Source organism: Microchirus variegatus, assembly GCF_963457635.1.
Source record: "Microchirus variegatus genome assembly, chromosome: 5".
Taxonomy (NCBI): domain Eukaryota; kingdom Metazoa; phylum Chordata; class Actinopteri; order Pleuronectiformes; family Soleidae; genus Microchirus; species Microchirus variegatus.
This window is the reverse complement of record NC_139806.1, coordinates 4,154,525-4,217,596: the sequence shown is the minus strand read 5'-3', so window position 1 is coordinate 4,217,596 and position 63,072 is coordinate 4,154,525. Positions and strand designations below refer to the sequence as shown.

At 39.6% G+C, this 63,072-nt stretch overlaps 4 protein-coding genes across 5 annotated transcripts in view; 1 reads left to right on the top strand and 3 right to left on the bottom strand.

Annotated features, from left to right (window-relative positions):
• Window positions 1–12,857: 12,857 nt before the first annotated feature.
• LOC310926705 (5'-3' exoribonuclease 1-like) lies at window positions 12,858–30,389 on the bottom strand (the record flags this gene model as incomplete). The annotated part of the gene is made up of 29 exons (XM_083888889.1): window positions 12,858–15,277; window positions 15,938–16,125; window positions 16,748–16,853; window positions 16,958–17,071; window positions 18,014–18,183; window positions 18,285–18,420; window positions 18,569–18,718; window positions 18,857–18,937; window positions 19,149–19,199; window positions 20,550–20,633; window positions 21,124–21,189; window positions 21,281–21,476; window positions 22,003–22,072; window positions 22,599–22,731; window positions 22,909–22,965; window positions 23,074–23,209; window positions 23,671–23,760; window positions 23,982–24,128; window positions 25,580–25,695; window positions 25,795–25,893; window positions 26,082–26,195; window positions 27,056–27,218; window positions 27,374–27,508; window positions 27,897–27,994; window positions 28,111–28,206; window positions 29,110–29,227; window positions 29,755–29,924; window positions 30,021–30,140; window positions 30,321–30,389. The coding sequence occupies 29 exons, from the start codon at window positions 30,387–30,389 to the stop codon at window positions 14,933–14,935; spliced, it is 3,618 nt and encodes a 1,205-aa protein (XP_083745015.1). The 3' UTR covers window positions 12,858–14,932.
• A 502-nt stretch (window positions 30,390–30,891) lies between these two features.
• LOC310926704 (5'-3' exoribonuclease 1-like) lies at window positions 30,892–37,299 on the bottom strand (the record flags this gene model as incomplete). Its single annotated transcript, XM_083888888.1, has 11 exons — window positions 37,215–37,299; window positions 35,482–35,714; window positions 34,618–34,715; window positions 33,484–33,593; window positions 33,295–33,405; window positions 32,545–32,630; window positions 32,258–32,345; window positions 31,885–32,053; window positions 31,648–31,715; window positions 31,145–31,282; window positions 30,892–31,059 (listed from the first exon to the last, which is right to left on the bottom strand). Exons 1-11 carry the CDS (start codon window positions 37,287–37,289, stop codon window positions 30,892–30,894), a joined length of 1,344 nt encoding a protein of 447 aa, XP_083745014.1. The 5' UTR covers window positions 37,290–37,299.
• Window positions 37,300–39,006: 1,707 nt separating this feature from the next.
• cop1 (COP1 E3 ubiquitin ligase) lies at window positions 39,007–52,920 on the bottom strand. Of its 2 annotated transcripts, none has more exons than XM_083889167.1 (20): window positions 52,372–52,920; window positions 52,208–52,267; window positions 51,134–51,231; window positions 50,939–51,003; window positions 50,718–50,837; window positions 48,645–48,713; window positions 48,464–48,523; window positions 47,791–47,870; window positions 47,546–47,609; window positions 45,899–46,034; window positions 45,657–45,792; window positions 44,717–44,860; window positions 44,504–44,612; window positions 43,298–43,379; window positions 43,054–43,170; window positions 42,802–42,919; window positions 42,571–42,695; window positions 40,942–41,102; window positions 40,749–40,793; window positions 39,007–39,900 (listed from the first exon to the last, which is right to left on the bottom strand). In XM_083889167.1, exons 1-20 carry the CDS (start codon window positions 52,710–52,712, stop codon window positions 39,883–39,885), a joined length of 2,148 nt encoding a protein of 715 aa, XP_083745293.1. In that variant the 5' UTR covers window positions 52,713–52,920; the 3' UTR covers window positions 39,007–39,882. The 2 variants fall into 2 exon arrangements, with proteins under 2 accessions (XP_083745293.1, XP_083745294.1); XM_083889168.1 differs by having other exon boundaries at window positions 45,920–46,034.
• A 7,470-nt stretch (window positions 52,921–60,390) lies between these two features.
• Window positions 60,391–63,072, top strand: part of pappa2 (pappalysin 2) — a gene marked incomplete at both ends in the record, with an annotated part of 80,827 nt that continues 78,145 nt past the window's right edge. Inside the window, one exon of the mRNA XM_083888887.1 lies at window positions 60,391–61,267. Coding sequence (XP_083745013.1) covers window positions 60,391–61,267 — 877 coding nt within the window. The remainder of the gene's footprint in view (window positions 61,268–63,072) is intronic.

Genomic DNA, 63,072 nt, shown 5'->3' with positions numbered 1-63,072 from the left:
TGGTACAAATTTTTTCTCCAAAAATGGTCACATTTTGGAGACATAGTAAAGTATGACGTACTACATAGTATAGTCTGACGTTTTGGTCAAGTTTTAGAACGAAAAAAGTTTTTCAAAAAAATGGTCAGATTTCGGACGAGATGGTATAGTATGTCGTTTTTGTCAAATTTTGGACCAAATTGTTTTTTCTCCAAAAATGGTCACATTTTGGAGACATAGTATAATATGACGTACTACATAGTATAGTCTGACGTTTTTGTCAAATTTTGGACCAAATTTTTTTTCTCCAAAAATGGTCACATTTTGGAGACATAGTATAATATGACGTACTATATAGTATAGTCTGACGTTTTTGTCAAATTTTGGGCCAAAAATTTTTTCTCCAAAAATGGTCACATTTTGGAAACATAGTATAATATGACGTACTACATAGTATAGTCTGACGTTTTTGTCAAATTTTGGACCAAATTTTTTTTCTCCAAAAATTGTCACATTTTGGAGACATAGTATAATATGACGTACTACATAGTATAGTCTGACGTTTTTGTCAAATTTTGGACCAAATTTTTTTTCTCCAAAAATTGTCACATTTTGGAGACATAGTATAATATGACGTACTACATAGTATAGTCTGACGTTTTTGTCAAATTTTGGTACAAATTTTTTCTCCAAAAATGGTCACATTTTGGAGACATAGTATAGTATGACGTACTACATAGTATAGTCTGTCGTTTTTGTCAAGTTTTAGAACAAAAAAAGTTTTTCAAAAAAATGGTCAGATTTTGGACGACATAGTATAGTATGTCGTTTTTATCAAATTTTGGACCAAATTTTTTTTCTCCAAAAATGGTCACATTTTGGAGACATAGTAAAATATGACGTACTACATAGTATAGTATGACGTTTTTGTCAAGTTTTGGACCAAAAAAACGTTTTTCAAAAAAATTGTCAGATTTTGGACGACATAGTATAGTATGTCGTTGTTGTCAAATTTTGGACCAAATTTTTTTCTCCAAAAATGGTCACATTTTGGAGACATAGTATAGTATGACGTACTACATAGTATAGTCGGACGTTTTTGTCAAGTTTTAGAACAAAAAAAAACGTTTTTCAAAAAAATGGTCAGATTTCGGACGACATAGTATATAGTATGTCGTTTTTGTCAAATTTTGGTACAAATTTTTTCTCCAAAAATGGTCACATTTTGGAGACATAGTAAAGTATGACGTACTACATAGTATAGTCTGACGTTTTGGTCAAGTTTTAGAACGAAAAAAGTTTTTCAAAAAAATGGTCAGATTTCGGACGAGATGGTATAGTATGTCGTTTTTGTCAAATTTTGGACCAAATTGTTTTTTCTCCAAAAATGGTCACATTTTGGAGACATAGTATAATATGACGTACTACATAGTATAGTCTGACGTTTTTGTCAAATTTTGGACCAAATTTTTTTTCTCCAAAAATGGTCACATTTTGGAGACATAGTATAATATGACGTACTATATAGTATAGTCTGACGTTTTTGTCAAATTTTGGGCCAAAAATTTTTTCTCCAAAAATGGTCACATTTTGGAAACATAGTATAATATGACGTACTACATAGTATAGTCTGACGTTTTTGTCAAATTTTGGACCAAATTTTTTTTCTCCAAAAATTGTCACATTTTGGAGACATAGTATAATATGACGTACTACATAGTATAGTCTGACGTTTTTGTCAAATTTTGGACCAAATTTTTTTTCTCCAAAAATTGTCACATTTTGGAGACATAGTATAATATGACGTACTACATAGTATAGTCTGACGTTTTTGTCAAATTTTGGTACAAATTTTTTCTCCAAAAATGGTCACATTTTGGAGACATAGTATAGTATGACGTACTACATAGTATAGTCTGTCGTTTTTGTCAAGTTTTAGAACAAAAAAGTTTTTCAAAAAAATGGTCAGATTTCGGACGAGATAGTATAGTATGTCGTTTTTGTCAAATTTTGGACCAAATTGTTTTTTTTTTTATGACAAAAACGTCATACTATACTATTAGTACGTCATATTATACTATGCCTCCAAAATGTGACCATTTTTGGAGAAAAAACAATTTGTCCAAAATTTGACAACAACGACATACTATACTATGTCGTCCAAAATCTGACCATTATTTTGAAAAACGTTTTTTTGTTCCAAAACTTGACAAAAACGTCGTACTATACTATGTAGTACGTCATATTATACTATGTCTCCAAAATGTGACCATTTTTGGAGAAAAAAAATTTGGTCCAAAATTTGACAAAAAAAGTTTTGGACCAAAAAAAAGTTTTTCAAAAAAATGGTCAGATTTTGGATGACATAGTATAGTATGTCGTTTTTATCAAATTTTGGACCAAATTGTTTTTCTCCAAAAATGGGCACATTTTGGAGACATAGTATAATATGACGTACTACATAGTATAGTCTGACGTTTTAGTCAAATTTTGGACCAAATTTTTTTTTTCTCCAAAAATGGTCACATTTTGGAGACATAGTATAGTATGACGTACTACATAGTATAGTATGACGTTTTTGTCAAGTTTTGGACCAAAAAACGTTTTTCAAAATAATGGTCAGATTTTGGACGACATAGTATAGTATGTTGTTTTTGTCAAATTTTCGACCAAATTTTTTTCCTCCAAAAATGGTCACATTTTGGAGACATAGTATAGTATGACGTACTACATAGTATAGTTTGACGTTTTTGTCAAGTTTTGGACCAAAAAACGTTTTTCAAAATAATGGTCAGATTTTGGACGACATAGTATAGTATGTCGTTTTTGTCAAATTTTCGACCAAATTTTTTTCCTCCAAAAATGGTCACATTTTGGAGACATAGTATAATATGACGTACTACATAGTATAGTATGACGTTTTTGTCAAGTTTTAGAACAAAAAAACGTTTTTCAAAAAAATGGTCAGATTTTGGACGACATAGTATGTATGTTGTTTTTGTCAAATTTTGGGCAAAAAATTTTTTCTCCAAAAATGGTCACATTTTGGAGACATAGTATAGTATGACGTACTACATTGTATAGTATGACGTTTTTGTCAAGTTTTGGACCAAAAAAACGTTTTTCAAAAAAATGGTCAGATTTTGGACGATATAGTATAGTATGTTGTTTTTGTCAAATTTTGGACCAAATTTCTTTTTCTCCAAAAATGGTCACATTTTGGAGACATGGTATAGTATGACGTACTACATAGTATAGTATGACGTTTTGTCAAGTTTTAGAACAAAAAAAGTTTTTCAAAAAAATGGTCAGATTTTGGACGACATAATATAGTATGTCGTTTTTGTCAAATTTTGGACCAAATTTTTTTTCTCCAAAAATGGTCACATTTTGGAGACATAGTATAATATGATGTACTACATAGTATAGTATGACATTTTTGTCAAGTTTTGGACCAAAAAAAAGTTTTTCAAAAAAATGGTCAGATTTTGGACGACATAGTATAGTATGTCGTTTTTGTCAAATTTTGGACCAAATTTTTTTTCTCCAAAAATGGTCACATTTTGGAGACATAGTATAATATGATGTACTACATAGTATAGTCTGACGTTTTTGTCAAATTTTGGACCAAATTTTTTTTCTCCAAAAATGGTCACATTTTGGAGACATAGTATAATATGACGTACTACATAGTATAGTACGACGTTTTTGTCAAGTTTTGGAACAAAAAAACGTTTTTCAAAATAATGGTCAGATTTTGGACGACATAGTATAGTATGTCGTTTTTGTCAAATTTTGGACAAATTGTTTTTTCTCCAAAAATGGTCACATTTTGGAGGCATAGTATAATATGACGTACTAATAGTATAGTATGACGTTTTTGTCAAGTTTTGGACCAAAAAAACGTTTTTCAAAAAAATTGTCCGATTTTGGACGACATAGTATAGTATGTCGTTTTTGTCAAATTTTGGTACAAATTCTTTTTTCTCCAAAAATGGTCACATTTTGGAGACATAGTATAATATGACGTACTACATAGTATAGTATGACATTTTTGTCAAGTTTTGGACCAAAAAAAGTTTTTCAAAAAAATGGTCAGATTTTGGATGACATAGTATAGTATGTCGTTTTTATCAAATTTTGGACCAAATTGTTTTTCTCCAAAAATGGGCACATTTTGGAGACATAGTATAATATGACGTACTACATAGTATAGTCTGACGTTTTTGTCAAATTTTGGACCAAATTTTTTTTCTCCAAAAATGGTCACATTTTGGAGACATAGTATAGTATGACGTACTACATAGTATAGTATGACGTTTTTGTCAAGTTTCAGAACAAAAAAACGTTTTTCAAAAAAATGGTCAGATTTTGGACGACATAGTATGTATGTCGTTTTTGTCAAATTTTGGGCCAAAATTTTTTTCTACAAAAATGGTCACATTTTGGAGACATAGTATAGTATGACGTACTACATAGTATAGTATGACGTTTTTGTCAAGTTTTGGACCAAAAAAACGTTTTTCAAAAAAATGGTCAGATTTTGGACGATATAGTATAGTATGTTGTTTTTGTCAAATTTTGGACCAAATTTTTTTTCTCCAAAAATGGTCACATTTTGAAGACATAGTATAGTATGACGTACTACATAGTATAGTATGACGTTTTGTCAAGTTTTAGAACAAAAAAAGTTTTTCAAAAAAATGGTCAGATTTTGGACGACATAATATAGTATGTCGTTTTTGTCAAATTTTGGACCAAATTTTTTTTCTCCAAAAATGGTCACATTTTGGAGACATAGTATAATATGACGTACTACATAGTATAGTATGACATTTTTGTCAAGTTTTGGACCAAAAAAAGTTTTTCAAAAAAATGGTCAGATTTTGGACGACATAGTATAGTATGTTGTTTTTGTCAAATTTTGGACCAAATTTTTTTTCTCCAAAAATGGTCACATTTTGGAGACATAGTATAATATGACGTACTACATAGTATAGTATGACGTTTTGTCAAGTTTTAGAACAAAAAAAAGTTTTTCAAAAAAATGGTCAGATTTTGGACGACATAGTATAGTATGTCGTTTTTGTCAAATTTTGGACCAAATTTTTTTTCTCCAAAAATGGTCACATTTTGGAGACATAGTATAATATGACGTACTACATAGTATAGTTTGACGTTTTTGTCAAGTTTTGGACCAAAAAACGTTTTTCAAAATAATGGTCAGATTTTGGACGACATAAAAAACGAAAATTTGTCGTTTTTGTCAAATTTTCGACCAAATTTTTTTCCTCCAAAAATGGTCACATTTTGGAGACATAGTATAATATGACGTACTACATAGTATAGTATGACGTTTTTGTCAAGTTTTAGAACAAAAAAACGTTTTTCAAAAAAATGGTCAGATTTTGGACGACATAGTATGTATGTTGTTTTTGTCAAATTTTGGGCAAAAAATTTTTTCTCCAAAAATGGTCACATTTTGGAGACATAGTATAGTATGACGTACTACATTGTATAGTATGACGTTTTTGTCAAGTTTTGGACCAAAAAAACGTTTTTCAAAAAAATGGTCAGATTTTGGACGATATAGTATAGTATGTTGTTTTTGTCAAATTTTGGACCAAATTTCTTTTTCTCCAAAAATGGTCACATTTTGGAGACATGGTATAGTATGACGTACTACATAGTATAGTATGACGTTTTGTCAAGTTTTAGAACAAAAAAAGTTTTTCAAAAAAATGGTCAGATTTTGGACGACATAATATAGTATGTCGTTTTTGTCAAATTTTGGACCAAATTTTTTTTCTCCAAAAATGGTCACATTTTGGAGACATAGTATAATATGATGTACTACATAGTATAGTATGACATTTTTGTCAAGTTTTGGACCAAAAAAAAGTTTTTCAAAAAAATGGTCAGATTTTGGACGACATAGTATAGTATGTCGTTTTTGTCAAATTTTGGACCAAATTTTTTTTCTCCAAAAATGGTCACATTTTGGAGACATAGTACAATATGATGTACTACATAGTATAGTCTGACGTTTTTGTCAAATTTTGGACCAAATTTTTTTTCTCCAAAAATGGTCACATTTTGGAGACATAGTATAATATGACGTACTACATAGTATAGTGCGACGTTTTTGTCAAGTTTTGGAACAAAAAAACGTTTTTCAAAATAATGGTCAGATTTTGGACGACATAGTATAGTATGTCGTTTTTGTCAAATTTTGGACAAATTGTTTTTTCTCCAAAAATGGTCACATTTTGGAGGCATAGTATAATATGACGTACTAATAGTATAGTATGACGTTTTTGTCAAGTTTTGGACCAAAAAAACGTTTTTCAAAAAAATTGTCCGATTTTGGACGAGTATGTCGTATAGTATGTCGTTTTTGTCAAATTTTGGTACAAATTCTTTTTTCTCCAAAAATGGTCACATTTTGGAGACATAGTATAATATGACGTACTACATAGTATAGTATGACATTTTTGTCAAGTTTTGGACCAAAACAAGTTTTTCTATAAAATGGTCAGATTTTGGATGACATAGTATAGTATGTCGTTTTTATCAAATTTTGGACCAAATTGTTTTTCTCCAAAAATGGGCACATTTTGGAGACATAGTATAATATGACGTACTACATAGTATAGTCTGACGTTTTTGTCAAATTTTGGACCAAATTTTTTTTCTCCAAAAATGGTCACATTTTGGAGACATAGTATAGTATGACGTACTACATAGTATAGTATGACGTTTTTGTCAAGTTTCAGAACAAAAAAACGTTTTTCAAAAAAATGGTCAGATTTTGGACGACATAGTATGTATGTCGTTTTTGTCAAATTTTGGGCCAAAATTTTTTTCTCCAAAAATGGTCACATTTTGGAGACATAGTATAGTATGACGTACTACATAGTATAGTATGACGTTTTTGTCAAGTTTTGGACCAAAAAAACGTTTTTCAAAAAAATGGTCAGATTTTGGACGATATAGTATAGTATGTTGTTTTTGTCAAATTTTGGACCAAATTTTTTTTCTCCAAAAATGGTCACATTTTGAAGACATAGTATAGTATGACGTACTACATAGTATAGTATGACGTTTTGTCAAGTTTTAGAACAAAAAAAGTTTTTCAAAAAAATGGTCAGATTTTGGACGACATAATATAGTATGTCGTTTTTGTCAAATTTTGGACCAAATTTTTTTTCTCCAAAAATGGTCACATTTTGGAGACATAGTATAATATGACGTACTACATAGTATAGTATGACATTTTTGTCAAGTTTTGGACCAAAAAAAGTTTTTCAAAAAAATGGTCAGATTTTGGACGACATAGTATAGTATGTTGTTTTTGTCAAATTTTGGACCAAATTTTTTTTCTCCAAAAATGGTCACATTTTGGAGACATAGTATAATATGACGTACTACATAGTATAGTATGACGTTTTGTCAAGTTTTAGAACAAAAAAAAGTTTTTCAAAAAAATGGTCAGATTTTGGACGACATAGTATAGTATGTCGTTTTTGTCAAATTTTGGACCAAATTTTTTTTCTCCAAAAATGGTCACATTTTGGAGACATAGTATAATATGACGTACTACATAGTATAGTACGACGTTTTTGTCAAGTTTTGGAACAAAAAAACGTTTTTCAAAATAATGGTCAGATTTTGGACGACATAGTATAGTATGTCGTTTTTGTCAAATTTTGGACAAATTGTTTTTTCTCCAAAAATGGTCACATTTTGGAGGCATAGTATAATATGACGTACTAATAGTATAGTATGACGTTTTTGTCAAGTTTTGGACCAAAAAAACGTTTTTCAAAAAAATTGTCCGATTTTGGACGACATAGTATAGTATGTCGTTTTTGTCAAATTTTGGTACAAATTCTTTTTTCTCCAAAAATGGTCACATTTTGGAGACATAGTATAATATGACGTACTACATAGTATAGTATGACATTTTTGTCAAGTTTTGGACCAAAAAAAGTTTTTCAAAAAAATGGTCAGATTTTGGATGACATAGTATAGTATGTCGTTTTTATCAAATTTTGGACCAAATTGTTTTTCTCCAAAAATGGGCACATTTTGGAGACATAGTATAATATGACGTACTACATAGTATAGTCTGACGTTTTAGTCAAATTTTGGACCAAATTTTTTTTCTCCAAAAATGGTCACATTTTGGAGACATAGTATAGTATGACGTACTACATAGTATAGTATGTCGTTTTTGTCAAATTTTGGACCAAATTTTTTTTCTCCAAAAATGGTCACATTTTGGAGACATAGTATAATATGATGTACTACATAGTATAGTATGACATTTTTGTCAAGTTTTGGACCAAAAAAAAGTTTTTCAAAAAAATGGTCAGATTTTGGACGACATAGTATAGTATGTCGTTTTTGTCAAATTTTGGACCAAATTTTTTTTCTCCAAAAATGGTCACATTTTGGAGACATAGTACAATATGATGTACTACATAGTATAGTCTGACGTTTTTGTCAAATTTTGGACCAAATTTTTTTTCTCCAAAAATGGTCACATTTTGGAGACATAGTATAATATGACGTACTACATAGTATAGTGCGACGTTTTTGTCAAGTTTTGGAACAAAAAAACGTTTTTCAAAATAATGGTCAGATTTTGGACGACATAGTATAGTATGTCGTTTTTGTCAAATTTTGGACAAATTGTTTTTTCTCCAAAAATGGTCACATTTTGGAGGCATAGTATAATATGACGTACTAATAGTATAGTATGACGTTTTTGTCAAGTTTTGGACCAAAAAAACGTTTTTCAAAAAAATTGTCCGATTTTGGACGAGTATGTCGTATAGTATGTCGTTTTTGTCAAATTTTGGTACAAATTCTTTTTTCTCCAAAAATGGTCACATTTTGGAGACATAGTATAATATGACGTACTACATAGTATAGTATGACATTTTTGTCAAGTTTTGGACCAAAACAAGTTTTTCTATAAAATGGTCAGATTTTGGATGACATAGTATAGTATGTCGTTTTTATCAAATTTTGGACCAAATTGTTTTTCTCCAAAAATGGGCACATTTTGGAGACATAGTATAATATGACGTACTACATAGTATAGTCTGACGTTTTTGTCAAATTTTGGACCAAATTTTTTTTCTCCAAAAATGGTCACATTTTGGAGACATAGTATAGTATGACGTACTACATAGTATAGTATGACGTTTTTGTCAAGTTTCAGAACAAAAAAACGTTTTTCAAAAAAATGGTCAGATTTTGGACGACATAGTATGTATGTCGTTTTTGTCAAATTTTGGGCCAAAATTTTTTTCTCCAAAAATGGTCACATTTTGGAGACATAGTATAGTATGACGTACTACATAGTATAGTATGACGTTTTTGTCAAGTTTTGGACCAAAAAAACGTTTTTCAAAAAAATGGTCAGATTTTGGACGATATAGTATAGTATGTTGTTTTTGTCAAATTTTGGACCAAATTTTTTTTCTCCAAAAATGGTCACATTTTGAAGACATAGTATAGTATGACGTACTACATAGTATAGTATGACGTTTTGTCAAGTTTTAGAACAAAAAAAGTTTTTCAAAAAAATGGTCAGATTTTGGACGACATAATATAGTATGTCGTTTTTGTCAAATTTTGGACCAAATTTTTTTTCTCCAAAAATGGTCACATTTTGGAGACATAGTATAATATGACGTACTACATAGTATAGTATGACATTTTTGTCAAGTTTTGGACCAAAAAAAGTTTTTCAAAAAAATGGTCAGATTTTGGACGACATAGTATAGTATGTTGTTTTTGTCAAATTTTGGACCAAATTTTTTTTCTCCAAAAATGGTCACATTTTGGAGACATAGTATAATATGACGTACTACATAGTATAGTATGACGTTTTGTCAAGTTTTAGAACAAAAAAAAGTTTTTCAAAAAAATGGTCAGATTTTGGACGACATAGTATAGTATGTCGTTTTTGTCAAATTTTGGACCAAATTTTTTTTCTCCAAAAATGGTCACATTTTGGAGACATAGTATAATATGACGTACTACATAGTATAGTACGACGTTTTTGTCAAGTTTTGGAACAAAAAAACGTTTTTCAAAATAATGGTCAGATTTTGGACGACATAGTATAGTATGTCGTTTTTGTCAAATTTTGGACAAATTGTTTTTTCTCCAAAAATGGTCACATTTTGGAGGCATAGTATAATATGACGTACTAATAGTATAGTATGACGTTTTTGTCAAGTTTTGGACCAAAAAAACGTTTTTCAAAAAAATTGTCCGATTTTGGACGACATAGTATAGTATGTCGTTTTTGTCAAATTTTGGTACAAATTCTTTTTTCTCCAAAAATGGTCACATTTTGGAGACATAGTATAATATGACGTACTACATAGTATAGTATGACATTTTTGTCAAGTTTTGGACCAAAAAAAGTTTTTCAAAAAAATGGTCAGATTTTGGATGACATAGTATAGTATGTCGTTTTTATCAAATTTTGGACCAAATTGTTTTTCTCCAAAAATGGGCACATTTTGGAGACATAGTATAATATGACGTACTACATAGTATAGTCTGACGTTTTAGTCAAATTTTGGACCAAATTTTTTTTCTCCAAAAATGGTCACATTTTGGAGACATAGTATAGTATGACGTACTACATAGTATAGTATGACGTTTTTGTCAAGTTTCAGAACAAAAAAACGTTTTTCAAAAAAATGGTCAGATTTTGGACGACATAGTATGTATGTCGTTTTTGTCAAATTTTGGGCCAAAATTTTTTTCTCCAAAAATGGTCACATTTTGGAGACATAGTATAGTATGACGTACTACATAGTATAGTATGACGTTTTTGTCAAGTTTTGGACCAAAAAAACGTTTTTCAAAAAAATGGTCAGATTTTGGACGATATAGTATAGTATGTTGTTTTTGTCAAATTTTGGACCAAATTTTTTTTCTCCAAAAATGGTCACATTTTGAAGACATAGTATAGTATGACGTACTACATAGTATAGTATGACGTTTTGTCAAGTTTTAGAACAAAAAAAGTTTTTCAAAAAAATGGTCAGATTTTGGACGACATAATATAGTATGTCGTTTTTGTCAAATTTTGGACCAAATTTTTTTTCTCCAAAAATGGTCACATTTTGGAGACATAGTATAATATGACGTACTACATAGTATAGTATGACATTTTTGTCAAGTTTTGGACCAAAAAAAGTTTTTCAAAAAAATGGTCAGATTTTGGACGACATAGTATAGTATGTTGTTTTTGTCAAATTTTGGACCAAATTTTTTTTCTCCAAAAATGGTCACATTTTGGAGACATAGTATAATATGACGTACTACATAGTATAGTATGACGTTTTGTCAAGTTTTAGAACAAAAAAAAGTTTTTCAAAAAAATGGTCAGATTTTGGACGACATAGTATAGTATGTCGTTTTTGTCAAATTTTGGACCAAATTTTTTTTCTCCAAAAATGGTCACATTTTGGAGACATAGTATAATATGACGTACTACATAGTATAGTATGACATTTTTGTCAAGTTTTGGACCAAAAAAAGTTTTTCAAAAAAATGGTCAGATTTTGGACGACATAGTATAGTATGTTGTTTTTGTCAAATTTTGGACCAAATTTTTTTTCTCCAAAAATGGTCACATTTTGGAGACATAGTATAATATGACGTACTACATAGTATAGTATGACGTTTTGTCAAGTTTTAGAACAAAAAAAAGTTTTTCAAAAAAATGGTCAGATTTTGGACGACATAGTATAGTATGTCGTTTTTGTCAAATTTTGGACCACATTTTTTTTCTCCAAAAATGGTCACATTTTGGAGACATAGTATAATATGACGTACTACATAGTATAGTATGACGTTTTTGTCAAGTTTTGGACAAAAAAAACGTTTTTCAAAAAACTTGTCAGATGGACGACATAGTATAGTAAGGACCCACGGTTGGTGTAGTGGTTAGCACTCTTGCCTTTGCAGCCAGAAAAACCGGGTTCCTGGGTTCGAGCCTTGTTGGAACAACTTCGGAACAAGGGCCTTTTTGCAAGGAGTTTGCATGTTCTCCCCGTGTGTGCATGGGTTTTCTCTGGGTTCCTTCGGCTTCCTCCCACAGTCCAAAAACATGCGATGGATGGATGGATGGATGGACGACATAGTATAGTATGAAGTTTTTGTAAAATTTTGGACGATATAGTATAGTACGACGTTTTTGTCAAATTTTGTACCAAAAAATGTTTTTCAATAAGTTTGGATGACAGTTTAGTATGTCGTTTTTGTCAAATGTTGGACCAAAACATTTTTTTGGAAGACATAGTATCGTCCAAAGTTTTTTTGTCAAATTTTGGACCAAAATAAAATAAGAATAAAAAAGTTTGGAGGACATAGTATATATAGCATATTGTTTTTTTGTCAAATTTTGGACGACATAGTATTTTTGCCATTATTATGCCATTTTTGTCAAATTTTGAACTAAATTTTTTTTAGACGACATAGTGTAGTATGTTATTTTTGTCAAATTTTGGACCAAACAAATTGGACGACGTACTCAATATCTCATAAATAAGACTTGGCGTCTCATAATTATGACTTGGTACCTATAATTATGACTTATTCCCAGAAATCAGACAAAAACTTGATCTTTAAGGAAAAGCATTTAGTTTTTCCATCGTTTTCCGTTCAAAAATATAAAATGTGAAGAAAAATCAGAACACTTTCTACATTTTAACAAGACTTGTTTTATTAAATGGATATGTACAGCACAATCCTGCCCTAAAACACAGCCAAAACAGGTGTGCTTCATTTAAAACCTCCTCTTGTTGCACCAGAGCCTTTCAGACGTGAGTCCCAGCATCAGTGTTTAGAGAAACATCAGTCCCACAACATGAGGACAACGTAAAGACTTTAGATTTTAGTCATTGTAGTTTCACCACAAACATTAATGAAACAAAAACATTATTTCTTTTGTCGTTGTTGTTTTTTTTTTAAAGAAAAGACCCCAAGATGTCAATAAAAACGTGTATCAATAAAATCCATCGTTTGAAAAAGAAAAGCGTGACTTTTAAAAGGAGGAGTTTCACTGAATGTTTCAAAATTTAACTTACAGAAGCATCGCAGAGACTTTTTTCCGGAAGATTTTGATTGCTCTTTGGCTTCTTTTACACGGATACAAAAGCAACATTTTCTCCCAATTATGTCATCAAGTCTTTACGTCTTTATGTTGAAAAACGCCCGAAAAAACTTTTTTTTTTTTGTGGCTGAAATGAAAAGATTTGACAAATACAAACTTCCACACAATCGATAAAATCTACAGGTGTTTATGGTTTTTAAAACCAGAAAAGTACACGGTCTTATTAATATTATTATTATCATCATCAGCCACCAATGGCACCAATTAAAAACAGAAAAGTTGCTTTTTTTTTTTTTTTTTACAAAATATTCAAATGAGTCCTGTAGACCACAACATTAAAATGAAAGGACTTTAACATGGTCCGCTTTTACAAAAAAAAGAAACAAAAGAAGATCAAATGAATCTGCTGGTGTGAAACGGCTGAGCGGGGAAGTGTGTGTTTAAGGGTAAGGGTTTTTCTGCCGTGTGTTCAGAGCGTTTTCTTTTTTTTTTTTAAACTTTAAATGTCATCGTTTCACAGACCACGAGAAAGTATAAAAAAAAAAAAAGGCAACAGGGAGTAAAAAGAAGAAACGTCAACGGGGGAAAATAATAAGGCCGTGAAAGTCAATGATAATAAAGCACAATGAATGACTGAATGATTAATGGTGCGTTCCATTTGCAATAACGGCGACTTCAGACCACGTATTTGCGTACGACTGATTTAATGCGACACAAATAAAGGTAAATAAAGTGTTTTGCCGAATGCAGACGTTCCTGAAGTTGGAAATCCCGACTTTAGCCGAGTGGAACGCACCAAAACCCCAGATGTAAGTGGTACAAGTGTAGCCGCGAAAAATACACCAAAAGCAAATCATTTAGAATGCGTAACTTTGGCTACGGCGAACCTTGATCTCAATTTTGAGCGAGAAATGGAGGCACGAGGTTAAGGTGGGAGTGGCTGCGTGGAGGCGGAGTTTCAGCCAAACGGACACAACAGAATATTTGAAATAAAAACGAAAAAAACGAAAAAAAAAAACAGTTAGAGCGGGGGTCTCAAACTCCTCCAATCACGTCACGATACTCTCAACGACGATATTTAAGACGGTATTCCACGGAATTTCACAATAAAAGTGTCGCGAACGACAATAAAAACGTATTCGGGATGCAAAAATTAATCGACAAACAACAGACAGACGCGGCGGGCCGCCGAGAAATCGATTTAGGGGCCCGCCTCTGAATTAAAGGGATAGTTCTTGTTTTTGTTAAAGTGTGGCTGTATGAGTTACTGAAAACATGGCCGCCTAAGGCATAACAATGGAAAACAGATTCTCAGCCACTTCACAAAAAGATTTCATTTACTTTTCCTGCAGGAAACTGAAAAAAAAAACACGCTCTGTCCAGAGAGAAAATCATCATTTTTATCTTGCGGGGGGGAAACAGGAGCAGCTGGTTCACTGGTGGCCATTTTGTGTCAATGAGATCAAATCGAAACGCAGGCTTTGAAACAATAAAAGCACAAGATAACGATGTGGACGAAACTGAACCTAAAATCGCTGATTTTCTCTATGGAGTTTGGTGCAGGCTTCTGCAAACTTGTGATTTCTTTCACTTGTGTTTACACACGTTACTTAAAGTCGTTTTCAGACCAAAAAAAAAACTCAGCCCCACTTCAAAAAACTGCCAAACTATCCCTTTAAGCGACCTGTGGCCTCACAGTGAGCACACGGTGGACTTTAGAAGAACAACAGCTGAGTTTGAGCGAAGAAACGTTCACAGTTTGATTCGAGCAGCTGAGTCCACACACACACACACACACACTCAGCCCTCAGAGACTTTCGCAGCCTCAAAGTTGACCGCCAGTTTCCTGTGTCTCCTCTTGGAGGCGGAGCCAGGGGTGTGGCCCGTTGTCGCCGGGACGTTTTGTCTCGGCGGCGTCTGCAGGGCAGTCGTCGTCGTCGCGGTGGCGGCTCCGTCGGCGGGGTTGTTGTTGGCGGCGTGAGGGTGAGGCTGATCCACTTGCCCGCTCTGCGGCGGCTCGCTCTGGACGTGTTGCGGCGGGTTCTGGGTTTTCTGTGATTGGTTCCTGGCCACGGTGTGGGCGGCGCTGTAAAACTCCCGAGTCTCCTGGTTCTTCTTGTTGGCCGAGACTCGCTTCTTAGTGACCTGTCAGGAGACAGGAGATGAGTTTCTTAGCGTCGTGAAGAAGAAACACACACTTTCACGATTTTATAAGGCTCCATCCACACAATGCACCTCACTAGGAGTGGGAATATTTTTACGAAGAAAATATTCACATTTAAGAAGCTAAAACAAACAGAAATCCTGTTTTAACAATGAAAAAAATCTTTAAACCAATTAATCGATTATCCAAATAGTTGATGATTAACTTAGCAATCGGTTATTTGTTTCAACTCTAAGTGTCTTTTTCAGATCTATTAAGTTTTAAACATTTATCCACGATTTGATGGAATTGTTGTAATAAAAGCAATATCACATATTATATAAGTAACTGGCTGGGCGTCAACATTAGCGCATGACGCGTTGCCATGGCGACTGACCGGAAAAAAACCAGCGTGATGTCTTGTTTACGCGACTCCCGATTGTTAAAATGAGTCTCTAAAGTAACGATAAACTTTAAAAAACAGAGTCACACATACGCAGTAACACAGGTACGCTGGTTATTTGTAGCGCTGCTCTTTTCCTTTAATAAACAGACCGCTCCAGTTCGGCTGTAGGCGCGCTAGCAGCGCTAAAGCAGCTAACGGAGCTAACGGAGCTAACTGGTAAACATGACGGCGTTTGGATTTGCTCGCCTGCATTTACCTGTAAGGGGATGAACTGGTTGTGCGAGCCGATGGGCGGCGCCGCCGCCGTCGCTGTGGGCTGAGGGCGGGCGGCGCCGGGGAAAGTCCCCGCCGCTCCGAAAAACGGTTGGTTCTGGTGGTGCGGAGGCAGCGGCATCCCCCACATCGGGGGAGGACCGTAACCCTGGTGAGGCAACAGTAAACCGCCTGCAGGAGGAAACGGAAAAGAACATTCAAATCTGAATTTTAACATGGGAGTGAATGGGAGCTCTGACAGGAACTTTCTTCGCTTTTAAGTGAATTTCAGAAAAAGTGCAAGTCGTATGAAAATTAAAACACCACACAGGGTTAGACAACAACCATAGCAATGTTTTGGTGCAAAAAAAAATGTCAGTTTAAGTTGTAAATTGTGGGCACGAGTTTGTTTTTGAGATTTTTGAGATTATTTTCCTAGAGTGTGACAACAGCACGCCCACACACATTAAAAAAAAAGTACAACACTTAAACTGCGATTGTTTAAAAAGTGTAATATGTATCAAAATGTTGATTTAGGTGAAAAAAGTCCCAAATTTTGTGACTCGTTTAAAGTTTCAACCACGTTTTTACGTCAAAGTATGACGACACTGTGAGGCTCCAAAGAAGGCTTGTTTTTTTTCGATTTTTACAGATTGTTGACTGTTTGCCATTCATGTGTATGTGGAATACATTTGTTGCCGTATGTTTTTTTTGCCATTTTTGTCGCCGTGGTTACACAAAACGCTTAGAAAAGTCATAGCACGCGATTCCCGACCAAACCGCACGTATTTCATATATAAGATGTGTTGGTTACCTTGTTGGTTAAAGACCCGATTCATGGCTCCCATTGGTGGAGGTCGTATGTGACCCATCCCCGGGTACAGAGGAGGTGGGAGTGGGAAGCCCGATCCCACCGAGTTCTGCAGTTACACACAAGGGTCAGCAATGTGTTAATGTCAACAATTATTCTTCATTAAGACCAGATAGACTCAAACGAGTGTGTGTGTGTGTGTGTGTGATGTACCAGTCTCTGAAGGGCAAAGAAGGCAGCGTTTTCCTTGGCGTCGTTTTCAGACTGGCACTGTGGTCCGTGAACCATCAGCCCGTTAGACAGTTTCACCTGACACACGACGAGACCCTGCGTGTGAAGGCAAATATACACAAAACAGCGGTGCCAAATTATTTAAAAACGCAGGAATATATGCGAGTAACGCGATGTGAGGCGTGAAGCACGGAAACATCTTTATTTTATGTCAGTTATTTAAAAGAAGTACACATTAGATTAGACTTAATTGATCTCACACTGGGTAAATTCTCAGAGAATAAAACAGAACATGAAAAACTCATGAAAATAATTTCATTTTTGGGTCATAAAGGTCTTAAAGCGGAACTAGACCGGAAGTTCCTATTAACGCTGTTTTTTTAGTGTGTATCTGCGTCATTACCTTGTTTATGAAGCCCTGACGGTTCGAAACAAACAGTTCAGCCATTGCTGAGAACGTTGTGTTTTATTGTAATCTCGGGCTCAACGAGATCACTGAAAATCCCGTAATAGTTACGTAAACAGCGGTTCTCCTGAACAACCGATCCTCCTGCTCCGGGCGGTAGTCCGGGCACATCCGGTTACGTACATTGAACCGCAGAAGAAGAATAACGTCCGTTGTGGAGGTGTTTCACGAGCGACAGTGTCTTCTGACTCTGGGTCTGACTCCGGTTTAAAGTCATAAAAGGGACTGCGGCGGGAAGTCGTGACGAAGCTACTTTTAAACACTGTTAAAAACAATGTTTTGATAATGAGGAGCAGTGCATCCACCGTTCCAGAGGGGGGCGCTGCGCTTCTGAGAACGGATGTGCTGGATAGTACTGGCCAATCACAAGACTCTGTCTTCTGGGGGTGAAAGTTCACTCTGAATTCTCGCAGCAGAAAAACAGCGGCAGAAAATAGGATTTCTATCGGCTCGTTTACAGCAACTCGGAGGTTTTTGACCATAAAAACAAGTTAATGTATGTAAGTAGACCTCCATAACTAACATATATGTGCAACAGGACCACTCTTTGTGACCTTTAAAGGTGGCGTTACCTGTCTGTTGCGTATAGAGCTGAACTCGGGCGGTGCCATGCCTAAGCCCACACAGACGCAAGCCAGCTCTGACACTTTATTCGACAGCAGAGCGTTGGGGAGGTTTGTGGGCGGAGCAGACGCAGGAGGAGCCGACGGCACGTCGCCGTGTGGCGAGTTCATCTTTGCCGCTGGAGGAGGAGGAGGAGGAGGAGAAACAGGGATGAATAAAAAAAAAGACTTTTGTGTGATGGCGTAAATCAGCCGGAGGTCGTAGGAGTGGGTTTCTTGCCGAGTTTCTTGGACGAGCGTCTCCTGTTCTGCTGCTGACCACCAGGGGGCGTGGAGTTGGCCGTGTCCTGGACAGACGGACTCTCTGGGCTGGAACTGTCGATCTTAAGCATCTCCTTCAGCACCATGGTTCCCTTCTATAACAACAACGACGGCATGCACAAAACTGAGGTCAAACTATGTCGTCCATATTGTGTCTTTCTCAATGATACACTTCTACCGATATACACGACTGTTCCGCCGTAAACCGCGAAGAACGTTGACCCCCGTGTCTCCGGTACTCACCATGGCGAAGGACTGTGGAGACAGTGGGCCGTCGGACTCGCTGCTGGGCGCTTGTGCAGGAGCGAGAGGAGCAGCAGGAGGAGGTGGCGTTTGCTGGCTCCCTGTAGAGATCTTAAGACTGGCAATGAGGTCCTCAAACTCAGTCGAAGCCTAAGTGACGAAGAAAAGTGACAAGATGCTGTAGAAGGAAAAGTTTCCACCACCGTAGTTCACTACGCCGTGTTCCAAATTGAGATGAAATGAGTGGAAACAATGGAGAAAACAGGGACGTGCACTGCGAGTGTGTACCTTAGTGGGCGTGCTCTGTGCGGGGAAAAGGGCCTCAGCATTTTCATTCTTCTTCAACAGCCTGATGCCACCGACTGGAGCCTACACACACAGTCACATGATCACATTAGGCTATGCTAGGCTAGGCAAGTTATTAAGGGTAACTCAAAGTTATTTACATAAAATAACATTAAGATATTAAAAAAAAAGAAGCAGGTAAAATATATATGCAAAAGTAATAGTAGATTCAAAAAAAATAATAATAAAATAAAATACAAAAAAAACATGTGTGTGTTTGTGTGTGTGTGCTCACAGCTTTGTTGGACGGTGTGTGTTGGTTCTTCCCTTGCTGCGAGTATCCTTCCTGCAGCAAAACAAACTTCTTATTTTGACATTTCTACACACTCAATGAATGTTTTTTTGTTGTTGTTGTGTCGTTTTTAAAAATATCAGTAAAAGAAAAAAAAAAAAGCTTCAGGTGTAGAAGCGTTTTATTAAAGTGTCTTTATGTCCTGGCAGCCACGCCTTCAGAAACCTGAAATAATCTCTTTAAAATCAATTAATATTTTGCAACACGAGCCTAAAACTCGACAGAAGCGCTATTAACTGTGAAGTTAAGGCAGCCTAATCCTAAATCTGAGAGTATGGAGGTTGTTCCAGGTAGTGGAGGTTGTACCATGTGCATACTGTGTATATTCTGCAGACCGGTTATAATGTACATTCTACATTGTATTTTTAAACCTATTTTTATAGTCAGTGTTAATATCTTTATATATTGTACTTTATATATTCTATCTCTTTTTGGTAATGCATGTTTATTATTTATTATCCTTCTTTATTGTCTTGCTGCTGTAACACTGTAAATTTCCACACTGCGGGACGAATAAAGGACTATCTTATCTTAGTGTTTACTATGCTACAGACACACACACACACACACACACACACACACACACACACACACACACACACACACACACACACACACACACACACACACACACACACACACACACACACACACACACACACACACACACACACACACACACACACACACACACACACACACACACACACACACACACACACACACACACACACACACTTGTACTTGCTGCATACTGAGGACCAGCATTTCCACTTTATAAATCAACACAAACACAAAAATCTACTTCATGAACGACATCTACAAATAACTACTGGTTGCAGTACCATGAAATGTCTGCAGGTGGAGCCCCAGAGCAGAAAGGGCTGGAAAACTTGGAATTTTTTTTGGGTCCAAAATTTGACAAAAACGTCATATTATACTATGTTATCCAAAAGTTGAAAAAAAATAAAAATAACTTTTGGTCCAAAATTTGACAAAAAGTCATTCTATACTATGTTGTCCAAAATTAAAAAAAAAAAATTTGACAAAAACGTAATACTATACTATGTACAACTATACTATATACATATTTTTTTTTTACAAATTGAGTATAGCATGTTATAGCAACCTAAGGAAGTGATTTCAATGAAAACAAAGTGAGGACCGGCCAAAATGTCCTCAATTCGTAAAAATGACCTCACTTTGTTGGTTAAAAACCCTCACTGGTCCTCAGTATACCGCAAGAACAAGAACACACACACACACACACACACACACACACACACACACACACACACACACACACACACACACACACACACACACACACACACACTCTCTTACATGATTTTGCCAGTGAGCAGGAGGTTTGTTGGGAGGGGCCACGTTCTGTAGCGACTGCCACGCATTACCATAGTCCTCTTTATTCTGAAGGGGGATGAATAAAAGACAGATGATGTACACTACCATTCACTTAGAAATGTCCTTATTTTTGAAGGAAATGCACTTTTTTCAATTAATAATATTACATTAAATGAATCAGAAATACACTCTATACATTGTTAATGTGGTAAACGACTATTCTAGCTGCAAACGTCTGGTTTTTTAATGGAAATACATAGGTGTATAGAGGCCCGTTTCCAGTGTTCTAATGGTACATTGTGTTTGCTAATGGGGATAAAAGGCTATTGGATGATTAGAAAACCCTTGTGCAATGATGTTAGCACAGCTGAAAACAGTTTTGCTGGATCTTTGACGATATTTTCTATTCATTTTGCAAACTCTTTTGATTAATAAAAGTGTGACTTTTAATGGAAAACACACAAAAATATATGTATAGGTGACCCCAAACTTTTGAACGGTAGTGTAGCTTTACATGGTCACAAGTTGAGGACAGAGGAAATACAGGTGAGCTTACCTTGGCCTGTTGTTTCAGGATGGGACCCTTAGAGGGAGAGTTTCTGTTGCCATGTTTGTTGTTGTGCTACAGATGGAAGTGAAAATTGTTATTTGGGACAAACGATTGTGATTTAATTCTCTTATTTTCAGGAAAGGACAGAAAATTCTCCACTGACCTGTGTGGGTATGAAAGGTGACCGCGGTGAATGGTTGAGGCCGGCCAGCTGCCGTTGCGAGTGGAAGTTGGCGCCGGCAACGGGTTGAGGTTTGACGATGGCGGTGAGTTTCCGCGAGGTGTGATCCGCTCGGGCGCCGTGGGAGAGATTGATGAGAGCGCAGGGAGGCAGGCGGTAACCGCGCGGCGACGGACACCTGTGGAGACACGCGGGTGACAGGGCAGTCACGTGACCGGTCAGAAATCTGGTCTGGTTTAATAAAGCGGACACCTAAACACAGTGTACATACAGGATACACTACCGTTCAAAAGTTTGGGGTCACTTATACAATTTTTGTTGTGTTTTCCATTAAAAGTCACACTTTTGTTCATCAAAAGAGTTGGAAAATGAATAGAAAAAATAGTCAAGACATTGACAAGAATAGAATTAAGGGTTTTCTAATCATCCAATCGCCTTCTAACAACATTAGCAAACACAACGTACCATTAGAACACTGGAAATGGGCCTCTATACACCTATGTACATATTCTATTAAAAACCAGACGTTTGCAGATAGAATAGTCGTTTACCACATTAACAATGTATAGAGTGTATTTATGATTCATTTAATGTTATATACATTGAAAAAAAAAAAAAAATGATTTTCCTTCAAAAATAAGGACATTTTCAAGTGACCCCAAACCTTTCAACAGTAGTGTATGTTATAGGGCAAATGTGATCACCTGATGCTGAGACCGCCGGCAAAATCATCATCAAACAGGACCTCATAGAGAACCTCTGCCTCGCGGTCGGCTGTAAACACAAACACACAATGTGAAATGTGAAAAAGGTGCATGTTCTCCTTCATGAAATCAAAATAATATTGCAATAATTGTAAAAAAATAAAATGCTTTGACCCAGTGATCCAGGAAGTGTACTCCCAAAGGTAGAGCAGGTGGGCAGTTCAATAAATAAAGTCTTACATATTCAGTTTTGTAACTAGTTTTGGTCAATTGGGAATTGATCAAGGTCATTTGGCGTGTAACCATTCGGTTGCTGGTTTGAATCCCGACAAGGGCAGTCACCTGTTTTATCTGACCATATGGTTTGAGGACGTATGATAATTAAAATAATAATAATAATATTTTCTGGTTTCTTTGCACCATATAACAAAGAAATCAATACAAGTGAATTATTTTGGTTTGTGGGCAAAACAAGACATTTTAAATTATCGTCATTTTGAGGTTGAGGAAACATTTGATGTATGGACCAATTAAGAGAAGAAATAATCGACAATTGAAAATAACTTGTTGCAGCCAAAGAATGTGAACGCACTCACCTCCTTTGATGCCGACAACGGTTCCCCGGAGTCCCAGTGGGACGGTGAAACTCTCCCTGATGTTGACGACTCTGTCAAACAGGCGATATTCTGCGTCCGGGTCTGGAACCACGCCCTGCTGCTGCTCCAACGGCTACACACACACACACACACACACAAATACAGACATTCCTTCATTACTCCTGTTCAATCATCTAAAAAGACTTTGAGCATCTAATAAATAAATGACGTGACAGCTCTCATACGATTGTGCATCAATTCAAATGTGTTCCGACATTCATCGTCGAATGTGAACGCCAAACGTTCTCACCCTGAAGAGCAGATGAGGCTTCACGGTCACACGGACTTTCTTGGTGCTCTTCTTCACCTGAGAGTTATTTAGAGAGATTAGAGAGACGATGTTAAAAAAGGTGTAAAAACAGGACATGGATCCTTTAGAGGGCAGATGCCACAAGTTGATGTGACTGAAAGTCACCTTAGTTTTCTCCACTGCCTCCTCGATTTTCTCCACAATGGCGGTGTCCAGCACCTGTAGATCGCACGATGCTCTGCTGATGGAGCTGACTGGGTGACTTTTCAGCCATGACGTGATTTCTGCCACTCTCTCTGCCCTGTGGATTTTTGCAGCAACAACAGGGATCATTCAGAAATACACAACCAACGAAATGAAGCTCCAATATTGTAGAATCTCTTCAAAATATCTATATGAAAAGGGGTTTCACTTCTCTCATTTCCATAAATAAAAACATATATCACATGGCCATTCACGTACACTGGGTGCATGCGTGTTAACAGGAAGCAAGTGATTCAAATTTACGGGTTTTCTTGAATGCATCTCGGTATGTACATGTATGTATATCTATCAAAGCACAACAAAAGTATATATAAATCATAGGAAGCGAAGACATTTTGTCTTGTCCAAACAATGTTTGAGGGAAATTATAGGGTTAAGATTTGGTCATAGGGTTAGGACTTTAGCTGTTGTAGTGGATGTTGGGGTAATGTCGAAGTGAAGTGACCTCACCAAGTATGCTTTACGTGTGTGTGTGTTTGTGTGTATGTGTATGTTTACCCATTCTGATCAAGTCCAGGCCAGATGTCATCTTCATAGAAAACATCATCGTGACTGTTTCTGGACACGTTGTTGAAAACCTCAGAAAATCTATGAAAACATAAAATATCGATGACATTAAACATACTCGTCTACAACACGTTAGTAAACAAAACATCTCAGTTCATTATGAAACTGTGGCAGATCAAATAAGACTGGACAAGGAGTGAGAAACATTCGTTTCCCCTACACCTTGTGGAGCCGAATGTTGTATATCTGACCTTAAAGTAGTGAAACAGACATGTGACTTCCTAAGCTGCGAGTCTTTTTACCTCTCCAGGTATTCAGCCAGCAGTTCCTCCACAGCAGAAGAGTAGAGCCACTCCTTTTCAGTCCTCTTGGTGTATCCAGGAACCTCCTCGTTCTTCTTGTTGAACTTCAGGTTCAAGCCAACGTTGGCCTTTTGCTCCCCACAGGGGCTGGACGCAGAGGAGAGAAGAAGAAGAAGATTGGAGCAGAAGCCACAGTTTTAAAGACATGATTTACAGATTTAACCTCTTCTTCCCTGACCCTCCTTTTGGAGTCCCTGCTCGAAAATGACATGCCCAAACTAAATAGAGTAAACCTATGCAGTTACAAGCTCTATGTGGATTATCTTGGTATCAAAATAAAGAAAACACTTGTGAGATTCCACCAGAGGTGTAAGTTTCACTGTAGATACCACTGTGTCAGAGTAAATGTACATGGAACACAGCATAAATGAAGGATTTTTTTCTCTCGCCTAAAATATCACCTTTAAAATATGCAGTAGGAGCTTAAAAACACATGGAGGTCATGTAACAACACGTGGACATGAGCTGTGCAAAGATTGATGCTGCTGAAATAAAGCAGAGTGAAATTACAGCGGTTTTAGTAAAGAGATGTCTGGGCGTTCTCACTTTTGGCTAAGCTTGGCACCATCTGTGCCATTTGAGATTTCTTAGGTACCAAATTATTAAAAACCAATTAAATTTTATTTATATGTCAATACAGGTCTAAAAAGAACTTGTTTTGAAAAAAAAAAAAAAAAAAGTATAATAACTCGCCTAAAATCGATGCTCCCTGTGCGATGCGTAATAATAACTCTGTGGCTCTGAAGTGTCTTCAGTTACGCAGCGCCATAGCTCTGGCTTACCTTTGTCAATTAGGATGATTGACAGCTCGTTTTAAACGTCTAAACCGGTAGGATCAGACGCCGGTCTCCAAATGCGTGTGAATCACTTCATTAGCGAGTCAAAATGACATAAATGCATATGACGCATTTGGGCGGACATTCGCCCTTCTCTAATCAGAACGATCTAATGTCGCTCTGTAATGATCAATCAGACCGGGATTTGTTCCCAAAGCATGCTGGGAAGTGTAGTTCTTCATTAGAAGTGGTTTTGTTCCGGTGGAAATAATTTGTTTTGATAAACAGCAAAGGTATGACAATATTTCTGGTTGTAGTTCTTGAAAGTCAGGTGTTGTTTTGCTCTTATTTTGGGGCTGGATCCGTGAATCTTGGTCGTAGAGTGATAAAAATTGTACCGCTGGAATCTGTAGATTCTCCGCTGTCCAGCCGACACGTGTTTTTTTTGTTTACATAATCACGCTGGCGCTCCGGTGCCACTTTTCAATGTGTGCGCTGTGACGGTTTTTTTCCGCTCCTGCTGTTTGATCAATCGTTGTTTTAACTGTGTTTCGTGAACATAAGAATGATTTATATGAGCTTCTAGTTGAGTTTCTGACCTTTCTGTGGGTATGCAGCATGTCTGTGTTTGTTGAAGTTAGATATGGTTTTATGACTTAAGTCGCTGCGTGTGACGCTGCCCTCGGTACCGGGGGCAACCGTGAAGAAGAGGTTAAATGATGATATTTCTGATGGTGATGGTGATGGTGGTGGTGTACTCACTTCTTCTTAGAGCCTCTGCCGATGAAGATGCTTCCAGAGAAGCGGGAGACGAGGTAGCTGGTGATGCCGAGATGAGACGCCAGAATGTAACCAGGACTGTACCTGACGCAGTATTTCTAAAGATAACACAAAAACACATACACACACTCTCAGGCATGTATAAATAACAAGAGGCACACGGAAACTCTCAGACAAACGTGCACTGCGTCTCTTACATGCTGATTCTGGATCAGGGACTCCAGCTGCGGCTCATGCGGCACGTTGAAGACGACACGTACTCGGCCGTCTTTAATGACGTCGCTGGAATCCTGCACCTGTTCAGCCAGAGACAAAAACAAATGAGAGAGTGCATCACAAATGATGGATATTTAAAATGGTAACTGTGCAGGAAGTTGCTCATTATTGCAATTCAATATACCGAGTCATGCTTACATGTTGAGCTTACATACGTGGAACGAGAGGTTTGGCGGCATCACAAAAACACAGATAACAAATCACGTACCTCTCCCATGGCACCGTAGTACGGGTTTCCCACCATGAAGACCGTAGTTGATTGGGGGAAGAGGTCATCTAAGCTGTTAAAAGAGGTCAGTGCTGAGAAGAAGGCCTTGATGTCCTGAGGAAAAAGAAGAGTGGATGACTGTGAATGCACATAAGTGTTAATGTAGTGTGATAATAGTGTGATTTTTACACAAAGTCCAATGGAACTTCAAGGCAAGCACACCGTCTTATTAAAGGACTCATATTATACCCTATTTCTCCAAGTGAATCTAGTTCCCTGGTGTCCTAATGAACAGGTCTGTGACATGCTTTGGTCAAAAAACCTTCAGGATGAAGCACCACAGCAGTTCAATCACTCTGCCAAAACAGCCCTGTTCAGAACGCTCGCTTTTGAGTGTCTGTCTCTTTAAATATGCAAATGAGACACAGGAAACCACGTCAGCGTCTTTGAGGCTCCGGCAGCTAACAGCGGTTAGCATTTGGAAAAGCCATCATTTGCCGACTCTCGCCGGCACATTGCCGTCGTATATAAAATGTAAATCCTCAGAGGAAGTTGGAAGTTTGTGTAGAACTCTGTGCTGCACTGCGCAGCCAAGAATAGAACACTTTACAGACTTCCGCTCTTCCGGACACTATTGCCCTCGCCTGCACTCGCGCAGTTTTTAGGGACAAAGCGAGACAACAATTCCAGAAATGTGTCATTGTGCCGTAGCGATGAGTGCGGAAGTCAACATCGTGTTTATCTCCTGTACTTAGACTGAGGCGGACCACAAAAACATGACCGAGTCGTCTTTGTTCACACTTTGCCGACTCATAGGGCCTCCAGAGTCCCAAATATAAGTATTGAAATGATTAAAAAGTGGATTTGGCATAATATGTCTCCTTTAAAGCTTAGCCGCTTATACCGTTTGTTTTCATGAGATTTGTCTGTGTGTGTGTGTGTGTGTGTGTGTGTGTGTGTGTGTGTGCGAGCACCTTGACGATGGTCTGGAGGGCAAAAGGGAGAACTTGTTTGGACCACTGCTTCTCAAGTTCCACGGCTCCATTGGCTTTGGGGACAAACTTCCTTCCCGTCAGCAGCTGGCCGTACAAAACCACTGACGTCTCGTTCACAAAGATGCCTTTCCTCTTCTGGTAACTGTGAGAGTTCAAAAAGAAAAAAAAATCAGTTATATCAATCATGAGCTTTGTTATTGTAGTTTAAGGGTCTCGCAGACCTGTTTTTATTTATTTTTTAAACATTTACATAATGAAAAAATTATACATATATACAATTTTTTTTATTTGTCTTACTGTTCTGTGATTCCCTGGACATCTTTCACCCACTCCTTCTGCTCCTTGTCAGACAGACAGGTGACTTTGGTGGGAGGAGGAGACGTCGGCCTGTCGTACACTTTCTGGACGCCCGCTGGTTCCTGGAGGTAAAACCTACAGAGCACAGAGAAATCATTTATGATTCAAATAAATACAGAAAAAAAATAAACTTAATGCTACCACACAATTAGCACAGACGACACACATGCTGCATTTAGTCAACGCTAATGAGATTACTAGACGTGTCATCATCTCAATATTTCCAATGGCAGCAGGCAGCATTACATTGTTAGAGGTTAGGACTGTGCACTGTAAAATACAATAGTGAAACGTCGAATCAAATTGTCTTTTTCTCACTATGATTTAACTTTATAAAGCCTGCTGAAACACTTCTACTACAAAAAGCAGCTTTCATTCCAAAAAGGTGAGACAACAAATACATTTTCCGTTTGGCGATTGATTTAAGAGAGGCACAAACGATGCATTTCCCCCTAATTCTTACTTGGTGTCTCCATCTGACACTGCAATGATGCGCGCCTCCTCCAGATGAGGCCAGTTCACGAACACGGACTTCCCCAGCACTTGTGCGGAGACATCGTCACATATCTGGACGCGCAGAGGGGAAAAACAGAGAGTGGGCTTCAAGGGCTCAACAACAACAACAACAGAAAACGTTAACAGTTGTGCAAAGAATACGATCGATAAACAAACTTTACCGTCTCTTCTTCATCTCGGGAAAGAATCTCCAGCATCATGTTCTCTCCTCTGCTGCTCTGCTGGAACACGACCACTCCACTCTTCTTCTTATAGAACTGAACACAGAGCGCGGACGTGGACGAGAGGGAGAACGAGAGGAAAATAAATCGCCTAAAAATGGTGTGGTGTGAATTTGTCGTCGGTGTTATTATATTCCACTTTTGTTTGGTCTTCCTAAACAGGAACGATATTACATGATTTGTTGCACAGAGTCCGTCAACTGAACACAGGCTCTGTCGAGCACAACTATCAGACCTGACTGGGGGAGCGTTTGTGTGTATACAGCAGCAGTGCAGGGGTGGGCGGGTTTTTTGAGCAGGAGACTCGCTAATGAAGTAATCCACACGCATTTGGAGACCAGGCCCGATTCTAGGGAGCGTCAATTTACAGCCAGTTTCCATACTTTTTTTTTTTTTTTTTTAAACAAGTTAGTTTTAGACCAATAGAGACATATACATTAAATTAAATTAAATGAGTTTTAATAATTTGGTCCCTAAGAAATCTCAAATGGCACAGATCTCCTTTATTAAAACCTCTGTCATTTTACTCTGCTTCACTTCAGCAGCATCAAACTTGTGCAAAAAACTGCACAGCTCATGCGTTTTTGAGCTCCTACTGCAATATTTTGAAGGTGATATTTACTTAAAATGCAATATTTTTTTAGGCGAGAGAAAAAAAACCTTCATTTATGCTGTGTTCCATGTGCATTTACTCTGACACAGTGGCATCTACAGTAAAACTCACAAGCGTTATCTTTATTTTGATACCAAGATAACCCACATAGAGCTTGTAACTGCAGATATTTACTCTATTGAGTTTGGGCATGTCATTTTCGAGCAGGGACTCCAAAGAAGAGGGTCAGGGAAGAAGAGGTTAATAGCTCAATGTTGCTCTCGCCTCCATCAAAGAGATGTTTCATTATGACGACACTGAAAGCGCGCATACAGACACACACACACCTTGTGCTTGATGTGTTGCAGAGAAGGGAAGCCACAGAAGTACAGAGCTGAACGGTCCAGTCTCCTGCTGACGTGGTCCAAAGGCACCATCCAGGCGTCCATGGGGATGTTTGTAAACCTGTGCGAAGCAAACGTAGAACAGTTTAACGACATCTAACAGCAGCCTGCGGCTAAAATAAATGGCTGGAATTAATAGAAAAGACATTGGTGAACATTTAATACTGAAAACAATAACTTCATACTGTATAGGATCACGATATAAACTTTGAGGACTAAGAATGACCTCAATATAAATCAATATACTGTAGAGCTGCTTTCAGACATGTACTGAAGTATGTGGACGGCCGGACCGTACAAAAGTCACTCCAGATATTCTCCAGAACTTCTCCTGCCAATGTGGAAACAGACCACGAGAATCCCCAAACAATCTGCTATCGGGAATGTGTCCAACTCAGACAATCTCCTGCTGTCATCAGCTTAGAATGTGTCAACACCTCATTCTCAAAGTCCATGTCTGACAATGGATTGTGTTGGCTCACAGTCATTTTAAATCATTTACAGCATCATCCCAACACTGATCATTTCAAGTCACACAAAATTCTACATTCATGTGGATGAGGTGCGAGTCAACGAGCGTGTTTCTACCCGACGTGGCAGTGGACGATGTCGGGGAACAGCTGAGGCAGCAACGACGTGTACGCGAAGTCGGCCTCGCCGTCGTAAGAGTAGACGGCGCACTCCGTGTGTCGATTCCTGGACTTCTCCTCTTTGGTCAGCTGGTAATTGCAGGGATCCATGGCTGCGAGTAAACACCGCTGTTCACCAAACACAAACATGGTGGTTATATCGTTAGGTGTTTTTTCTTTTTTCCTCAATATTATTTTCTCCAATTGTTGCGAGTGTGAGTTTACCTCATCTATGAAGGGGATGAGCACCACAGCCTCCCACTCCTGCTGCTTGCCGTTCAGGTCCGTTTTGAAGTCAAGTGGGTAGTACTCGATGATGGTGGAATTTTCACTGGTCATCAGGTGCTGAAACAATGACATCGATATATGATCATCTTTAAGTTTGAAGACATATTTTCGATCAACCAAGGCTTTGTTTGGGCTGTCCAAAAGAATGGAAGTCAATACTAGTCCCTAAAAGGAAAGGTGTGTGTGTGTGTGTGTGTGTGGTGTGTGTGTGTGTGTGTGTGTGAGAGAGAACGTTACCCTGTAAGCCTGAGGCAGCAGCTCCGCACTGGCAGCAGGCAGGACTCCCAAAAGCTGCTCAAAGGGCATGAAGGGTTTTCCAAGGTCGAAGGTTAATTTGAGGTGAGCGATATTCCTGATGTCAGACAGGAAGGGTGCGTAGTGGTAGGGGTAGTACCTATAGACACACACACACACACACATATATAAATATATACATATTATACATACTTTCATAAAAAGACTGATTCTGCTTCTGCTGGTTAGAGACACGTGAAACTTCACTGTGTGAAGCCACAATAAACGTACGAGAAATGAAATAGAATGGATTGAGATGTAATTACCAGCTCCAGGATTGAACTCCGTGGTAATAATAATGGAGAATCCACTGGATGCCTTCCACGTAACACTTGGCCTGTTTGGCAAGAAACTCACTGCAAATGGTTGAAAAAAACAGTTAACAGACAATTCTCACTGAAATTATGTGATTATTTTAGAAAAAAAAAGCAGACTCCCTTTACATTCTCTTTCTACTGTGCAAACACACATTTGAAAAGTGATACCGGTTTGTGTGTGCGTCTCATATCGTGACTCACTCAGACACGACGTCCACGCCCATCTTGGTCATATAGTAGGTGCGTTTGTACTGCCTGAACTCCGTTTCAAACATGTCGTCCTCCTCTTCCTCGTCGTCGGCCATCTTTCCTCCTCCAGTGACCCCGTCTGATGAGGTCAGCGCTGCCAGACAGAGGGAAGAATCCTACACGAACAAACAACTGATACATTACGGGGAACAGGTGTGCGGGGAATGTTTATGTGTTTGTTTTAAGTCACCGCATGTTTACCTCGGCCTTGTTAGAGCGTTTGCAGGCGGCTTCCTTCTCTGCTGCTCTTCCTGCCGCCTCGTTCAAGTATTTGTTTCCGACTTTACTCTCAAACCACTTCAAGTCCACAAACACCTCGCTGAAATGTTCCCGGTCAAACTGAGTGGAGGAGGAATGAGGAGACCGAAACATTATTGTTTACATATAAAAGACGCCCTGACCACTTCAGACAAAAAAATATCTAGATTCAAAGATTAATGGCGAGGTAGGGGATTATAGAAAAATCTGGCCTTGCAAAACAAATCTGCAAAATACTGTCCAGTAATTTACGTAAAGGTGAATGAAATAATTCTCTTAAAATAAAGTATAAATGTTTCTTGTTTATCCATTCAAAACCATATGAAGTGTATCATCGAGGTCATAAAGGTTTGGGAAACTTTCCCCTAAAACACACTTTTATGCCTCGATCACCTCCGTTCTGGTGAGAAAACAAATGTACTCTAAGCTTCACAGCAGGGACTCACCTCTGCAAGCTTCTCCATGTACTTCTCAAAGTTTCTGAGGTTTAGATGGCCGTTCTCGTTCAGATAACCTGGGGCAGAAACACAATGTTTGTTATTATTACGATTCAAAGAAAGACAGAGAGAGAAAAGGAGAACTTAACATACATTACAACTTTTCCACAACAAGGAAAAGACTTGGTTTTCAAATGTTTTGCCAGGATTTGTGTGTGTGTGTGTGTGTGTGTGTGTGAGCCTCACCCCCCACACTGGGTAGTACACTGATGTAGGTCCTGTACAACAGTGGCAGAGCATCGTGGTTGATGTGAAGATGAGGGAGGTGAGGGATGAAATCGTTTCCCACGAGGAAGCCCATGAGGATCCAGTCGTCTATTATTCGCTCCAAGTCATAATCAGAACCAATGTGATTCTGAAAAAAGCAAATATACATTAAAAAAAGCACAAATAAAGTAATAAAGCAGAACAATGTAACGACCGCTGAAACTAATAAATGTATCCGTTTCACAATCCAAAATGATTCAGTTCATTCATTGTCATATGGAGCAAAGAAACAAATATCAGAGAACCTGTTTTAATTATTTAAATTAAAACAGTGTATGTGTGTGTGTTTTACCCTGAGCGGAGAGAACTCATAGTCGATGTACTCCCTCATCAGAGACAAGTGAAGTAAGTGAAATGTCGTCTCCTCTGGAGCTGTTATCCTGGTTGAGACCAAAAAGAAAGACGAGAGCAGAGTTTAGACAGAGGAAAAACAAAAAAAAAAAACTCAAATGGTGTATAGTGTGTTGCTGTCAGGAAATGACTGCAACACATTTGATATCACAGTAACCTGAAGTGGTGATATTTCACCCCAGAAACAAAATGAACGACGACGACGACGACTAGAAAAGCATGTCACACCTTTTCTGAGATTTCTTTCCTCCGAAGCGGACTTCTTCTCTGAGCAGGGAGAAGTTCGGCTCGTGGCTCGTTAAACCCAACATTATCTACGACACAGAGAGCAAAACTGGAAATCAACATTCTACACATCGAGACAACTGTCTGTATTCAAACTAAATTAACCTTTAAAAGAAGGAAAGTAGGATTTCAAAGGGTTGTTTATGTTTGAACATTGCAAAGTAAGAACAAATACATGTCGATCAGTGTTGGGAACAAGATCAAAAAGTTCCAAATATATTCCAAAATAATTAAGGTTTGTTTGTAATGTTGCTCTTATTCTGCTTTATTACATTAATTGTGCAGTTTAGGCCAAAATAAGCCTTTTAATATTTGTTTTTGGTCGCCGATTTTGAGAAATGTGTGTTAAACTAGTTTTTAATTCAAGAATAAAACAAACAGAAATAATTATTGAGAAATTCAAAACAAAATGTAAAACAACACGAATATTTACTGAAAATAATTTAAATAATAAAACAAATTCTGCATGAAAATAAGTAAAAAAAATGTGTATAATATATAAAAAAGCTCCAAACACCAGCAAGTAAATAACAAATTATGTCATGTTAATAACAGAAATGTTATTATTGTATCATCATATTTCAGTTTACTATCTTCTTGTGAGGCGTTGAGGACTAAACTCATACATTTCAGGTCAATTATATCCAATTAATTGTCTTAAAACGTTAGACGGATAATATCAATCAACTATACCAGGTCGGCATCCAGGCCATAAAGGCAGTGACGGGTGTTGGGGTCGTGACTGGGCTTTGAGTTCTCCGAGCGAATAAACTCCATGATTTTATGTTCTCCTTCCCCTGGGGTCTGTAAGGAGAAAATCACACTGTCAGCACCAACAATATTTACTGCAAAAAGTGAAAAGGGGGATTTAAAAACACAAACCTCGTGACCAGAAAGGTAAACTCTGACATTCTGCCACATCCTGTCCGTGGAGAGTTTGTTGTGGACAAAATATTTCAGCTGCTCCTGAAGTCTCGCCATGAATTCAGTACCTGGAGAGAGGATGCGATTTCAATGAATATAACATTAACTGAATCATAAATACACTCTATACATTGTTAATGTGGTAAACGACTATTCTGGCTGCAAACGTCTGCAATGATGTTAGCACAGCTGAAAACAGTTTTGCTGGCTCTTTGGCGAAAGGGGAAAATTATTATTTTGAATAAAATTCATTATCTCTAATCTTGTCAATGTCTTGACTATATTTTCTATTCATTTTACAACTCTTTTGATGAATAAAAGTGTGACTTTTAATGGAAAACACAGACAAACTGTATAGGTGACCCCAAACTTTTGAACAGTAGTGGATATACAAGGTTTGCTGTGAAAAGTATTAACAAGACAGGGATTGAAACATAGTCAAAACTAACTGCACACGTTCTCTCCTAAAACTGCTCACTCCCCCATACCAAAGTCCATAAAGAAAATGTGTGTTTTTAGCTCATGGGGACACAGGAGTTGCAAGTCTACTACGGCACATTTGCACTTCCTAATATTTCCTGTGTGCTGTGATGGAAAATTGCAGATTATTCCCCTGGTATTTGGTGCAGGGAGTGAGCGGTTTACAATCCAAAACAACCATCAGTATCTTGTTTGAAGAAGGCGAGATTAAAAAGGCAAACACATTCTTAAGATAGTGTACACTTAAACAGGTGTGGGTTTAAGTAGGTGAGGCTTGACTAAAATCTACTCAGGGGTTTCTGGTTCGATTCCTGGTTCCTCTACTCCTGCATGTGAACGTGTCCTTGAACAAGACTTCAAAATACCTCTGTGAATGTATGATGGGAATGTGAGTGGTTACTGTATATACAATACACCTCATTCATCATGTTTGGGCCACTTGGGAATATCTGACTGCAGTGTCAAATTGAAAAGATATACAATTACATTTATAGATTTAGATTTTTTCTTGTATAGAGAGTTAGAAAACAAACGAACTACACTCAAATTCTCAGTTTGACAATTTATACTTGTGGTGTTAAGTCTCTGCAAAGATGGAGAGAGCTTCCCTACCAGGAGTGATACAGTTTGAATCGAAGCGAGCCTCTGTAGGAAGGACCTCTCCTTTGTCCAGGGCCTTTTTTATCTTGTCCTCTGCTTCTTTGGCAGACCTTAACAAAAAAACAACAAAAACACACACAGCATCAGGTTAGAGTCAAAGGCTTGTGTTGAGTTTCTGTCTGCAATCTGGTTTCTTCAGCAATGATAATTTAGCATGTTTGAGGCTCACCCAGTCGAGTAAACGGACAATTCTAATGACATACATCTTTTATAAACTACAGAAATTATACCAGACGGTGTACAAATATATTTGGAAGCACAGTTTAGTCATGAAATGAAAAGCTACTTCAGTTATATTTAACAAACAATCCTGTTCACGTGTTTAGGAGGTTGAGGAGAGGAGCAAGTACATGTTAAGACTGCAACTAAACCCTCACCAAAGCTAATTTCCAACAATCGATCCATCATTTTAACTGTTGATTAATCAATAAGTGGTTCATAAAGTTTCAGAAGAAAGAGGTCCTTGAATGTCTACTTTCGTCAATAAACCAAATATATTCACTTGACATTGATGGACCAGCCAATTACACCATTAGCAAAATAGTTTAGTAGTTGATAACATGATTTATTGACTAAACGTCACAGTTGTTCTTCTTTTATTCTGAAAAATACTTAATACCAATAAACAACTAATTAAATCAAGTTCTCTGATTTTTCAGCTTATTAAATGTTTAGTTTGTGGACAAAACAGGACATTTCAGACCAAACAAGTAATCACTTAATCAAGAAAATATTCAACAGATTAATCAATTGTGAAAATAAATGAGTAAATATAAATTTAAATTCCAATCTGTCCGTGTTCCTTGCATCATCTACCTGAATCTCCTCCCTCTCTGCTGGTTCATCTTCGCCCTTGGTGCCACACCGTCCACGGCCATGAAGAAGACCTTGCGAGGCTTGATAATCCTGAAGAGCACCTCCAGGTAATGGAAGATGTCGGCAAAAATCTTTTCCTCAGAGATACGAAAGTGGACATCCTCGTCGTTTGGGTGGGAACACTGGTGGATAATCCCATTCATGTCCAGGTAGAGATTATCAAACTCTGGGATCTGAGGAGACACAGAACAAATAAATATATATAATGCAACGACTATGGTTAAATAGTATGTAAAATATAAGTTATATACAAGTGTGTGGTTGTGTTTACATTCGTTGACAACCAAGTTTGTGTCCCTCTCCCACTCTGCACAATATCCAAACCTAATTCTCCGCTCATAAACCTCAGGTCATGTCTGAAAACGGCGGCGTATGAACCAGGAAACAGGGTATACTTCATGTGACAACCTTTGGTTGTCATTAAGAGAAAGGATGTTTGTCTTTGTCACAAGCCAGAAGCATTCTAGTAGGATCCTCTCACCGAATGCAGACAATGAATCCCAAAACATCTAACTACAATGACAAAAACAACGTTAGTAACACGGGGTGTTATTTTTAAGTGACGGCCCTCAAAGATGTTAAAGGTGGACATAAACTATAGTTTGTTCAATATAAAGACAGTTGCATGGGAACCGGAGGACAATATACAGTATTCTCACAGCTGTGGTCAAGAGCGCTTACAATAACTTGATCATAATTTATTTCAATTATCAGGAAACCCATTAATAGGGCAAAATGCTCATTCTGCATCCACTTATTCTGAATCTGAAACCTTTTGTTTTTATTTAAATGTGGGTATACTTTGTTACTTGACTAAATTGTAACATTGCATCATTCTGTAAGTTCTGAGAAAACGCATTTTTCTGAAAGCTTCCAGACACAAACAAAAGATAAAGAAAGCCTCGCCCATTTACTTTTACAACACCAAAAACATCGTATTTTCGCAATTATAACAAACAATATTTCAAATTGCACTTATTGTTGGAGTTTCTATACTTTAACACTGTCTACATCTTTATGATTGTCTATTGCAGTGTTGTCTTATGCAATGAGTGACACATAGAAGTGTGATACAGCTGATGAAACTGCTGCTTCAGCACTGAAACACTATCTCCCTCCTCACTACAGAAGGAACTAGGTCACTAAAGTTCAGTCCAGTTCAGGCTGAAGGAGCCTAAAAACCCGTGTAATGTGAGGACGACAAAAAATATTCTAATTTTTCCCCCCAAATGAACCACAAATTGTAAAAATCCTCAAAATAAATAAAGCCCCGGTGGCTGTAAACTAGCTTTTCATTTCTGATTACTTTACAGCTCAGCTAACCGACTGCGTTAGGTGCTAATTGTGACCCAGAATGTTCTTTCAAAACAAAGACATAAATAAACACACATGGTACGTTATGTTCATTTTGCGCCCATTTTAATGTGAAAATGTGAACACGTAGAAGACCAAATTAGTGCACATTTGCGCACTAATGTTACGTTTGAAACGAATATACGTGATTAAACTGAGGCAGACTTGGCTTGCTAACAAAAGCGCTGCTCTGTGGCCGGATATTAACAGAGTAAAAACCTACGTGGAATCAAACAAAAGTTCCACGCTCTTCTACATTTTTGTTGATAGCCGGGAGCTAGCGAAGCTAACGCCCGGGAAGCTAACGCTATGTTTCTCACCTGATGTTCCTTGACAACTTCACTGAGACACGGGTAGCGCTCCGAGATCCATCGGTAAAATTTCGGAACCCCCATCTTCACCTCGAAACCTTCAGAGTCGGGGTCGAGTGTATTTTAAAGTCAAACGTGGAAACAGAAAGCCGGGGATAGCGAAGACAACTTGCTTTGACTGGAGTCGGGTTTTGTTTCCGGCGGCCTCTAACTTGCCATTTGTCTGTGGTCCGTCTGCGAAAACGTTCCGCCGCTACACGCAAAACAATCGTTCCCATTACTGATGATTTTTTTTTCATTAGTTTTATTTTTTATTTAGCTTTGCCTTTTTGGTTTTTGAAATAATATCGCTTTTAAATGTAGTTGTTAATTTTTATGTTAGTATTTTTTTATTTATTAAATTTGTTTCGTTGTTGTTATCTATCTATTTGCTGCCACCTTGTGGCCATGTAAAGTAAAGTACATATACTTTACCCCCATTTATTTTTGCTTTTCTCACATCCAAACCAGATGATTTTGAGTTAAATAAAAATAATAAAATAAAGATGTTAAAATAAAATATCTCATGCTGTTTCAGTGACACTGGAATAAAACAACATTATTGTTCATTTTTAGTATTAAAAGTACAAATACCAGGTGTCCATATAATCCCATTCTGGCCTGTGCAGTTGGATAAATATGGACTTAAATAATGTCTTAATTTTTTATCTTATTGAACATAAAAAGTACTGAAAACAAAGAGGGACACTCAAAAACACAAAAAACACATGGTCAATCGCAGTCAACAATGATAATTTAGGTGTACTTGGCACAACATTTCTAGAGGGAATAGTTTGTATAGTTAACTTGGAAAAGTTATTGCACGTATATATTTATTAAAGCATGTAAAATAAGGACAAATTAAACATTTATGGTGCACACAACCTTTCACTTTTTCACAGAATCCCACAGGAATTGGGCACACACATCAATTGTGATATTAAACTCCAGTAATTAATGATCTTGAGGCCTTAATAATGGACAAAATCAGTGATTACTGTATATAATGAATGTGAGATAAATATGAACACATGTACAGAGCTGTGAATGGGACTCCTTTGACGGGGCGTTTAGAGAAAACGTATAATTCACTTTATTGAACCGTTCTTTGAGCGTCTCTGCAGATGTCGAGCTGTGAAAACTTTGTTTTTACCCATCTGTCATGTCATCAGAGAAGACGACATCACAGAGATTCCAAAAGTGTCAAAGTGGAAGTCTCTCCTTGCAGGAATATTATGGTTTTCACACGACATATTAACGGCCACCGGTGTAAAGACAAACAGTCTGTGGCTCTCTGGTGTTTTCCGTTAATACGGACGCGTTCTGGGAGACTGCAGATTGAACAGATTTACAAGGGCCCCGAGCGCCCCCCCCCCCCCACCCCCCCGCGAGACCAATCACGGACGGTAAACACATAACTCTCGCACAACAACGCTCGGGAGGAGGCTAAAAGTGCCAAACGGATCACGCAAGAAAAACATAACCAAACCAGACAAAAATCGTTTGGAAATAATTTATTCAGTTATACAAATACAAAACACCTCTCTCACTCAAGTCATCATAAAACAGGCAGGTCCTTTGGCCGCGTTTTGGCCAAATCGCCATGATGTGTCGACGTGGATCTACGCTCCACGGGAAACCCCGACAGCAGTTACAATGCAGCTCGGATTGGGTTTTTTTTTACCTACAGTTTATGTGAAGAGAAACTCCATTGCTACTTAAGAAAATATGATTCCGTGAGGTTTTTGTATTCTTTGACCCCCCAATCCCCCTTTTACCAACAAGCAGCCGACATGTGGAACGGAAAAACATAAGTCCAGTTTGATGCAGCACTGCAAATCAACGCGCTCAGTTTACACGAGGAAAACAAATTGCGATCACAGACGGAAATCTCATTTTGTTTTCGATAGCAACAGAAACATCGGTTGGATAGTTTCCCCCCATAATCCATTGGTGCCAGAAAATGAACTGACGATACGCTCGACAGAATGAAATTCAAGTCATATTTATTAAAACTGGTTTCTCCCAATCGGAACAACACATAAATACACACAAGGAATGAGATGGACGTCGACAAACGAGGGGAAATGTGTGTGTGCGTGTGGGGGGGGGGGGATGGTGGAGGACAGGGGGGTTTAAAAGCTTCACGTGAAAACATATTTGCATGTCATTTTCGTCTTTGTGCTTTGGCCTTTAAAAAAAAGAAAGAAGGGAAAATGCATCATCACACGAGTAGCGTTTGGCTGGATGTACCCTCAGAGAGCAACAGCTTAATTAAAAAGGTAAAAGTTTTTTGATTTGACCTAAAACCATAAAGCGGTGTTCTATTGTAGGTGATAAACAAACAAACAAACAACAACAGAAAAAAAGCTTTCTAAAGTCTCTTGTTCCATTTTGTGTGCCCGAGCTCGGTCCTCGTCGCGTGGACTCGTCCCGTACGTCCCTTTTTTTTTTTTTTACTGCCGTCCTAAATAGTGTAGCTCGCTTAAAATACGACGGGCTTCAAGCTCTGCGTCCTCACTGTGATTCAGGAGCAGGAAGCCGCGGGAAGTTCTCCCCGCGTCAGTCCGACTGAGCCTCGAGCAAAAAAAAAACCAAGCAGACGGTCGTCCCGTCGCTCACCTCTGAAGACGCACGTTCAGACGAGCTCCAGTACCTGCACAGAGAGAGGGAACACAGCGCCGTTACGTTACCTCTGCGGCTCCTTTAAGGTCCGTTTACAGACGTGTTAGAGTTATAAAGATTAGTCACGAGGCAGAAAATCAGTCACGTCAATAAGTCAAAATGTCTAACACTAAAAACGGATGTGGATTTCATTAATTCGTTTTTTCATGCTGCGTTCCATTTGTGGTGTGAATACTTTTATCATTAATGAAACTTCATTCTGTCGCATTTGTTTGACAGTAAAACGTCTCATACAGTTCTCAAACATTGGGTGTTTATCTCTTAGGTCCATAAACACATTTGGTCAATTATCCCTAGATTTTAGTTATAAAGATTTGTGTTTTGTTTGTTTTTAAATAACAGGCATTCAAATTTAATTTTACTCAATCAGAAATTATTTGTTCACCAATTCTAAACATTATATGCTATCATTTGGAATCAATGTCCAATTAAGGTTCCAATCCGATCCAACTTTATTTATAAAGCACTTTAAAAACAAAAGCTGAAACAAAGTGCTGTACACCAGAGGTGAATAAATAAAAAACATATGATATGAGAAGGAATGGTAGTTTTTTGCATAATTATTCTGATTTTCATTTGAATAACACAATTAAAATGATCACTGTGTGATATTTTTACAGACAAAAATATTTTCTTCAGTCTGTAGAATATTTAAGGTAAATTGGCAAATTTAACACAGATTCTGGCTTTAAGAAAAATAGCAGTAGGACGTATTGATTTGATTTAAAAAAAATAAATTCAATTAATTGTCCAGCCATATTTGTTCTTGTTCTTCATTTTTAAAAAGTGGAATCCCCAAAATATAAGTTTTGCACGAACCTTGATTGTTCCTTGACTGTTTGCAGCAATCAGCACATTTGACTCCTGAAACAAAGACAAAAAACAGACGATTAATTAAGTTTAAGTGACCTTTTAAACACCTGTGGTTCACGACGACGTCAGAGACCCTTTACTGAATTGACCAAATCACGAACGAGAGAATAAAAGCGTTATAATAACGAAGTGAACTCACTCCGTCGGGCAGCGCCCTCCAGCACACGGCGCTGACAAACTCGTTGGTGTCGTCCTCCTTCTTGTCTTTGTCCAGGACGCTCTTCACCGTGTCAAACTTGAAGGTTAACAACGTCTTAGAAAGTCCTTTGTAGTAAAGGTACAGGGAGTTGTTCTCGCTGCCTGTAGAAACACACACACACGTGCACAAAAAAACAGAAAATGTTACAGTCACACTGGTGTTTGTTGGCATTTCTGCCTAAAGAGACAAAGAGGGGAATGTGGTTATCAGTAAATAAGGTGATTATATCGCCAAAGTGAGCAGAGATGTCACTGGTTTGATGCTCAAAAACTAGATACTGAAGAAGAAAGGTGCTCAGGAGGACGGTAAAGAGAAGCTTGTGCAACATCAGTCAGTTCAGAGTCAGGTTTGGTGATAGTTTGTGTTCGAGGTGGATAACACTGAAGCAGAGAAGTGCTTTCTGTTCGGTGCTGTCCAGCGTTTTTATGCACCAAAATGTTGACGCTTAAAGGGATAACTGCTTTTTAAAACAGCGTATTCCTATTGTGTATTGTAACTTTCGTGTTAGAAGTACTTGGCTTCAAATTTACCCAAGTGACACAAACTTAAAGGTGCATTTTGTAATAAATCTAAAGCAACTGGCCGTAAAATCCTCCTAATATGTCACAGAGACTCAGGAATAATGTTCATGTAACGAACTGACCTCACCAACAACAACAGTACAAGGAACAGACAAAATATTTGCATTAAAAAAAAATCTTTTAAAGACCGCAAATCATGTTTATGTTTTGAAATCATGTTTTGGCGTCATGTGGCGCCACCTACCGCCATCTACCAATCATTGCAGTCAGAGTCTCAGCTGCCGAGCAACCACAGGTTGCCAGTTATGTCTGAGAAAACGAAATCTGAAAGACCTCGGTATTTTGGATTTGAGTGTAGTAACCATTTTTGGCCACATTCTTACATTTGGCGCCTTTAACCTAAAACAGGCTGCATCAGTTACCAGAAGCTCCTGTGTCTCTGTGAGGTAAAAACGCTGATTTCCGCGTTGGACTTCATGAAACAATGAGAGTTTTTGCCTATTCGTTTAGTTCCCATCTCAAGCGGCCTGTTCAGCGCAGGGATCATTGTTCCTACGCGGACCGTTTTAGCAGACGCACATACGGATTTCAGCTGGCGCGATGGCGGAGACGTGAGAGAGTAAAACAGCCCGTAAAAGGCGCTTAAACAAGAAGCCAACACGGTGCAGTGGAACCACTGCAAACCACAACTGGCGTAACCACAACAGCACGTCCTCAATGATTCAGTATCTGAGCCGATAGCATCCAGTTGCTAATGCTAACGCTGCCAGCGCATGCTAAACATTTAATGTAGCTTACTAGGGCTGCAGCTATCGAATCTTTTTTTAATCAAGTATTCTGCCGATTATTCCTCGATGAATCGAATCATTTTTCATCGCAGCTCTTCCCGTCTCCGTTGTCCCTTGACGGAGTGACGGACACTTAAAAAATATTCCCTGCAGCCAGAGACGACACAGGTTCTGCGTTGACGCAGAGGACTCTGCGTAGCCTACGCAGAGCACTTTACGCAGGAGTATGAATTGGGCTTAATTCGCCAGTGAATGCTCACCACAGGCGACGTAGTCTCCATTGGAAGCCAGGCCCACAAAGTTCTTCTCGTTGATGTGACCCTTGAAGGAGCGCAGGCAGTGGGTTTTGTTGACGTTCCACAGCTTCAGCTGGCTGTCCGTCGAACTGAGAATAAAGGAAAAAAGACACGTCACACAAAGTCGTGACGTCATTTCAAGCACAACAATTGTTGTAATTGTACAATTGTACACGTGGTGCCAAAATGTCTTACGCTGAAACAATTTCCTCTCCGTTGACAAACTTGGCGTAAGACACCGCTTTCCTGTGGCCTTTGAACACCATGATTGGCTGCTTAGTGTTGCGGAGATCGTAGTAGTGGACACAGTGATCTTGAAAAATAAGAAATGGCATGTGTTCAAGAGACGGTCGTACCGCTGTACGACGGCATCATATATCACTGCTCTGCGGGGGAAGACGTTTCCTCATCTGGATAACGTTTGATAAAAAGCGCTCCTCGTCTTACCTGCACAGCCGAAGGCCAGATGATATCTGGAGGTCGGGCTGAATTTAACGCAGCACACATTTGCTTTGGCCTCGATGCTGGCTACAGAGTTGTCGAGATTAGTTGACCATAACTTCACTGGAAAAAAAAGGAAGGAAATAAGACACACGAGGACATTAGGACATTAGTCCCTCGGTTAAAGCACAGATGAATAAAAAGGGGCTAGATATCTGGAAGACGATCTAATAAATTAAACTCAAATCACCTTTAGCGTCATCAGAACCAGAGGCTAAGAGCTTGGGGTCCATCAGGTTGAAGTCGACGCTCCAACACCTTTTTTCATGCTCCTGAAAAGAAAACACAGGAAACTTTGGAAACCTGCCACAGTTTATTATAATTACCGTTTTAAACATCTCAATTTTAAGGAGATATTCTTCATATATTAATGTTTTGCTTTGTTTGTTTGATTCAGTCAAAATAAATGTTCTGCTCATATACAGCGTGTTGTACTGGTAGATGATTTACTTAATTCTTCCGTCTCTACCTCATCTCCCTCTTGTCCTTTCGCTGTCCCCCATTTTTCCTTTTAACCACAACCTGTCTAGGCAGATGGTTGCACATCTTTGAGTCTGGAGATTTCTTCCCGTAAAAAGGGAGTTTTTTTTTCTCTCCACTGATGCCAAGTGTAGAGTTTAGATCAGGGGTCACCAACGTGGTGCCCGCGGGCACCTGGTAGCCCGCAGGCAGCCAATACGGTGCCCGCGGGCTCACTTCACTTCACCTCACTTGCATGTATCCGTATGATCGCTCAGTAAAATATCTTTGATATTGTTAATAAAAACTGGTAATCGTTAGGAGTAAGCATTGGAAATAATGTGTATGCAGTTGAATGCATAATATTAATCATTTAAATGGTAAACAAACAAAAAAATATTATATGGTAGCCCTCCATATTATTTTTTACCCTTAAGGTAGCTCTCTGTCTCAAAAAGATTGGTGACCCCTGGTTTAGATTCTCTGGGTCAGGCCCTTGATCGAGCATTTATGTTTTTTCTCCCTCGGCGGCTCTGTTATCGTTGTAAATTAGACTGTGGCAGCAGGTACAACAAGCTCCCGCTGTGGGGAGGACGTGGACGTACCGGTACATTTACAGGCTCACGTGTTAAAAGAATTGTCGGGTTTAAATCGGGCTCGTAATTACAGTTAATGTGTCGGGCCGGGCTCGGGTACGGTCGGGCTCGATTTTTTGTGCCCGATCTAAGCTCTAGCCTAGCGTTTGCTCATTGTGTGAACTGTTGGGTTTCTCTGCTCTGCATGATGTACGGAGCCTTGAGATGATGCATGTTGTGATTTGGCGCCATACAAATAAAATTGAATTGAAATTAATTGAATTTTTTTCCGGTCCCATAGCGATCCACATCACAGTTGATGTGCAAAGGCCTTTAGAATCACTGAATCTTAGGCATCATACCTGATAAACCTTGGATCTCTGGCCAGTGAACCCATCCCACAGGATGACCGTCCCCTCGTAGTCGCTGCTGGCCAGAAGGTTCTTGTGATAGCTGCTCCAGCTGATACAGCTGCGACAGAAAACAACACAGGGGTTTTAACACGGTGACTCAGCGCCGCCGTGGGCTGTAAATGTTTGGTTATCATAGTTGGGATTCTAACGTTTGTTCCTCACCTGATTTTGGAATTGCAGGTCATTTCGTTGACAGGGTAGTGGATGTCCACCGCGTCCTGGATCACAGTGCCGTACTCAAACACCTTGATCTTCTTGGTCACACCAGCGATGGCGAAGTAGTCGCAGTCTCGGTCAAACTCAATACTGAGAGAGAAGTGAGGACAGGGTCAACACTTAACACTTAAAATAATGATAATATAATAGTAGATTAAGACGGCGACAGGATGACTAACAATTACAGTAATGTCCGTTAAGCCGTATTTAAAGGAAGCAAAATAATAATTCAAGAGGTTTGTGTCTTTATATAACATGAAAAAATGAGAACCAATGTAGAACATTAACCCAATTAACTGAAATTATGTGGAAAAAGTAAAAAAAATAAAAAAACGTACAATAGTCATAAAAGTAGTAATTTAGAGCAGTATTTACTCACGATATCTATATGGGGAACCACGTTTTAAAGGTGACAAACTGTTGTGACCAATAAGGACAACATAAATTGTGAGTGCAAATATAACCTACTGCTATAATCTTGAATTAGTTCAGTAAATTCATTAAAAACATATCTAAAATCTTATGGAATCACTGATTATCATCTGATCAAGTGATAATCGTCTTGTTTTCTTTCCCATTTCGTCTCCTTTTATTGTCTTTTTACTTTTTATTCTTCTGCTTATTTTATTTTATTTAATTTTATATACTGCTGCTCTACGTCCTCAACACTGTACACTGCTGGAAATCGAATTTCCCCGAGGAAGTAATCCCAAGGGATCGATAAAGTCAAGTTGAAGTCTTCTTTCGCAGACGGCTCTTCTTGTACAGGAGAAGCTAAAATATCCGTGTAGGTTTTTTTCCTGTTGTCTTTTTACCGGTTGCATATTCGCACAACGGTTTGCGATGTACAGCCAATTATGAACAATCAAGACTTTTTTTTCCACACCTGGAGACGATACTGGAGCCGTTGTAGAGGTCACTGGCGTAGGAGAGCGTCGCCAGCGGCCGCACAGAGTTGTAGCGCGTGAACTTGGACAAACACTCCATGAAGTCATCGAGCTGGTTCAAGTTCCTGCCTTCGTCTGAACACAAACACACGGTGTCTGATTATTATCATTATTATTATTATTATTATTATTATTGCGATTAGCCGACCATGAGGCCAGCATTAAAACCTTTGAGACCCACCGCTCTGTGGGATCCGGGTACCTGTGATGCGTGACATTTTGTTGGAGAAGTAGCACTGTTCCAGATCCTCAAAGTGAGCCGTCAGCCTCTTTCTTCTCGACGCCAGCGTGCTGTTGTACCAGGTCTGTCGTTTCCCCTGAGAAAAACACACACAATTCAAGAGGGCAGTGAAAATCATGTAAAATTAAATGTTATGTTAAATTGGACTGGCAAATTGGGGCAAGAGTAAAGTCCAGCTTCTTCCACCTCAGGCAGCTGGCAAAGGTGAGGCCATTTCTGTCTCAAGAACACTTTGAAACAGTAATCCATGCCTTTGTTACATCTCGGCTGGATTACTGTAATGCTCTGTATCTTGGAGTCAGCCAGTCCTCCCTCTCACGTCTCCAGTTGGTCCAGAACGCTGCTGCTCGCCTCTTAACTGGAGCACGTAAGAGGGAGCACATTACTCCCATTTTGGCCTCCCTTCACTGGCTGCCTGTGCATTTTAGAGTCCATTTTAAGATTCTTTTATTTGTTTTTAAATCTTTAAATGGTCTTGCCCCGCCTTACCTCTCTGAGCTTCTCCATCCTTACACTCCTGCTCGGTGCCTCAGGTCAGCTGACCAGCTGCTCCTGGAGGTACCGAGGTCTAAACGGAAGCTCAGAGGGGAAAGAGCTTTCTCCATTGCGGGTCCCAAACTTTGGAACGCCCTCCCGCTTCATATAAGACAGGCCCCCTCACTGTCCATTTTTAAAACTCATCTTAAAACACATTTTTATTCTTCTGCGTTCAACTCAGCATGAGACTCTGCTCTTGTTTTAGTGTTTTATTTTTTTCATTGTTTAAATTTTTTCATGTTTTATAGTTTTATTGTTTTTTATTTGTTGAAACAATGTTATTTTTTTATCGTTTTTTATTGTTTAAACATTGTTATTGTTTATATATATATATATATTTTTTTGTTTTATTGTTTTTATTTTGTCTCCTATGTTTTATGTGCCATGTTTTATATATTTAATTCTTAAACACTTTGTACCAGCTATAGCTGCCTAAAGCGCTCTATAAATAAAGTTGAGTTGAGTTGAGTAAACATACAGTACTGTTGCAAAGTTCAAAGTAGAAATGTCCTTATTTTTGAAGGAATCAGAATGAATCAGAAATACACTCTATACATTGTTAATGTGGTAAATGACTATTGTAGCTGCAAACGTCTGTTTTTATTTTTAAAGGAATATGTACATAGGTGTATAGAGGCCCATTTCCAGTCTTCTAATGGCACATTGTGTTTGCTAATGGCGTTAGAAGGCTATTGGATGATTAGAAAACCCTTGAAAACACTTGTGCAATGATGTTAGCACAGCTGAAAACAGTATTATTCGGAATAAAAATCGTTATTCCTAATCGATTTGAAGCTTTTTTTCATGATCAAAACACAATTTTGAATTGTTTTAGCTTCTTAAATGTGAATATTTTCTTTGTTTCTTTGCTCCACGTGACAAAGAAATCATTAAAACTGAACCATTTTGGTTTGTGGACAAAACAAGACATTCTAGAATCATTTCAAGGTTTGACAAACACCGATCAACGTTTTTCTTTTTTTACTTTTTCTGACATTTTCTGGACCGACTTTGATGCTCAGACAAAGAGAATAACAACAAAAGTAATACCTGGGGTGTTCCGCCAAATCCTGGAGGCTGGCTGTAGTCTGGTGGATCAATAATACTACTACAGCTGTTCAAACACACAAACAGACAGAATATAAGGCATGATGATGACGCTCCGATATGACCACTCTCATATGTAATAATCTAATAATCCAAGTTACTGCTTGATGAAAAGGTATATAATACTCTCCCTTCTCAATACTGTGAAGAGGAAGATGATGATAAAGGAGTCATTTCCTTTACGGTACCTGGGCGCTGGTGAGGGAGCTTCCACGTTCGGCACCGTGCACTCCGCCTCCATCATTGGAGAATACAGTCCGCTCATTTCCTGGAGAAAAGACACAAGATAAAAAGACATTTATCTGTCTGCGGGCGAAACGGTGAGTGGATTTAGTTCATACAAGGTCCGGCTTAAATGACTGGGATTTTCATTTTTGTCCAAATTGCCCTTTCCTAATACCTAGAAACTGTAATATATCCTGACCGCGATGATGATGATGATTACACATGTACTGCTTACTTTTTATAAGCCACGTCTCTAACATTTCCCTCATGCTTCACTACTTACTTTTCTCTCTTTACCTCATAATTTCAAGGACTTTGGTTCAAACTAAATTAATCATAAACTATTTTGATAATCAATAATCGGGTTGAAGCTTTTTTTTCATGATTAAAACAAGATTTCTGATCGTTTTAGCTTCTTAAATATTGAAAATTCTCTTCGTTTCTTTGCTCCAAATAACAAAGAAATAATTAAAACATCGTCATTTCCAGGTTTGACAAACACTGATCAACGTTTTTTTTAACATTTTCTGACATTTTATGGACCGAATGATTAATTGAGAAAATAATCGGCAGATTAAATCGATTGTGAAAATAATCGTCACTTGCAGCTCTGGAGTTCTTTCTCTGATGCTTTACCTCGACGCGCTTGATGTCGTCTTCAAGAAAGTTGAGCTCTTTCTGTAGCTGCTCCAGTTGCTGTTGACACACAATGCGTTATTACAGGTTATTTAAACGTTAAAAGTTAGGATTTTCTGCAGCATTTTCACATGTGAGATCTTCTATATATGATGCATTTAAAAGAAAACAAACAAAAAACCTCTCTCTTGTTTCTTCTGGCTTCTTTAAGGAACTCCATGAGGATCTGTCTCTGAGCGGCTTGAGATTCCTGGAAAAGAGTCACAGAAGACGCTCGCTTTTACCACCAATGAGACAAGAAGACAGCACTTAAAATTTGTTTTTAAACAATATTAAAAAGAAAAAAGTCACACTTTTGGAACACGCTGGCTTATGGGGTGTGGTTGTAAGAGGCAGGGACACACAGTCAGCCCTGAGAACACGGCTGCCATTTTAGCATCATATCAAAAGGTTCGACCTAATAAAATCTACACTTGCTTACGTTTACGCTGCTGTCAGAGTGTGATAACCACCTCATCTTGCTGTTGATCGACAGGGAAATGAAGTTTATGTCACTTTATTTCGTCAAAATCTGACAATTTTTTGGAAGAAAAAAATTTTGGTCCAAAATTTGACAAAAACGACATACTATACCATGTCATCCAAACTCAGATTTTTTTTTACATTTTTTAGCCCAACATGTGACCAAAACGTCATACTATACTATGTCGTCGACCTCGATGTCATACTACACTATTTCGTCCAAAATCTGACCATATTTTTGAAAAAAACAATTTTGGTCCAAAATTTTACAAAAACGACATACTATACAATATCGTCCAAAATCGAAAATTTTCTAGAATTTTTTTTTAGCCCAACATGTGACCAAAACGTCATACTATACTATGTCGTCGACCTCAATGTCATACTACACTATTTCGTCCAAATTCGGACCATTTTTAAAAAAAAACTATTTTGTCCAAAACTTGACAAAAACGACATACTATGTCAACAGTTTGATACGATTGTATCACTTGGGTGAATTCAAACACTCGTCGCGCACGGTGTGTGTTTTTGATTGAAGAATGATTGACAACACTTTGTCAGTGAAATTTGCACCATAACAAAAACCAAGACGAGAGAAAAATTGAGCGACTTCTGCATCTCTGTGACTTAACAGCGTCGCGCTGAAGACACGAGACGACCTGAGGTTGCGACACACCGCATTGATCGCGTTTCCAATTCAAGGACACGCATCGTTAATAATTGTGTTGTCTAATAATGACGCAACTCGGTTAGAAAACCACAACGGTTGTGCGACTCCTGTCGCTACTTCTCTTTTCCTGCGACTTATATTGCACACAATGACAAATTTGAGATTTAAAAAAAAAAAGAGGATGTGACCCAACTATGGGAGAGACGGAGATGTGTGTGTCCGTGTGAACCAGAGCTATGGATTAGTAAATTAATAGTCAGCTATTTTGATAATTGGTTTGAAGCTTTATTTTTATGATAAAAACAAGATTTCTGATTGTTTTATCTTCTTAAATGTGAATATTTTCTTTGTTTCTCTGCTCCACAGAACAAAGAAATCATTAAAACTGAATCACTTTGATTTGTGGACAAAACGAGACAGTGGAGAACATCTTCATTTCCAGGTTAGACAAACACTGAACTACTGATTTTAACACTTCCTGACATTTTATGGACCAAACAATTAATCGAGAAAATAATCGACAGATTGATCGATGACTAAAATAATCTTTAGTTGTAGCTCTACAGTGAACACAGACACATTCTTTGTCCACAGCATTTCTGGATAATCGTATTCATATGACTCAATAACGGCCTGAATCTGGTCCATGCAAAAAACAAACTGCACGGCTGATTATTGCTGTCGGGAATTACTAAATCAACTCCTCAGACTGTATAAAAGCTAATTATACGTCTGCTCTCATGCTGAAAAACAAAAAAACACAGACGTAGCACAGAGGTCATTAATATTCTGGTTCCATACGACACAATTTTTCCATTTGTATTAATTAACGAGAAGTAAATTAATCTGATTATTTAAGTGTGGATCATTAAAGGCACAGTATGTAATTTCTGTCACTAAAAACAATAACAGAAGACCTAGTTTGATGATGTCAGGGAGCAGCTTTGGCTGCAGGGCTGGGAATCACAGGACACCTCCCAAATGGACGTTATGTGGCTGAAATACACTATATATAAAATAAATGTGAGGAGGAAGAGTCCCTTCATCTGCTTTACTCACCGCCTCCAGCTGCTTCTTCTTCTGAACCAGGAGCTCCAGCATCAGGTTAACATTCGCCAAGTCCAAGTTCTCCTGGTCAGGACTCAACACATCCTGGACAGCATTCCACCTGGAGCCGTTCTGAGAGTCACAGACAAAAATAAGGGACACGTTTAAATAAAAAGGCAGGGAAATGAATGGAGCAGGAGAATGAAAGGAGTTATGCGAGTGCTGCGACTTACAGGATGATCTAATTTTAGTCTCTTCTCCTCCAACCGTTGTTTCTGCTTCAGGATCAGTTCGTTGACTAGAACACAAAGAAAGTAAATGAGAGAGGGGGAAGACGAGACTGTAACTTCAACAGTAAAGCCATCGCTTTGTGTCAAAGGGTCACAGGGAAACCGGGGGATGCGTCGAGGGTGAATTATAATACCTACCGAGAAAGTTTGGATACAGCTGATCTACGTTATCCACAACATAGTTGCACTTGGGACATCTGTTGCTGTCCTCAAGGCTCTGACGGATGCACCTGTAACTGTGGGGGGGGGGGGGAAAGGAGAAAGAACAAGTGAAACCTGAGAACAGAAGAACTCGGCTGTAAGAAAAAGAGCAGCAGCATATTTTTTCAATGATGCCGAGGCTGGTGTTTGTTTGTTGTTTATAAAGCCAAGATTAATGTAAGAGCTGGTGATCCAAACATTTCAACAAAGACCTATATATACACTGTTATGATGATTCAGCCATTATACGAACACCATTTTAATACATTTCTTGCTCATTATCCTCACTTATAGAGCACCGGTCGTCATGTGTCTCAGTTCGTTGGCACGTGCGCCAGCACCATAACCGAGAGAGTTCACACTTTTAAGTGCACTTAAAAATCCACTATATTGAGCAATACCAGAACCTGACAGACTGAATATATCAGACCTTGCAATAACCCCCCCCCCCCCCCCGGGGTGATATTCAAACTTTTCCTCATCTAACTCTGGGGAATGCTTATATAAAATAATAAATTAACAAGACATTTCAGTTCCTTTGCATTCATTGGAGTCTGTGCCGACACTGAAAAGTCGGCATCCAGATTTGCAGCTTCCTTAACGTTATCAAATGAAATAAAGGTTTTATCAAAGACATGTGTTTCAAAATACATATATAAAACATGATGGCCGGGTGTGAAAATCTGGAGGCAAACATCAGCACTGGTATACGTCGGTCTAGGGATGTGAAAGGTGCCGTTTCCTGCCAACATGGGGTTTCTTTGATTGTGTGACATCAGCTACCAGAGCCCTGTAAGATATAATATCTATGGTAATATACTGAGCAGTGTTTGTGTAAGTATTTGCTCTCCAAGTGCTTTCTCCAGTGATTCTTAAGGCGCTTAACGGATGGAGGAGATGAAAGTTTGGGCCTCCTCCTCCATCCTCTCCTCTCCTGAAAGAACCAGGCTGTTTGTGACATCTCAGTTCAAATAAGCACCAGCTGCAGGGGAAGCACACTGATCCACTCACCAGAAGCTGTGGCCACACTTTGTCATGTACGCCTCTTCTATCATTTCGAAGCAAATGGGACTGGAGAAAAGCAGATTAACAACAGTGTTAAATGCAACTCCAAAATAGAACCACGTACACGTTCCTATTAAAGAACACAAATCCGACTGTGCTTGGAAACTAACCAGACAAAATCGTTGCTTTTATCCTCGTATGAATTCAACAGGCCGTTGTGTAAAGGTGCTTGGTGGAGGGACTTCTTTCTGCTGCCCGAGGACGCAGAGGGTCTGCCCAGGGAAGCGAACCCGCCTCGGGACGACGGCACGGCGGCCAAACTTGGCACCGACGACAAGCCAGCGTCGCCGGCTGCTGCAAGAGTCCGGCTGGGTACAACATTCCCAGAATTGTTCCCATTACTTGTGACGGCGTTGCTGCCTCCGGCGCCTCCCGTGCTGCCGCTGCTGCTGCTTGTGCTGGGCACAGAACTCGCCCCGCCAGGGCTCTGCTGCGACCGGTTGCTTGACATCACGCGAGGCCCGACGAGAAACTTCCCCCGAAATCCGCTGCGTTGTTGTGGCTCAAAGCATCCGGACGGGTTGGTCGTTTTTGTTGTTTTGGTTTTTTTTGAACAGGTCGGTGAGCTAGCTGGCGGCTCGCTTGTGTGCTGCTAGCATCCTGGGAGAACGCGACGGCGCCCGAACGTCCAGTTTTAAAAAAACGTGCCCGCAGCAGTCTGCCTCACCCCCGCCACTGACGGCCGCACAAGGACAGAAGTGTGCGTGTTACCGGGGAAAAAAAATGCAAACCGAGACGAACACAGGGGGGGGGGGCGAACAACAACAGCCACAACTGCGCTGTCCAGGAGATTAGCCGGCTAGCTACTGTTAGCCAAAGGCAGGAATCGCTTGAGCTTCCTCGATTATCCAGAGTTGCTCTTCTTAACTCTCGGTTACTGCCCCCCAGCGAGATGGCGCTGAACTGCATGTTTACCACTTTCACCCGCAGGGGCGGCTCTAGACATTATTTGATTTGTCACATGATGACGACTTTTGAATCATCAAATCTGTAGTGAATCACAGCTTTGACTGGCAATGTCTTATGTAAACAAATCTTATGTAATAATTGTGACACTATAGACTTATTTTGAGGATATTTAAATCTCTTAATCACCCTTAATATTTGTTTGTTATTTTCTAAAATTATTAGTATAGATAGTATTAAAATTATTAAACATTATTGAGATGGGGGGGGGGTATATATATTATAGCCATGCACTTCCAGGGGCATTTCAAGAGACTTAAAGGGCTTTGGGCAAAAGGAACACAGGGGGCTATTGCTATTAATTTTTTATTTTTAATAGACAAAATACTGTTGTGTAGTTTACATTTTTCACATTTTTGATCACATTTAATCACGAAAAGTAAGAATATGCTATGAATCAGTTATGTTGCATGAAATCAATATCCAGTATATATAACAATATAGCGGTAAAATGACAGTTTAACGTTAAATGCCGAACATTATATCGGCCGTCAGACGATCAAATGCACCATAAATCTCATTTCAGTTTCGTGTTTGCTGTGTTTTTCTCCGTCGATGATGTTACATTGACACCAAAACAACAACAACAACAACAACAACAAAAACACATCACATCCACCGTGTTGAGGCGAGGACCCGCGCCAAGACAAACGTGTCATTCAAACGTCCACCTGCAGCTTTGCAAATAGAACCTCGGGGAGCTCTAACATATTCATGCTCACAGTTCCAGCATCCAGCGCCCGCTACTTGATTTTCCATTTTTACCTCCACGTGAGCAGACATGGGGTCCTCCACGCTAGGCACGCACGACGTGGATTTTCCCCATGTTTTTGTTTGCGGAAGATGTTTTTATTTGTGTCGTTATGGAGATCCGCTATGGGGTGTGAAGCGAGGTTGTCAGCAAGAGGAAAATTACTGGACACATTGACGATGGATGGATTGACCCCCCCCCCCGACCGAGGACCACCGTGTAAAAATGTAAAAATGGGGTCAGCCATGTTTGATTTAATGTGACGCAAAAATACACTTGAAAATACAAGAATACTCCAAAGTACGTCCATTTGACAAACACAAACACTGCTACGTTTACCGTTAAAAGCGCTAATGTCGTACACATAGCGCGGTTTAATTGTTATTGTTGAATAATGTTGCTACGCTGTTTGTGTGCGCAAAAATACCACGTAGAGCCTCGATCTCGACTGGCGTTGCTACCGATGTCCGGCCCAAGATGCGTTTGTGTTTCCGAACTTTGTGAAAAAGGTGTGCGATTCGGGTTTTCCTCTCTTCAAAATAAGGTTTTTATATGTGGGCTAGTTCCCTTCAAGTACACACTAATGACTTTGCTAAATTGCGGCAGTAGTAGTAGTTCATGACGTATCGCTGACATATCGCAGACTTATCGCCGACACCGACAGCGATGCACCGACACCGGTGCGTCGATGGAGTACTGACGACATATCGCTGATGGATCACTCACATAGCGCCAACGTACCACCGATGTACCGCCTACATATCGCTAACGTACCACCGACGTAATACCGGCACATCGCTGACGTACCGGTGACATATTGCTGCCGTATCTCTGACGTACCGCCGACATATCGCAGACTTATTGCCGACATCGACAGCGATGCATCGCTGACGTACTGCCGACATATCTCTCACGTATCTCTGACGTACCGCCGATATATCGTAGACTTATTGCCGACGTAACACCAGTGCATCGCTGAAGTAATAACGACATATCGCTGACGTACCACTGACATATTGCTGGCGTACCTCCGACGTATCGCTAATGTATCGATAACGCACCGCCGACGTATTGCAGGCGTATCACAGATGTAGCGCAGATGTATCGCTGACATATCGCCGACGTAGATACTTATTTGGTGTCAGTTCATTAAATCCATGACTGGTGAAAGCTCACAAAGTATTTAAAGGGACAATATGTAGTATTTATGGGTTTATATAACCCAAAATCCACGTTTTTATACATATTATGTGCTCCTGCATTGTCTAGTCGCTGTATAATATTCTTTGTTTCATTTTCGTAGTGTTTCAAAAAGTCATTTAAAATAACACGGTCGCAGGCCGCGGTTGCATAGCCACTGTTAGCAGCGAAACGCCATGTTTCTACCGGAGCCTGTAAGGACAAACGCGAGAGAACAAATCAAGCGTCTCTTTACTTGTAGCGGAAGTCCCGCCTCCACTCTCTCCGCTTCGTCTGCTACGGCCGCGGTAGCTCGCCCTCTCCCTCGCCTCACGAACCTCATCTGCTGACACGGAGAAAGACGACGAGGACGACATTTGACCAGCTGAGGATACCGTAGCGCTCAGGGAAGGGAGGGGGTGAGCAGAGGAGCAGTTCTTTGTTGTAAATTTCAGCCTCTCCTCTAGATGGCACTATAAACTACTTACTTCACCTTTAAGTATTTTTCCTTTTAAACTGTTTAATGCACAGCAACAGCAGCCTGAAGAAACATCTGCACTATTGTATATATACCCCCCCCCCCTTTCTTTCTTTCTTTCTTTCTTTCTTCGTGTGTGTGTGTGTGTGTGTGTCAGCAATGTTGTTGAATGGGAGGTGAGCGAGTCGCAGAGAGGTAAAGGTAATAATGAGGGTGTGAGTGAGTGAGTGAGTGAGTGAGTGAACGAGTGAGGGGGGAAAAGTGGGTGTGAAAGACGGAGCTTTCTGCGAGGAGAGGGGAAGACGGATCGCGGGCCTCAGGGTCAGTGAGGTCAAGACCGACAAGCTCAGATGAAGGATAATCTGTGGAGGTTCCTTCCAGTGGGGGGTGAGGCCCACGGTGAAGCACACCCATTCACACTCCCCCCCCCCCCGAAAATGCCCTCTCTTCTTCTCTTCTGTCTCTTCTCCTTCATCCTCCCTCCCCTCCCGTTTTTTTTTTTTTTTTGTGGTCGCTTTCACTTAAAACCCACACCCCCCCTCCCTCCCTCCGTCTTCCACCACCAACGCAGTTGCAGCTGGATTTCAAAGGGCACTTTGCCAGCAGAAAAAGCTGAATGTTGAGCAGGCAGATCCCCTCAGTAAGGCAGGCTGGGATTGTGGAATTCCTGCCTCCCACTCTTTAGGAACTTTTTTTCTTTTTTGCCCCTTCGGGGGCCCCTGCCGTAACTGCCAGTAGCCTCCTCTTTCTCCTCCTCCTCCTCCTCCTCCTCCTCTTCCTCCATCTCCATCTTCAGCCTCGAGCCGGAGTTGAGTACGACAAAAAAAAAGCGTTAAAAAAAGGTGTGGAACTGCAACGACCGGCTTTATTTCACTTTAAAATCCTCGTTCGTCAGGTGAAAATACACATTACACCATATTCTATTATTTTAAATGTTTATTTAAAGGGGACAAAGCTTGTAAATGTGCTAATATAAGTCACCGCATCATACAATAGGTTTTCAAAGTCACATCACACACCGTATTTACGCTCACATTCAAAAAATCATGCTAACCACGTGACGCGGAATACAATGCGACAATTGGTGAACGCAACTGTGTCATTTAAGTCGACGAAGGTGAAAATGCCGCTGTCAGAAGGTGGCGCTAGGTCGCCGTGTCTGCGGGCAAACTGAGTTTGCGCGAGTTTGAGTGCGACCCGATGAATTTTGCCCAACGTCAGGTCGTGAAAACAATTAGCGCGTTAATGGCGGTTAGCGGGCGTCAACGTTAACGCACATTAACGCCTGACGCGTTTCCATGACGACTGACAGGACGCCATGTTCACGTGCCGTGGCGCCGGAGACCAGGCATTGATTACCAGTTAGCTGCGTTAGCTCCTTTAGCGCCATTAGCGCGCCTACAGTCAAACTGGAGCGGTCTGCACGAAAAGAGCAGCGCTACAAATGATACGCTGTGTACTGCGTACGTGTGCCTCTGTTTTTAGAGGTTAGCGTTACTTTAGAGACTCATTCTAACAATCGTAGAGTCACGTAAACATGACGTCACACGCGTCCTTTTCCGGTCAGTCGTCATGGAAACGCGGCATGCGTTACCGTAGACACCATCGCTGTTTAGGCCACCGTTTCTGCGGGCAAACTGTTGGACCGATTCACAGGCGTGAGTTTGAGCGTGATCCGACGAATTTTGCCCAACGTCAGGTCCGGAAACAAGTAGCGCTTGGCAAGTTAGCGCGTTGACGGCGGTTAGCGGCACTAACGTTAACGCGCATTAACGCGTGACGCGTTTCCATGACGACTGACCGGAAAAAGACACGCGCGCGGCGTCATGTTTACGTGCCGCGGCACCGGAGTCCGGGCATTGTTTACCAGTTAGCTGTGTTAGCTCCTTTAGCGCCTGTTAGCGCGCCTAGGAAAAGAGCAGTGCTACGAATAACCAGCGTACCTGTGTACTGCGTATGTGCGCCTCTGTTTTTAGCGTTACTTTAGAGACTCATTTTAACAATCGCAGAGTCACGTTAACATCACGCCACGCCCGTCTTTTTCCAGGCAGTCGTCATGGAAACGCGGCATTGCGTTAACGCCGACGCGGCACTGTTTTCGTAAGTTTTCATGCACGACAAAGGCCCTCAAAGGTGTAAGAGGAAGACAAATAGAGACGTCACGTCAGTCGCCGCACCGAACTTAAAGGTACAGTGCTGTAGGATTGAGCGGCATCTCGTGGTCAAGTTGCATATTGCAGCTGAACGTCTCTCCCCTCAGAAACTGCCGCATAAGCCTTCATTTATCACGTAATGTAAATGATTTCACCTAAAGACTTAGACTCAGTATATTCTGGATTATAAAATCTAGTTGAAAAGAAAGAAAAGAAAAAGACAGTGGAACAAACTTAGTCACACCTTGGAAAAGTTAAGTCTGATAAAAAACGGAAAAAAAAAAGAGAGAAAATAGTCCGTGTGTTTGCTTCAGTTTTGGGAACTTCTTCGATCAGTTTCCATCCACAGATGGAGCAACATCTCTGATGTGGCCGAAAGCCTCGGCAAAAAAAAACAACTTTATTATTTTGATGAGGAAAAAGACCTCATTATGTGCATTTAGACGTATGATGATTTTTTTTTCTCCCCCTCCTGCAGCATTTTTTTGTTTCTGTTTCTGTATCTGAGCGAAAAAAAAAAAAACATCTGGTGTTTTCTTTTTCCACCTTGTCTTTGCACAAATATGATATAACATCCGTCCATATGGTTCTATGATGCTCCTCTTCCTCCCTGTCTCACCTGATACTTCCTCTTCTCTCATCCTCCTCACACACGCACGCACACACACACGCACACACACACACAGGTAGCATATTTTGGATGACATAAAGCTAACAGGAAAAAAAAAAACAAGCCTCCTTTTTCATGTGTGAGGCAGATGTTTTGCCTGTCCGTGCTGCACCGCTGAAGAGAGCCAGAGCATGAGTGAGTGAGATGGATAGATCAAGAGAAGGGAGGGGATGGGGGGGATGGGGGGGGAGTAAAAGGAAGAGAAAAGGGAGGGAGAGGGTTATTCAAACCTCACCTCCTTCACCACTTTGTGTGTGTTCTTGTGTTTTTTTGTTGTTGACGTTGTTGCCTCTTAAGGAGCCTTTATTCTCTCTCTGGCATAAACACTGACCTATAGTGGTCCTCGTGCATGGACCTGTGTGTGTGTGTGTGTGTGTGTGTGTGTGTGTGTGTGTGGAGATAGCACCTGTCCACCTCCTGCTCCACACCACTCACACAATCATTGTGTACTGCTTTATATTCAAGTAATAGAAAAATAGAAATAAATAAATGAATAAAAAATAATGTTATTTACACCGTGAACACGAGCGATGTCAGGTGCTTTGGGTGGATTATTGCACAGATTTATACTCACACAGATTCTTTCTACAGTTATTTATTTACTATTAATAATGCATTATGATATAAAGACTCGTGTTCTGAGGACAGAAATAGTAAATCCATGATACTTTACGCACACACATACACCATCACCACTACCGCTTCCCCTACCGGTGATGTCAGGGCGGGCAGGGGCTCTCTGGACTCAGGAGAATAAGAAAGAAAAGAGAGAGAGAGAGAGAGAGAGAGAGAGAGAGAGAGAGAGGGAAAAGAGAGAGAGAGATGGAGGAGTGAATGGAGGAGGATATTACAACCAGTGCATGGACCCCGGTGCAGAGAAGAAATAGCAACTCACTCTCTGAAGCTCCCAGACGCACAACAATTCCAAGAGGAGCCGACATTACACGGATTCCGGACATTGATGGACTGCTATTTTTTTTTTCTTCCTTCCTTCTTCTTCTTCTTCTTCTACAAATACACATTAATAATAATTCACATACTTCTTCAAAACAAGCTTCTTGCTCAACAAGTACAGGGTCACTGTTTTAGAGCTGGCACTGTGCCCCTTGCACTTGATTCTGCGCCTGGAGATGACTTTTTTTTATTTTTTATTTTTTTTATTAGTATGACTCTGATTCACCTTGCAGCCATGTTTTGGACCAGGACGCATTAATGGTGCCGCAGTGGTCAGGTAAAAAAACAAACAAACAAACAAAAAGAAGAAACGAGAGGCTTTGGGGGAGCGACAAAGGTTGAATAACGCAGATCCTAAAGACGGGAGAGGACATCCACACACACCACGTCAGGTTCTTTTGATTTCAAACATTTTTTTTTTCTTAAATCACCTTTCCTTCACGGTTTGTGCTCGTGTTTCTACAAAATTAACTATTACCAGGATCAAAGCGCCAGAGGCTACAAACATGAATGGGAGAGAAGCAGAGCTCCGCTTCTAAAGATCCGCGCAAAGTGCGCGCGAGAGAGAGGGAGAGAGGAGAGAGAGAGGGGAGAGCCTCTGCAGCTGCGCCAACAAAAGAGTTGGGCTCACTTTAAAGTGTTTTCTGTGATACTGACATTCTTCTTCCTCACTCCCCCTGAATATAACGCACCAAATATATTTCATTTCAGGGCATTTACGCACGGTTACGCACGAAAGCCCACGTGTGAGACCCTCCAGGATGCACTGATTCTTTTAGATTTGGTGATTTTTTTACTCATGGTTTTTGGTCATTTAAATTAATTGTGAATCTCCAAACAGGCAACCCCAAAGAGCAGTTATTCTTTTTTTTGTAAATAAATCTGATGATCACAATCTGCTGGGAAACCTCTTGCTGCTGAGTTATTCGATATAAATACAGATCACACTTGTATACAGGCTATACATTAGTATAAACAATGTTATTGATCAGACTACTGGTTGTCTTTCTCGTCCTCATCACGAACACGTGGCTGCTCAGCCCGGTTCGCTCCAACGCGCTCAGTCGCTACAAACGCGCCATGGCACAGCGGGCGGACCTTGAGCTCTCCAGGCTGGCAGGTGAACCCTGCACCGTCGCCGGGGTCTGGAGGTCCCGGCGGCAGCCCCGCTCCCTCTCCCCGTCCCAACATCGCCCTCCAGCGGCCCATCCGAGGACGCACACGGCGAGCACGCGAGAGCTGTACACTGTGAAGATCGCTGCTGCGGTCTGTGCAGGAGGGTGCGGGGGCGACGCCGGGCACCGCCGGCTCCAGGAGAAGGCAGGCTGGAGCGACGCGGAGGACGGAATCGTGACGTCGCAACGGAAACGCTCCACAAGTGACAGCGGAGGCGAGGACGCGGGGAGATCCGCGCGTAAAGACGCCGGGCAGAGCTCGCAGCCGCCCCGCCGCTCAGGCTCCAGACTTGCGCGCAGCGTCGATGCGACGTTTCCGTACGAGGACGAGGGTAACTCCAGCTGGGAGAAAGTTTTCCACGACAGCGTCACAGACTCCAGAGGACTCCAGGTGCTCCACAAACTGCAGCGGGGAGATGCGGCGACTGTGGAGGACGACTACTCCGGGGAGATGGAAGAGGCAGACCCGCCGGCGAGCCTGCCCGTCGGCGGCTCCTCAACGTGGGGGAGCCCAGTGCCCCGGGTGCCCCCTTCGTGGATGACCGCCCTCTACTTCAGCGGTCGCAGGGAGCAGCTGAAGCTGAAGCCGGCGGTGAATGTGGAGCTGCCGAGGGCCACGTTCAGCCTGGAGCTGTGGGTGAATCCTGAAGGAGGGCAGAGCAACCCTGCAGTCATAGCAGGTGGGTGGACACTCAATTCTAACACATTTGTAGGTGGTGGAGCTAGTAAGTGAAATAGTAAACTCAACTCATGATAAATTATCTTGTCAAGCAACTTTCAGACTAAACTGAATATTGTTTTTGAATAGATTCTATTGATGTTTTCCTTATCTGACTGTTTTCTAGTTGCTTTAATGTGGAAATGAATCAACATTCAACAAAAACAGTGTTGTTTAACGCTCAAAATCCTGTGTTTTATATCCTAAAAATGTCACAGTAAGTAGAGTTAAAGGTCAGAAATGAGTTCACATCATGTAATGAGGTATCATATTTTAGATTGCAATGGATTTGGAATAACATTCTGATGAAATCACATTACAACACGTTTATAGTGTCGTTAGGGCTGGACAGTGATTCAACAGGTGCGTATACAGATATTTCAGGGGAATGTGGGGGGAAAAAAAGGGGGGGGGGGCACCTCCACCTCATTTTACAGTGGCTAATCTTGTACTTATTTATTTCCATAACCGTACAAAACTGCATGTTTTATGAGCCTTCTTGTAAATCTTCTTCTAAATGCATTTTTCGAGGCCATTTATTTGAAAATCCATGCTCAGGTCACACAAATAAAACATTACACTGTCGTTCAAAAGTTTGGGGTCACTTAGAAATGTCCTTATTTTTGAAGGAAAAGCTCTTTTTTTTTTTTTTTCAATGAATATAACATTAAATGAATCAGAAATACACTCTATACATCATTAATGTGGTAAACAACTATTCTAGCTGCAAACGTCTATATGTACATAGGTGTATAGAGGCCCGTTTCCAGTGTTCTAATGGCACATTGTGTTTGCTAATCGCGTTAGAAGGCTATTGGAGGATCTTGACTATATTTTCTGTTCATTTTGCAACTCTTTTAATGAATAAAAGTGTGACTTTTAATGGAGAAAAACAACACAAATTGTATAGGTGACCCCAAACTTTTAGACGGTAGTGTATATTATTCAAAAATAAACACAATTAGAGAAAGAAATGAACAAAATTGTATTTCAAAAGGTGTCCCTTACCTGGTAAAAATAGGACAGACACAACAAAAATGTGCCCGTGAAAAGTGTTGGAAGTTAAATTATGCTGCTATAAAACCTCTGTCATATAGCAGTTTGACGGATAAAGGTTTTTGTCCCCGAACCTCGGCTCTGCGCTGCCTCTGTATACACACAAATGCACCCTCACCCAGGTCTGATGTTGCTTAAAATGGCGCATGGTTTTTGTTCACAAATACCAAACAGTGGCAGAATAAGAACGCCCAAAATCCAACCCAAAAGTTACGCACCGCAGCTTTAAAATTCCCACTGTCACAACCGATTTAAACGCGTTTTCCCTGAACTCACAGACTCCACTTAAACAACGCGGTTACATAACTGTGAGAGTTCCCCAGCCTTGTTTCATTCACTCTTCTCCCTTCAGTTGTTGTGGATTTCCACTGACGTCGAGCAGCAGCAGCGGCGGCGGCGGCTCTCGTCTAGACACGTCGCAAAAAAAAGACAGAAGCAAAAATAACGACAAGCCTAATTTAACCCGGGCTCTCGAGCGAGAAACAATAACTGCACGTTTTGACAGAACAACACGTTCATCAAAACAAACCGAAGAGGATAAAAGTGTGATGGCGCAGCACCGCGGCTGCCCAGATACTGAGCGAGACCACAAACTGTTATACGTCCTCTCACATTTGCCCTGATCAAAGATCCCACTCCATTACTTACTTACATTACTTTCCTCCGCTCATTGCTTCCTTATGTGTGAGCAGCAGAAGGAATCTTGACTAC

Coding starts and splice junctions, on each gene's coding strand:
- cop1 (XM_083889167.1), bottom strand. CDS start 52,712: ATGTCAAGCAACCGGTCGCAGCAGAGCCCTGGCGGGGCGAGTTCTGTG. Junction 51,232..52,207: donor AAGTGTGGCCACAGCTTCTG/GTGAGTGGATCA, acceptor CCCCCCCCACAG/TTACAGGTGCATCCGTCAGA. Junction 48,524..48,644: donor CCAGAAGAAACAAGAGAGAG/GTTTTTTGTTTG, acceptor GTGTGTCAACAG/CAACTGGAGCAGCTACAGAA.